Source organism: Crocuta crocuta, unplaced genomic scaffold (genome assembly GCF_008692635.1).
Source record: "Crocuta crocuta isolate KB4526 unplaced genomic scaffold, BGI_CrCroc_1.0 scaffold431, whole genome shotgun sequence".
NCBI lineage: Eukaryota > Metazoa > Chordata > Mammalia > Carnivora > Hyaenidae > Crocuta > Crocuta crocuta.
In genome coordinates, this window is record NW_027528859.1 from 573,856 (window position 1) to 637,777 (window position 63,922).

The 63,922-nt window shown below is 36.6% G+C and overlaps 1 protein-coding gene across 1 annotated transcript; it reads right to left on the minus strand.

Annotated features, from left to right (window-relative positions):
* Nucleotides 1-2,028: 2,028 nt before the first annotated feature.
* Nucleotides 2,029-55,143, minus strand: STX17 (syntaxin 17). The gene is made up of 7 exons (XM_077756053.1): nt 54,961-55,143; nt 42,821-42,886; nt 19,235-19,460; nt 11,513-11,628; nt 11,382-11,432; nt 3,463-3,549; nt 2,029-2,724 (listed from the first exon to the last, which is right to left on the minus strand). Exons 1-7 carry the CDS (start codon nt 55,081-55,083, stop codon nt 2,539-2,541), a joined length of 855 nt encoding a protein of 284 aa, XP_077612179.1. The 5' UTR covers nt 55,084-55,143; the 3' UTR covers nt 2,029-2,538.
* Between the last annotated feature and the right edge of the window lie 8,779 nt (nt 55,144-63,922).

The window sequence follows — 63,922 nt, forward strand, 5'->3', positions numbered from 1 at the left end:
GGGGGGCGGGCCTGGGTGGCTCAGTAGGTTAAGCATCCAACTTTGGCTCAGGTCATGATCTCACGGTTTGTGGGTTTGAGCCCCACGTAAGGCTCTCCACTGACAGCTCAGAGCCTGGAGCCTGTTTCGGATTCTGTGTTTCCCTCTCTCTCTCTCTCTGCCCCTCCCAAACTCATGCTCTGTTTCTCTCTGTCTCAATTATAAATAAACATAAAAATTTTAGAAAATAAAATAAACAAGGACCCTGGGTGATTCTGATCCTCATTCTGGTTTGAATACCCTGTGTTAAAGGGACAGCCAGGATCAGAAAATATTTAATAAGGTGGAGTTCCAAATAATTATCCCAATCTTACAGGAATCCAATATCAAATACTGGATCAGAATCCAACACTTACTCAAAACACTTCCTTCTTGGCATTATACTAAAGATACAAGTCAGCAAATACCAATACTTGATATTTTCCAGTTATTGAATGACAGTAAGAATTGGTGCTTTCTCTTCAATAGAATTCATTGGCGAGTGGGATGTAAAGTGACGAGTCACTAATTCTACTCCTGAAACCATTATTACATATAGATTAACTAGCTTGTATTTAAATAAAAGGAAAAAAAAGAATTCATTGGTGAGAGTTAAAAAAGTGAGAGATAAAGGTCTGTTTAGATTATACTAAGTAAAAAGATAGCAATCAAGAAAAATTATTAGAGTAAACTCACCAAGAAAGAAGTGATAAACCACTCAACCACCAGAGGAATCTGGCTCCAGAGCTCACACATTTGGTGGTGTAGATGCCCATTCCTCTGCCCTCAGAAAACAGTAAAGATTAAGGCAAAAGGTGGTTCCTTCCTATTTCAAATGAGGAAATGAGTTGGGGGTACAGAATGAGGCTACCTGTGATTTTCAATTCTTTTCTCCCAAATTTAAAATCTTTTTGCTATTTCATAAGACAGACACTGGGTTGGGCTGGGTCATGCTTGCTCGGTCAGGATTAGCACCGCAAATCCTTCATGAGGACTGAGTCTTGGCACCAGGCTTTGTCTCTCATCTTGAATGTGAGAAAAAGCAGGTAAGAACGCCATTCTTGGGAAGAAATAGCAGCTGTGAAAAGTGAAGGAAAGCATAGGAGACAGCAAAGCCTGGGGAAAAGGATGGTAGTAATAGAAGCGAGGTAGACAGCTGGTTCTTCACTCCAAGGGCCAGCTGGGAAGACTTAGGGTGTGGCAGGTATATCAGTCTCTTGAAATTGTAAGAGGTCCCCAAGAAGTGATCTCATGTCCCCCTACCCTCTGCTTATTTTTTACCTCAAACTCTAACAATGTTGGAAATATTTGGAGATTTCTCTTCCTTTTTTTTTTCTCCCTGTAACCTAGAGGTTACAGGAAGGAGTGATGAAAGGAAAGAGAGATAGGAGACAGTACAAGAAAGCAGATTATGAGAAAAGTCCTCATTACACATGGGTACAATTCATCCCACAAGTCAAAGAAGTTTTCAAAATTACAAGGGAGGGGGTCACCTGGGTGACTCAGTTGGTGAAGCGTCCAACTTCGGCTCAGGTCATGATCTCACGGTTCATGAGTTCGGGCCCCATGTTGGGCTCTGTGCTGACAGCTCAGAGCCCGGAGCCTGCTTCGGATTCTGTGTTTTCAGCTCTCTCTCTGCCCTTCCTCTGCTCACGCTCTGTCTCTGTCTCTCTCAAAAATAAAAAAAACATTAAAAAAAAAACCTAGCCTTTAAAAAAAATTACAAGGGAGGGAAGGCAGAGGGCACGGGATCTTTGAGGTGTCAGGAGACAGCCTGACAGGGCAAGCTTAGTGACTGGCTGAATAGTCTCCTACCACCTGAGATTCTGTGTTCTTTATTTAAAGAGAGACAGAAGGAAGAGTTCAGGAAGGGGCCAGTGTCACAAATTAAGTCATCTGAAAGAGAAGTTGCACCTCTCTTTCCATTTTCTGGCACTATTAGAATTCTTCAGCTGAAAATACAGGTGGACCAAATGCAATAGGGATCACCAAATGGACTCCACTATGCAGTTCACCTGTTCCCCCTTGTGAGATCCTGATTTCTTTATTAGTTAAGAAAGGCTGCTAAACTCCCCACTCTTTTCTTTGTTAACAGGCCAAATACTCTCCTATATTTGGGAGATAAATAAACATATTTATAATACACTTAACCTTAGGGTCTCCAAGTCAGCGTTATGGAATAAACTAGTCTTCCATAACCCAATATGTCAATACATCTCAAGTCCTTATCAAAGTTGTAGGTTCAAGTTTCACATTTCCAGGCAGAAAATCTGCTCCTTGGCAGTCTTTAAACTTTACCTGACAACATTACACACCCTCATCCCAGGCTCTTCAATCTCTAACATCTTCATTAACACTCCAGCAAACAACAAACTATATCCACTTGTCACAGTTCAATCCCACTTGAACATCTACAGCCACTATCTTGATATAATCATGTTCCAAAACTGACTGTCCAGCAGTGGCAAAGGTCCTCATTAGGATGGACATGTTGGCGTCAATAAGACTGAAGTTGGGTTTTTAACTGCATTTTTTGTCAGTTTGGCTGGGAAGATCTGGACAGCTGGAAGTGAGCTTCTCCATCATTTTCTGTTTCTTTCTTTGTATCAATTTTCCACCTGTGAAGCCCAACACCCCACCACCAAGTGCAGCTGCAATTCCTGCCATTTTGAAGCCTGCAAGGAGGCCAANATTTTTATTTTGAAACTATAAAAAAAAAAAAAAAAAAAAAAAATTCAATTTAGAAATTGAGTTGAGAATATCTGCCTGTGGTGATGTGCATTTTCCTCTCATTACTCCTGGCAATGCCTCTTTAACTCCTGGTACATAATTAACCTTAGAGATGGGGGGAGGGGGGAGAGTATTCCACAGGTACTGCAATTACTCCTGATCTCAGAACTTAGAGAAATAAGCTACAAAAAGTGGACTGCTACAAATTGATTTTACTTGCAAAACAATCAATCCGCTAACTATCTAGCAGGCTTAGTTCAACAGTTTCAGCTGCTACAGATACCCCCACTGCTTTTATGTTGCACAGAGATTATTCCATGCTGTATACCTGGGGTTAAAAGCAATATTCTATGGAAAATAGATAGTCCCACTCCCCCCATAGGGTCACATCCTTACACTTTTGCCCCTACTGGATTCTGGCAACCCTCTGTACCTCATTCCCCAAATGTCTGCAAACACATCCCTATAGCAGCAAAGTGCTGTCGAGTGCGGCTTCGGTTTATTCTCTGAAAAATTTCTCCTCCGACAGAACGAATCTTAAGAGTAAAATATTACAACGGTCATTGATTTCTGGTGCTACCTATGTGTCATTTGTTCCTTATTTCCTTAATTGCTGGTTCCCTCCACATTAAAGAGAGCAGATCAATTGGGTTAATACTCAAGATTCCTGGGAGCCAGAGTACCATTGATCTGTCAGCAGGAGCAGAATCTTACCTTCCCCAAGTTTTTGGTTCCCTCTTCAACATTCACAGCAGCTCTGTTGACATGGTCTTCAATGCTGTCAATCTTCTCCTGCTGAGACTAGATGCAAAGGAATTATGAGTGAGTGTTCCTGCTGGGGAGCAGCAGTCAGCCAATACACACTACTTTAATTCCTGTAATCAGGATCCCGTGCACTGCAGCCTTGCAGTCTGAATAGTGGTTCATTAATAGTGTCTGATAAACTATGTCGAAAGTACAATTCACTTGTATTAAAAAAAGAGAGAGGACTAATTATTAGGTAATAAAACGGTGGCACCTTGATAGGAAAAAGCATCTCACACTAAAATCCATTCAAACATACATATTATTCTCCAAATGAACCTACTTTGCAAGAAAAATCCAAATAAGTATTTACGTGTCATATTGAGGCTGATAAAAAAACAACAACAACAACAAAAAAACCCTTCCTATCTTTTTTGAAGATTCAAAGATTTAAGACAGGCAAATGTGCCAGAAGAGTAAGATACCGTTGGGTCCAATGAATACAAATTATTACATTTTAGGAATGAGAAAACAGTACAGTTTGATCTGTCATGAAATCTTTCCACTTGTGATGAGCAGTAGGGGACCACAAATGAATTTACTGTCCCAAGTTTCACACCTGTACAACTTTAATACATTTTAAAATCATGACAAGTTAAAATATTTCAGATCAAACATATTAATAAAGCATTCTACGAAAAACGGCAGCACCTGCTCTGACACAGCAGAACTTGTGACTCATGGAATCTCTGGGTAGAAGGAATGATTTTCCCCTTAGAGGGGTGAAGCCCCACTACATTTCTCACAAGTGGTTACTGAACTTCAGCTCAAACACCTCCAGCGACAGGAACTCATTACTTGCCCCAGAAACACATTCCCATTTTTAAATAAACTTTATTTAGACAGAATTTACATACAACAACATGCGCCCATTTTAAGGGTATTGTATGATGAGTTCTCACAAATGTATAAACCCATGTAACCACCAGCATACCAATATATAGACTGCTTAAGCGTTTTTTCAATTCACTGAAAAAAGAAGAGAATCCTTCTTTGATCCCAGGTAAATCCTATGTCTACAATGACTGTGAAATAATTCAACTTTAATCCTAAAGTATTTGGCTGCCCTCTTAAATTACACTGAATCAGATGTAACACTCTTCTAACTCCAATCATCAGTCAAGAACATGAAACACAATCAGCTAATTTTTCACCACGGTTGCTTCCTATCAGCATTACTGACATTCCTTCCCTTCTCGTACACCAGGTACGTACCTTATACCTTTCATGGTATCCCTTCATTCCTGTGTTCTCCACCGCTATCTTGACATCTCTAACACAATCCCTAAAGTCACATTTCTGTCGGACACAAGTCCCACAATGGTTCTCACGTATGGGAGTGCATCTGCATGGCCTGGAAGACCTCTGAAAGCACGGACTGATGGGGCCACCCCTTGAGTTTCTGATTCAGTAGACTTTGGGTGAAGCCTGAGAATTTGCAATTCTCATGAGTTCCCAGGCCATGCTGCAAGTTGATTCTCACACTTTAAAGACCACTATCGGGTACATAATCAGGTGAGGGCACAACCTTTGGCCAGATATCCTGTGTTCAAATCCCAGCCCTGTGTGCCCATGGACAGATTACTCAAGCTATCCAGGTGTCAATATTCTCATCTCTCAAGAAGGATAATGATACACCTCATGAAGTTCAAGTGAGGATAAATGAGATAGTGACTTATGAGGAGAAAAATTTAAAAAGTCATCCTGATCTTCTCAAGAAATCTTAACTCCCTTTTTTTTTTTTTCTAAAAAGTATATTAAACTTTTCCTATGAGGCTTGAAAATTCTTAGGACATAAAACATTAGATCTCTCCTAGCCATTCATTCATTCTTTCATTCAGTCTTTATTTTCCTCAGACAAAACTTTTTTAATGTTAGCTTTCTTCTTCCCACCCATAGAAGCATAAGTGCCAGCACTCATAACATCCAATCTGTCGGGATTTCTGACAGTGGGTTTCTATCACTGTTTCTATCTGGGACATCCTCAACGCTTTCCATTCTGGCCTGAGATTCTGTGCTAGGAGATAAATCACATGTGATCATCAAGCTCCACTTCCTAATGAGCTGAGGGGTAGAGGGGAAAGAGCCAACATGTTTCCTTTCTCTCAGCCCCAAATGACTCCATCAAGATGATGGAGCCTGCTAGAACTACTGTCATTTCTATACCTCAGTGTCATCCCAAGGATTCAGGGAAATATTGTTTTAATGCTCCTTCCAAAAAAGGTTGGACACTGCAGCTCTATGACTGTTTTCTTTTTAAATAAAATAAAGTAAAATTAAAAATTAAAAATACCTTAAAAACATGGGGTGCTTGGGTGGTTCAGTCAATTAAGGGCCCGACTCCTGATTTCAGCTCAGGTCATGATCTCAGGGTTTGTGGGACTGAGCCCTGCCTCTGGAGCTGTGCTAACAGTGTGTAGCCTGCTTGGGATTCTCTCTCTCCCTCTCTCTCTGACCCTCCCCTGCTTGTGCAGTCATCCACACTTTCTCTCAAAATAAAATTAAAAAATTTTTAAAAATAATTTTAGTATTTTTTCACAAAAATCTTTTGGTATAATTGGAGAAAGGAGCACAAGACAGAACAAAGCCTGAGACCACTGATGCTCCCCTATGGCTGCAGTCACCAGCACTCAGTGAGGTCTGTCTCACTCTGGGGAGTAGCTCCCACCTGACTACTGTGAGTACTTATTCCCTGACATCAGGAAGCTTGCTTGAATATGGACAAAGAGATAAGGTAGAAGGTGACCAGCAACTATCCTGGGATCAACAACTGTCCCTCAGCTGTACAGACCTGCCTTCTTCTTCCCCTTTTCTTCTTGGCTTGAATCCCAAACTTTGCCTGTATCTTCAAATTCTGCTTCATAAGTAAAGAGGACTCAATGACACAATTATAATTAGGCAGCAAATTAATGTCAGTTGTCAATCACTGTGTATAGAGTGCCAAACTAGATCCCATCAGAGCTGAATTTGGTCACTAGTCCACCATGTCCTTGGCTCTTGATGGTCGGCCAAACCATACAACCACAACCTTACCCCAGGACAGGAAACCAAGGTGCTAATAATGGCTCAGAAGTCTCCTCACCTCTACCTACTGACCTCCCCTTTTTGCTTCTGATTTGTTTGTCTGCTTTCATCTGCCTGGGCCTCCCACATTTGACAATCTTCAAACTCCCTTCCTGACATTTTATACTTTGGCCCCTCATATAAGTTCTTGGCATCCCTTTAAAAGGAGTTAGACTCTTCTCTTTTTAAAGGAAAAGAATTCTCAAAGGACTCTGAGAATGTGTCTATGGATTTCATTTTAAGAAACACTGAATTAGGTCCCCTCATCTACCTGAAAAAAATAAGTGAGCAGTTACAGGAGCACCTAAGATTCCCCCCAAAATGTGATTAAGTGAATATTTGTCAAGCGGAATGCAATCTGGTCATCTGAAGTCAAAACCGATAAATTGTTTTTCTGTTGAATGCTTGTTGTGAACACTTGGATACCCAGCACCTCTGTATCAGCCAACAGGAATACATTCAACAAATCCATCGCCAAACTATGTACATCAATAAAAATGCTCTGTGTCATGCAGCCTTGCTAGTAGTTGTACAGTTTTATTAATGTGCTGAAAGCTATGGGTTTAAGAAACTATTGTCAAAAGTGTGGTTATTTTCCTTTATTCCTGACTCTCAATTCAAGCCATCTTTCAAGGCTAACTCTAGTCTTAGATCTTGGTTAACCCAGGTAACACTGAGCTAGCCTGGTTCTGAACTCCAGAAGTATGTAATCTATAATTCTTATTCACATGCAATAAATAATATACACAGAAAAGCCCAGAAACAAAGACTACTATTTATAGAAATTCAGGATTATATTAGCCTAGAGTAGGCAATAAACAGAGCAGAAGTAGGATGCTGATATCACAGGATTCAGCAATTAGGAAAGAGAACTGTAGGGGTGCCTGGGTGGCTCAGTCGGTTAAGCATCCGACTTCGGCTCAGGTTGTGATCTCATGGTTTGTGGGTTTGAGCCCCGCGTCGGGCTCTGTGCTAACAGCTCGGAGCCTGGAGCCTGCTTCAGATTCTGTGTCTCCCTCTCTCTCTGCCCCTCCCCCACTCATGCTCTGTCTCTGTCTCAAAAATAAATAAACTATTAAAAAAAAAAAAGGAAAGAGAACTGTAGGGACTATAGTACTAAAATGCCTAAGTTAATGGTGGTGGCAAAAGTTAATTCTCAGCAAGGAGCCAAAGAGGGAATCATATGAGGAGGGACAAAAGCAGGAATGCAGTTGGGGTCAGTGGAAGGAAAGGGGATGGGAAGTAACAACATTACTTCATTTAGTCCTCCCATCAATTTTACAAAACCCACTGCTGTCAAACAACATCCTGAAGGTAAAATAGGTAATAAATCTGATTAATCTGATATAATTCATTACATCCCAGTTTTTATGCCTCCAGAGTAAAAGCCATAGGGAATAAAGTAGACGGTAGAGACAAAACTGGACCAGCAGCAAGGGTGACATGCCATTGAGTGACAGGCCCAGAGGTCTTTAAATTTCCCTTGACAAGAACTAGGGCTACTTCCACAGCTATAAGAAGAGAAGAGGGCCCTTGAGCAATTAAATGCTGAAGAAAAATGAAGGGTGCTTCGTAGATATTAACTTATTATTGGAGCACACTTGGATCTGTCAATGGCTTTGTAGGTTCATTTTTCATTATAGTAAAAAACAAACAAAAACCACCCCAGGATATAAAACTTACCATTTTAACCAATTTTAAGTGTGAAATTCACTGCATTCACATAGTACATTCACAATGTTGTGTGACTATCATGACTACCCTATTGGTTTTTTTTTTTTTTTAAACTATTCTCTATTCTTCACTGAGCTTACTTAGCACAGTACTATGCACATAGAAAGTGCTCCAAAAACACATGGTTTATTTGTCTAGATACTATCATGTCCATGTGATGATAATGAAAGGGATGTGGTCACTCTGCTTATGTTTCCAAGTCATTAGGAGCCTAAATGGAGCTTCTGTGAGTCCCTGAGCATGTGGTCATGAGAACTCAACCACCCTGGAAAGAGTAATCAGGGGTTCTCCTTTGAGTTTCTGCCTAATAGCATTCTGTCCCATGTCCTCACACAGATTATTATAAATAGGACATTTGTATAGAACTATGGCTATAGCCAAAGTCTTTCTACACGAACCTTCCTTAGATTACGGGTTAGGAGCTTCTAACATAACCCAATCGGATATATAATTGTTAAATGGCCACAAACCCTCAATTTTCCTTTCATGTGCCTATCCCGCTGGAAGGGAAATATATTTGTCTGGAATGAGAAGACTTTGTACATGTTTAGTTTGTTTTTTAAATCAACTTTATTGAAGTATAATTTATATAACACACATTTTAATGTGTAGATACCAATGACTTTTGACAAATGTGTATTTGTGTAATCACACATGCACAGATTTTAGGAAGTGCATTAGATCAGAGATTATGAGTTACAATAACTGAATAAATATTAATTCTGAAACAACAAATATTTTGGGATTCTTGTCGTATCATTCCCTTTGACATGCAAGTATACTGGTAGATTGTACAGACACCTAATTCAAAACCCTCAGGCATTTTGCTTCTTCTGACTTAGAAGCATCAAAAAAGGAAAATGCTTTAAACAATTTACTGATGTTCAATTTTAGGCATTAGATGTCAAGAAAAAATACAAAAACTAGAAAACAAGCAAAGGAAGGCACTAGCACTAAAAAGCCAAGAAATCATATTAGAGAAGGAACACATTAGAGAATCAAGAATTCTTAAAAGAAAAAAAAATATGATGAGGTGTGACAGGGTGAGGAAGGATAATGTTGGTCTCAAAAAGTTGGAAAATTTTATATGGAAAAATGACAAAGGTTGTTCAGTCTATGACTCCCAGAGGGCAAAAGTACCAGAGGGAAGTTATGATAGGGCAGAGCTTACACAAAATCGAACTTCCAAGAGGTAGTCTTCAAATGGAATGGCTGAAGTACAAAGTATCCCCACACTGTAATTGTTCAAAAAAGGCAAAAAACTATCTATATGATATCTTGCTGGGGCAAGAGCAGAAAAATTAGATTAGCTGGCCTCGTAAATCCTTTCCAATGCCAGTTCTGAGATTGTGTAATCAAGGGACTTCTTATCCTTGAAAGCCAGGCATCAGGGAAATCATAACTCACAGATATAAAACCCCTAAATCACAGTTTGATCAAGAACAAAGAACTAGGGGCGCCTAGGTGGCACAGTCGGTTAAGTACCCGACTCCTGATTTCAGTTCAGATCATGATCTCATGGTTCATGAGATCGAGCCCCACATAGGGCTCTGTGCTGAGAGCACTGTACCTGCTTGGGATTCTCTCTCCCTCTCTCTCTGTCCCTTCCCTGCATTCACGCTCTCTCAATTAAAAAAAAGGGGGGGGAGGGACTAAACCAGACAAAAGCATAAACAGATACAGGTTTGCTCCTGTGTGTGCATACAGACGTATACACACATACTCATATAATCAATTTTTCCATACTTCCTGGGAAGGAAAAATAATAATTAGAAAAATAATGACAGAGAATCTATTCTGTCTTTCCCACCAAATCTACTTTATGTTCCCTAGTCTGTGTTAGTAATGTCATTGGATCACATTGGATACCCAATTGTACATAATAAAGCCTAAATGTTTTGAGTCTTCCATCTTCTTCCAATTTCTACTAAGTCTACCCCAGAAATATCTCTCAGCTGGCCTTTAACTTTATATTGTATTGTCATTGCTCTTTGTGAAATTCTTGCTATTGATTCCTAATTGGCCATCCCACCTATTATCTCCCTTCCCGGGGTCATTATTCACACTGCTAATGGTTAAGACTACCATTTGCAGTGTGAACCTGCTTATCACTCTAACCTGCTTAAACATTTATACTGGCCAGGGGAGAGGGGGAAATGGGTGATGGGCATTGAGGGGGGCACTTGTTGGGATGAGTACTGGGTATTGTATGTAAGCGATGAATCATGGGAATCTACCCCCCAAACCAAAAGCTCACTGTATGTAACATACGCTGTATGTTAGCCGACTTGACAATAAATTATATTAAAAAAATTTTTTTATATTGGCTCCTTAATGTCTACAAGTTTAAGTTAAAATTCTTTGGTATGGCCTGCAATACCATATCAATGTGGCCCTCACGCTCCCTGCTTTGCTTGCCCATAGTATCTCATCCTTTGGTTATACTGCAACACTGGTTATTCTTGAAGGCCCCACATTTCTCTACTCCAGGTCTTCAGCTGTTTTCTAATACACCCCTTCCCACTCCCATCTGTGGACATTTTACTCAGTTTTCAAAGGCTCAAGCAAATTCTACCTATCTCATGAAGATACCCTTAATACTTCCACCTCACAACCCCTGCCTCCCTCCCTTGGAATTAAATGTTTCTCTTAGAGCTGATAATATTTCCCTTTATATCTCATTTTTGCATTTAACAATCATATTTGAAATTTCAGGTTTTGGAGTCCAAGCTTATCTCCACCCACTCACTGTACATCCTTGGAGACAGAGAATAGGTCTCATCTATTTCTATAGCTAACCTTATCAGATCCTTAGTGCCAAGGATCTAACACAGTGCCTTCTATATAACAAATGTTTGATAAATGTTTATTAAATTGATCTGGAAGTTGAGGACTGTTAGGCTTTTTATCCATGACTCAATACAAGTCTTAAAAATTGTAACTTCTATTAACATTCTAATAAAAAGCTTGGTAATTGATAAAAGCCTATTATACTAATCTAACATTTCTGAGCCAAAAACAATTATACTTACATTCACTAAGAGAGAGAAATCAGTGACCAGTTGGCTAAGTTCAATTAAGTCCTTAAAAAGAGACAGAGAAAAAAGAAGTTACTTATTTTTATGCCTCACAGCTACCAAAATGAAAACAATTTTTTACATACCGCTTCCAAGGTTTCCCATGATTCTGCAGCATTTTGATCTCGAGGAATTTCAGGCAACGCATATACCTGAGTCATGTTCTGAGGATCATCTTCAGCCTCAGCAGTGTGAAATGTTCCTGAATGAACACAGCCCCGTGTTTAGGGTTTATGTGCTTGGTTAGAAAGTGGATAGCATAAATCAATTTTGTAGAACAATTTCCATGTAAAATGCTAACTAACTGAATTCAGGCTAACAGTAAATTGATTATTCTATAAAAATAGGTTTACCTATGGGGATATTGTTCATAAGTTAACAACTTTTTTTCTTTGATTATTCTACAAAATCACCTCAAAAAAATGGCTACAAATGCCATCTACCCAATCTGAATAATTAGGGGTAGGTGTGGAAGGAGCACCGAAGAAGAACTATTCTGATTGGCCAGCATTCCACACAGAGATACTCAGTAGAAATAGGTTTCACATTTTCAATGCTAAATCATTAGCCTTTTCTTTGGGTATTTTAGTAATAAATACCAGATTCATAAGGTGTTAAAAGTAGAAGACTGATGTGTTGTTTGCAATGAAAATCATTTTGGGTAACAAATTTGTCATCAAACGAACACTGTGTATATTTTCGTACATATTATCTATACTTCTCCTCATTTTTCTAGGCTGTGTCCCCACTACTTCTGTCTTTTGAGTTTTAAAATGTCATCAGGGCACCTGGATGGCTCAATCAGTTAAGGATCTGACTCTTGGTTTCAGTTTGGGTCATGATCTCACATTCGTGAGATCAAGCCCCACATCAGGCTCCATGCTGACAGTGTGGAGCCTGCTTGGGATTTCTTTTTCCCTCTCTCTCTGCTCATCCCCAGCTTGCTCTCTTCTTTTCCTCTCTTTCTCTCTCTCAAAAAATAAACATAAAAAGTCATCAACCCACTAAGGCCTTCCTCATTAAAACTGCGATGATGAATTAATTTATACTACAAACTCTACCATCAAGTCTCTATTTCCTTGCATAGAGGATTGGTTTTTACCAACCATTCACTCATTTACCAATCATTCACTCATTAAACTGATATGTACAGAATGTCTACTAAATGCCAATCAGTGTGCAAAGGTACTACAGACACAATGGTAAACCATAAAAACAGTTCCAGAGAGTCAACGTAGTATAGTGGTTAAGAGCATGGACCTAGTCAAAAAGACCTGGTTTGGGTCCCGGTTTGGCTATTTACTAGCTCTTTGACTCATTTTCCTCATTTTAATTTTTTTAAACTTTATATATTTTTGAGAGAAAGCGAGCACACGTATGCATGCATGCAGGGGAGGGGCAGAGAGAGAGAGGGAAAAGAGAGACTCCCAAGCTGGCTCCACACTGTCAGCATGGAGCCCAACACAGGACCTGCACCCACAAACAATGAGATCATAACCTGAGCCTAAATCAAGAGTTGGGCATTTAACTGACTGAGTCACCCAAGAGCCCCTCCTCATTTTTAAAATAAAGTGAAAGGGGCACCTGGCTGGCTCAGTTGGAAGAGCATGTGACTCTTCATCTCAGGGTTGTGAGTTCAAGCCCCATGTTAGGTATAGAGATTACTTAAGTGAATAAATAAAAACTTCAAAAAATTAAACAATAAAAATAAGATATTTACTTTGCACTGTGCCTGACTTAAATATTCAGTACAAATGGGTTAATAAACAGTTACTACTACAATAAATAGCCATTGCTACTGCTGCTATTATTAAGGACGCTTACCATACTGTGTACAATACAGACATGTTAATAGGCAAGTTCAGTATAGTCTGATAAGAACTATGGTACAAGTAAATACGGAATGCTATGTGAGCACAAAAGAGAGGTATTTAACCTAGATGTAGGGAGGGGAGAAGACTAGTTGGGAAGTTTTGAAGCTGAAGCCTAAAGATGAACAGAAATGCCATAGGAGAAACAAGGCAAAGGTGGAGGGAGAAGCAGAGAGTATTTAGGTCAGGGAGAATAATATGTGCATAGGTTTGGGAACTGAAAAGAATTCCACTGAAGGACAGACTATGAAAGAGAAAAGCAAAGGGTGAGGGAAAAAAATCTAAGGTGACATTATTCATGGTATTGTAAATTATGTTAAAGAATCTTGGTTTTCTCATAAGATCAATATGGAATTATTAAAAGGAGTTGAAGAATACTGGGAAGGTGGAGGGTGCCAATCATCAGATTTCAGATTCAGAAAGGGAGCCATAGCTATAGTGTGAAGTTGAAAGGTAAAAAAAACAGAGAGTGGAAAACCAGTTGGGAGGCTGTGCAATATGTCCAGCGCAAAATGATGATGCTCTGGGACAGTGGCAGTGGCAATGGAAAGAAGAGATCTGGAGGTCTAATTTCCTTTTGTCCCCCTTACTTCAAGCTCAAAATACCTACCACTTTAAGGTTATCTGACCACCCATTGTGCTGGGTACCAGAGATGAAAAATTAACACAAAGTAGATGCTCTTACGGAACATATTCTAGAAGAGTTAGACATACAAAAAGACAGTCCTAAAACAATAAAAGAGTACAATGGCATTTAGATAAAGAGATATAGATACATACAGTATTTTGAGAGTTCCACGCCTGGGATGGCATTTGACCCAGGCTGGTGTGTGCAGTTTATGAAATAGCTTCCTAAAAAAGGTGATCTTACAAGACAAAGAAAAAAGGCCTTCAAAAGGACAAACAATATAGCTTAACATAAAAATCAGGAGGTTGGTCTTGCCAAAAGTTAAAGTAGGAGGCACAGAGTTACAAACACAGAAAATTTAAGTAGATGTTTAGGATGAGCTTTACAGGCCAGTTAAAGACTTTGGGCTTTATCTGACAGACAGTGGAGACCTAGTGAAATGTTGTAAGCAAGGACATGACATAGTGACACATGACACCTGATCTACTCCTAAAGTCATTATAACTCGTTAAGTTCATCTTCTTCTCAATTTCTTTTTTCATCCTAGCCAATAACTGATGGCATGTTATAAAACTGCATTACTATTTTACTTTTGAAACTTATGAATATTTTGCCTCTCAAGGAAAATGACCTGAATTGTTTAGGAAGGGCACAGTCAGTTGATTAAAAAAGTATTTTGTAGGCTTATCAGAACTGACAGTGTTCTTTCAGTTTTGAATTTTAACTTCTCTGAATACACTTCCTTATCTTACAGGAAGAGCAAAAACATCAGATACTGAGTAGATTTGACATTACAACATTATGACAAATATCCAATACTTTAAAAGTCCTCTGATTTTCACAAATGTTTAAAAGAGTTACTTACCCTATGTCCTAACATATCACATAAAGATTTTCATTTTCATATCAATCAAGATAAATGAATTACTCTAAGACTGCTCTTCCACTTAATATTTCTATTGTAATAAGAACTTCACTTCTTTAATAAGATGATGAATAATGATATCCTTATCAGACCAAGTATAAAAGCAGAACTTTGTAAATACAACATCCACTCTAAGAATTTTTATAAGCCATAACCCTTATACTATTACAGAGGATTTAAATGAAATATGCTCGGGTATATAACAAAATGAGGGGAGACTGTCATACATAAATTCATGATCTCAAAATTGAAGGGGTGGGAAATGTTTGGTATTTTAAGCAAACATAAACGATTTCCCTTTGTAAAAAATAAGAAATGTTTATATCATTTACGTCTCACTTGAAACCAAACTGCGTATGCATCTTAGTTCAAATGGAATCTCAGAACAAAGAAATCTGTTCTATTCCATGGAAAATCCTGCTGTAAACTTACAACTCTGAACATCACTAATCAATTTGAGGCATAACTAACAAGAAAGAAACCCTTTAATATCTACAACTTCCATAATTCATTTATTCCAGCTTATATTAGAAATCAGTACCATAGTGAACATTCGTGGACTTTGAACATTTAGAAATTGCTACAGACATGATGATGGAAAGCACTGAGACAGATTACAGCTGCAGGAAAGAAGGATGAAGAATTTATCCTGCCCACAGAAGTCAAAATTGCTACTGTTTTATATGATGAAATAATTTAAGACAGTTCCACCCACATGACAACTCCAAATGTAAAGGGCATGTAGAATACATACACATCTCACCACTGTTTTTCAAACTCCAGTTTTAAAACCATATCATTTACTACAAAACCTTATTATTTACTACATTATTTACTATTTGTAGTAAAAATATTAAGATATTTTTAGTTGTTAATAACACAGACATAAGACTTTTCCCTTCTCTCTATATGTCCAAACATCCTTTCTTTGTCTCTCTCCCTATTTCATGAAAGGCAATGATTCTACTAAGAATTACAACACAACATATAAAAAGTTTCCACTAAACCTCACTATGTTAGGGAAAGTTTCATTATAAATCTAAATTAATTCAAAAGCATTTCCTGAATTTGTCATGTTCTGACAGCTTAAAAATAGTGAAATTAATCTACTGATCATCTATATCAACGTATCTATCAAAATAAAATGACTTCTGAGTCATGGCTTAACTTGGTAGTAAAGGAGGATTTTTAAGAAAATTAAAGCCAATAGAAAACATATCTTCTGAATAATATACAAAACTATCCACGTGTTTCACAAAACTGTTCACCACATGTATATATACTTGTGATAAAATCTGATATTTTATCAAATTCAATATGCAGTCTGAAGTTCCCAGCAGTTTTAAGATTGGATTCTTTTCTTTTGTGAATATTTGTTTAAAATGTAATAAGATTCTGTTCCTATTGCACTGGTGAGCTGTATGTGCCGGATGGGAAGTAGGAAAGACAAAGATGGAGAAAAGCACTGATTCACTCTGTATGACCTGATACACCTTTCTAAATACAAATCAAATTTGTAGGCTCATCACTTCTCTTGGTGGGAAGCAGTATGCTAAAAATGAAACTAGACACACAAGTGAAACATAAGGAGTTTCTCAGCCCAAGCAAGATTGGCAGAGAAGATTTGCTTTAGGAACTCTCAGAATCTGGACAAAAGAAATAGCAAAATCATCACAGCTTCTCCCTAAACTTAATAAGCTTCTTTTACTCTCCAGAGAACATAAAACATCCTATTCTACTTGTTATTTCTATCTGTAAATGAAAAACTATTTTTGTATTTCGATCTCACTCATGGAAATGCAGCAACATTGCTCCTGAATCTCTGCTGATATTTCCAACCAATTTATTTAAAATCAGATTGAATTTTTAAAGGAAGAAGTATTTTAAGGCACTTAACTTCTATGCAAATCAAACACATTTTTCTGTATAGGCTGTCACTACTATAATGAGTATCTAAAGTAAAAACAAAGAAAAACCAGAAAACACAGACAAAAACATGTAGAATGACAGAAAAGAGTCCATAGTCAGAAGACCACACATGGAGCGAACCCAGCTCCTACCCCACTATTAAGGTCTTATGTAAATTAGTTCCTTTGTTTTCATTATTCTCTTCCTTTCTCGTTTTCTCATTTATTTGTTAATAATATTACTGGGTTAAGGCAACTTTGTACAAATTCTCACATTTGGTGAAATACTCAGGCATTTGGTAAGACAGTTCATTTTAACTGCTTAAATGCTAGCAATGGATTCAGTCAAAGCACAATCTGACCATTTGGAATTTGACATTCTACACATTGTTTCAGGTAAAATTAGGTGGGTTTTTTTTTTTTAAATAAATGGACTGTCTCAATCAAATCAGCACTAGCTACAGAGATTTAATTGTGTAGTTTCTCCCAGTGGCAAGTGATTATGTCTTTAGCTAATTTGATGGTCCATGATTTGAGAAGTTTGAGAATCAGTAGAGTTGGAAATGAATTTCACCATTTCTTCTCCCTCATCTTCATTCTCTGCCCCAATCTTTTTCATTTTCTCTGTACACATGCTTCCTCAAATTTTGCCAATATATAAAACATATTTTTAACACCAGTCAGCTGCCTACAAAGATACTTAATTGCCACCAAACTGGGTAAGCTGCTTTTTTCTAATAATCACCCAGGTCTTCTGAGGATCTACAAATCCAAGTCTGTTGAGCCCAAACAATCCTACTGACAGATACTCAAATAATGCAATAATAAAATGCAAATTAAAGCAAGTATTAGAATAGTGTCATATTGTGAGAAGCTCTCAGGACTCAAAATTTTTGTTTCTTACGTAATTGCTAGTGATGGGCAATTCAAAACTAAACAGCAAAAGAAACTGATGTCAGCAACTCTTTCTAGAAAATCCAACATATCTTCACTGTTGTTACCACTATCACAACTGTCACAATGTCTAGGTGAATAAGCTAGCTGCTTAATCACATGGAAGCCCAATTTCTCTCAACATGCATATAAAGTATCAGTTCACATTAATGATATATGAACAGCATTTAGCCTCATCAATATGGTGGTGATATATATGGACAGAATAATATAATCAATAACCACAAACTATCAAAAAGCATTCTTCCCAAATAAAGCAAGGCGCTAAGAATTAACACTTCCTTCTCTCCAAAACAATACTTTAGATACTGGTTATCACAGAGTGTAGTATGGCACGTGTGAAATTACAAAATTGTCTCCAAAAAAATACTTATTTATTCACATTTATGAAGTATTTACTTATGGTCCACTATGTGTCAAGCACTATGTGCTAGGTACTAAGGATACAATAAAAGTAAGATTACCAAGAAAGTCTGGATGATGACCTAAATGCTTCCTCTAATTTCTAAATTTTGACTTTCTGTAAATTATTGTGTCATTAGCACTGAAAATATAACATTAAAAATAATCTAGTTTTGGAGACAGGGAATGGTACAGGAGCCTACTACATAAATGAAAAGAGGAAAACTCAGCAGGTATAACATCCTTCAGATTCTATTCTAATTTGTAATTTACTTATACTCTACTTTTTCCACTAAGATTCAAGGCATCTTAGAACATATGTAAAATGTAACAAGATAGCATAATTCGAAGAGAAACAAAGAAGAAAAAATGAAAAGAGCAATTATAAAACAAAGCCAGGACAGTTAAAAAATTTGGCTTTTGGTAGCTAAAAAAAAATTCAGATTTAAGCTTTCCAGTAAATAACTCAAGTAGAAAAACCTTATCAGTTATGCCATCCAGTACTGCTTCCAAGTACTACTATGTATTAAACCAAGAATTTTGTGTGTGTGTTCCTTTTAAAGGCATTACTATAATGCAATTAACAATTATCAATTATATCCTTAAAAGTGATATAATGACAAGTTTTGCTGGACTGTTCCTTAGAGTATCACTTCATAAAAGCTGATAGCATGACCCTCAATGCAGATTCTCTTTAATGTTATTAGTTAAACTCAGAAAACTGAGCTGGGAGATAGATCTAACATCCACTATGAAAGAAAATCAGAATGCCAAAGAAAGTGGTGTGCCTTATTAGGCTACTCCTGCACCAGGAGATGAAGGGGGTATACGCTGCAATCCAGAATGACATTCTCCTTAGGAAATATTTAACATTTATTTTCAATATATAGACAAATAGGTACTTGCAGCCTCCAAGTTCCGCTCTATACAGCACAGTCTTAAATTTTTTATCCTGCAAAACTTCTAGGATACGCATTTCTAGGCACACTCCGGGTCCAACAATTCAGCATACTGAAACAGAAGGTGCTCCCTGGAGACTCACATATCTGGAACAACTATACAAGATGGCGAACTTTAATTAACTGCATTACTATGATCAAGAATAAGACTTAGTACGTTACCACCAACAGTCATGGATCTGGTCAAAGAAGGCTGTAATAAAGTTTCTTCATCATTAAACTGTTTCTTAAGTTCTTCTACAGATTCCAGATGGAGTTGAAGAAATTCTGCTGTTGCTGCTGATGCTTCTTCTTTAACAGGGTCTATCATTCTCTTCAGAAGGAGTAGGTCATCCTTTCGGACTTTCAAACAAAGCTTCTCCATTTCTTGGATGTTGGAACGAAGTTGCTACAAAAGAAAAAATCATTAAAGCCACCATCTGTTAATATGAAATATCTTTATTTTCAAAAGTAATCTGTGATAATGTTCATAAATGGAAATGATTACAAGTATTCTCTACAGCAAAAAGTATAACATTTAAAAAATTTTTCATATCTCTAGCCAAATTGAGCTTGAGAACTCACATCCTTATACTCTGAATTTAACATTTTTTCCTTCATTTAAATGTGATTATTACAAAGATAACAAATGTTCTTTGTAATAAATCAAACACTGTAGAACACATCTAGAAAAACTTAATGATTCCCCCTTTACCAATCGCACCACCTCTCTTTACCCAGTCCTTCCACAAATTTCCCACTGCTCATGTAAACATTATGTATATAGCCTTTCTTTTTACAAAAAAATGGATTACTGTGCATAATAATCCATAATTTGTTATTCTTCACCCCATAATATAATAATACCACCATGGATCTCCTTCCATGGATGTATCATATTCCACAGTACAGATGGAAAATAATTCATTCAATGCCTCCTCCAAGTGATCAACAGTCATTCATACTGTTTCCAAAACAAGAAGTCCTTGCATATAATCCTAATATACCATAAAAGTATATATCAGTATTATAGTAAATACTATTACACTATATTTTGTAGGAATAATTCTAGGTTGCTGGGGTAGCTCAGTCAGTTAAGCGTCTGACTTCGGCTCAGGTCATGATTCTTGAGTTCAGGCTCCGCACTGACAGCTCAGAGCTTGGAGCCTGCTTCAGATTCTGCATCTCCCTATCTCTGCTCCTCCCACACTCGTGTTCTGTCTCTCAGAAGAGAGATGTTAAAAATGTTTAAAAATGTTAAAAAAACTTTTTTTAAAAAGGATTGATTCCCAAAAGTGAGGGTACTTAAAGGATAATGTGCATTCTTATTTCAATAACTATTATCAGTTTTTTCCTACAAGTAACAAATTATACTACAAAGTATGAATGCTCATTTCCCTACATACTGGCAGTTCTACATGTTATCTCATTGTTGTTTTAATTTGCATTTCTGAGTGAAGCTGTCATATTTTTATCAAATGATTTCCCTCTCTTTTTAAAACCATCTACTGACATAATCACAGAGCACCTGGGTGGTTCAGTCAGTTAAGCATCCGACTCTTGATTTTGGTCCAGGTCGTGATCTCACAGTTACAAGATTGAACCCCACATAAGGCTCTAAGCTGAGCATGTGGAGACTGCTTAAGATTCTCTCTCTCTCCCTATGACCCTCTCATGTGCTCTGGCTTGAAAAAAAATTCATCTACTGATATAATCAAAAATTCAGCACCTCTAATGTGCTGATGTAACGAGCTATGGGCAGGTTTCATGGTATAGAGTCACCTTTACATTTCTGAGATAAACTCTTCCCAATCACATATACAATTTTTTTATTCAATTTGCTAATAATTTATTTGGACTTCTAACACATATGTTTGTGTGCACATGCACATGCATACATGAACGGTGTGTCTGTATTATCTCTATTAGGCTTAAGTTCACTTTGACAAACTTAAGGTTGTGCTAGTTTCACAGAATGATCTGGAGACTTTTCCATTTTTTTCCAATGGTCTATACTCTGAAAAACATAAAAACCAACTATCCTTTGACAATTAAATAGAACTAACTTACAAGAATGATCTGAGTGTGATGCTTTAAAAAAATTATAGATCTCTATGTCATATAATTTATAATATGTTTTAATATAACAATTCTCGTATAACATTTTAAGTTCTTCTCCCTTATTGTACTTCCTGAGATATAAATGCAAATTCTGGATAATAGGACAAAATGTACTAACTTTTTAAATTTCTCAAGTACTTCCTCTAAGTATTACATTCCATATTATTACATTACACATTATTACATTACAGAAAAATCAGAACAAAGTAAACTTGTTTAGGATTTACTTAATTATCTAGCAGCAAAGTACAGTTAAAACCCAGGATATTAAAATTTTTATTTTTTATTTATTTTTTAATTTTTTTAATTTTTTTTAATTTATTTCTAGGAGAGAGAGAGAGAGACAGCGTAAGCAGGGGAGGGTCAGAGAGAGAGGGAATCACAGACTGAAACAGGCTCCAGGCTCTGAACTGGCAGTCAGCACAGAGCCCGACGTGGGGCCTGAACCCACGAATCGCGAGATCATGACCTAAGCGAAAGTCGGACGCTTAACCGACTAAGCCACCCAGGCGCCCCTAAAATTTTTATTTTAATTCCGGCATAGTTAACAGTGTTATATTAGTTTCAGGTGTACAATACAGGGATTCAACACATCCATATTACACCCAGCACTCGTCACAACAATTGCACTTAATCCCCATCACCTATTTCACCATCTTTCCAACCCTCCTCCCCTCTGGTAACCATCAGTTTGTTTTCTAAGTTAATAGTCTGTTTCTCAGTTTCTCTCTTTTCCTTTGATCGTTTGTTTTGTTTCTTAAGTTCCACAAGAGTGTGATCATTTAGTATTTGTTTTTCTCTAACTTACTTCAGTCAGCAGTATACCCTCTAGCTCCATCCATGTTGTTGCAAATGACAAGATTTCATTTTTTATGGATGAATAATATTCCCCCTGTGTGTGTTTGTGTATGTGTGTGCGTGTGCGTGCACGCACGTGTATCACATCTTCTTTATCCATAAATCTATCCATGGATACCTGGGCTACTTCCATAATTTGGCTATTGTAAATAATACTGGTATAAACATAGAGGTGCATGTATCCATTTGAATTAGTGTGGGGTTTTTTTTTCCATTTTTTTCTAATGTTTGTTTATTTTTGAGAAAGAGAGAATTAAGTATGAGTGGGGGTGGGGGGCAGAGAGAGGAAGGCAGAGGATCCAAAATGGGCTCTGCACTGACAGAGAGCCCAATGTGGGGCACAAACTCCTGAACCATGAAATGATGCCAAAGCTGGAGGCTCAATGGACTGAGCCACCCAGGTCCCCCTGAATTAGTGTTTTTGTATTCCGGGGATAAATACCCAGTTTGCATTCCCACCAACAGTGCGTGAGGGTTCCTTTTCCTCTACATCCTCACCAACATTGTTGTTTCTTGTGTTTTGATTTTAGCCATTCTGACAAGTGTGAGGTGATATCTCACTGCTGTTTTGACTTCCATTTCCCTGATGATGAATGTTAAGCATCTTTTCATGTGTCTGTTGGTCATCTGGATGTCTTCTTTGGAAAAATGTCTGTTCATGTCTTCTGCCCATTTTTTAATTGGATTATTTGTTTTTGGGGGTGTTGAGTGGTATCAGTTCTTTATATATTTTGGATACTAACCCTTTCTTGGATATGTCATTTGCAAATATCTTTTTGTATTCAGTAGGTTGCCTTTCAGTTTTGATGACTGTTTCCTTTGCTGTGCAGAAGCTTTTTATTTTGATGTAGTCCCAAAAGTTCATGATTTTATTTCCCTTGCCTCAGCAGACATACCTAGAAAAATGTTGTTCTGGCCAGTGTCAGAAAAATTACTACCTGTACTCTCTTCTAGGATTTCAATGAAAACCCTGGTATTCTTAAAAGTCCAGTAATCTTTCCATTAAACTATAACCACAATTCCTATCTATATGGTATCTTAATATAAACTAACCATTTTATTCTAATAAAATTAAAAATTCTGGAGGGGCGCCAGGGTGGCTAAGTTGGTTGAGTGTCTGACTCTTGATTCAGCTTAGGTCATGATCCCAGGGTCATGGGATCCAGCACTGCGTCAGGCTCCTCACTTAGTGTGGAATCTGCTTAAGATTCTCATTCTCTTTCTCAATCTCTCTCCCCCCCACTTTTGTCTCTCTCCCCAAACTCATTCTCTTCCTCTCTAAAATAAATTAAATGTTTTAAAAAATTAAAACAAACAAACAAACAAACAAAAAACCAGGGGCACCTGGGTGGCTGAGTCGCTTAAGCGTCCAACTTTGGCTCAGGTCATGATCTTGCAGTTTGTGGGTTCAAGTCCCAAGTCAGGCTCTGTGCTGACAGCTCTTAGAGCCTGCTTCTAATTCTATGTCTCCCTTTCTCTCTACCACTCTCTCACTCCAGCTCTGTCTCTTTCTCTCTCAAAAATAATTTAAAAAAATTTTTAAACCCAATTCTGTAGAACATAGTTTAGCTACAAACTAATGCATCTTGTAAGATTTTCTGGGTGAATAGAAAAGTTGTGCCTCTAACCTGTCATGACTCTATACTTCCTTTAACCTTATGTCACTCTTACAATTCCAATGTGAACTGGAAAACCTAAGGATATAAGTGTTCTGTAAATTAAAATATGTGACATGCCAGCATTAATATGGAAAAATCAGAATTTGCAAGCATTAATATGGAAAAATCAGAATATATAGGCCTATGTTATCATCTAGTACAACCTTATGATTTTACAGGAGGTGAACTGGACTCCAGATGAGCACAGTGGCAGATTGAGGTCTAGAGTCCAGTCTTCAAGTCCTGGAACAATATTCTATCTATCATTTCTAACACATCACCATCTTTTGGCTATACTTTTGTTTTTTTTAATTTTAGAGAGAGAGAGAGAGAGAGGGAAAGGGAGGGAGAAGGAGAAAGAGGGAAAGCAAACAAGCAGGGGAGAGGGGCAGAGAAAGGGATAGAGAATCATAAACAGGCTCCACACTCAGCACAGAGCCCAATGCAGGGCTCGATGCCACAATCTTGAGATCAACACCTGAGCCAAAAATCAAGAGTGGGATGCTCAACCAACTGAGCCACCCACACACTGCCGGCTGTAAAATTCTCTTCTGAACTACAGTCTTACAGCTTGGTACATACTTGCTACATAGTCCATAGAACTATTTTAGGCAATATTATCTTGGAGAAGCATTAAAAAGTTTTTGCAGCTAATGACTACTTGCCTATGACACAGTCTTCCTCTCTTATGGAATTTGTGTATTTATTTATGCTCCCAGTCAAATTATAGTGTTCAGAATTCTATTACTATGGGTGGAGGGGAACATGTTAACATAAAGAAAGAAAATATCCATTGAACTATATTTCTGATACTACACTAACAAAAACACAAGTAATGGCTAAATTTTTATCAACTTACTATAAGTTGTCTGTTGTACTAAGTATTTGCCTTCTTCATCTTGTTTTACCATCACAACTTGCTTTTGAAACAGATATTACTATTATTCAGATTTTACAGAAGAGAAAATTAAAGGAAGAAAATTTTTTGAAAGCCCAGATTACATTTCTAGTAAAGAGTACAGCCAGGAATCAAATCCAGGGTACAGAGCATGTGTTCTCAACAACTTTTATACATAGCTATAATATCCAACAGAAATACAAAGCAAACCACAAATGTAAGCCATATATGTAATTTTAAATTTTCTGATAGTCACATTAAAAAGTAAAAAGAAACAGGAGAAGTTAATTTTAAAGTTTGTATTTAACTCTATCCAAAATATTATCATTTCAACATGTAATCAAAATAAAATTATTAATAAAATATTTTACATTTACAGCATACTTCAGTTCAAACTAGCCACATTTTAATGCTCCACAATTACATGTGATTAGGAGCTATATCAGACAATATAGCTATAGAGTCTCTCCAAAATCAAATAAAAGGAACAGGATGGTAAAACCATATGTGAAAAACATAAAATAGGTCTTTCTGCTTCTGGGTATAACAAACTAGATAATTCAAACTAACCCTCCCACCAATGACTAGTTAAAAAGCTAAAAATAAAACAAATCATAAATAAAATTCAAAAGTATCAAAAAGCAAAGAAGACAATAAGAAATTTTTAGGTCTAGAATTAGACAAAGGTGGAAACCCAGAGAGGTGAGTCCTGAACTCAAGGCCACATTTGCTTGAGGGTATTTGCTAACCAGAGTATTTGACAGTCTCACAGATTTCTGAGTAAAACACTCAATGTTGGGGCCTGCTAAGTATAAGCACTATTGTGCTTTGAGCTGGGATCTGAAAGAGCTGTATCCTGAGAGCATAGGTGATCCTAAAATCACTCAGCCCTCACATGAACTACAGTTTGGCTTCCAGTCTTTTGGGTAGTGCAGAGAAACTTTAATCCCTGAGGGGCTCCTGGGTGGCTCAGTCAGTTAAGCATCTGACTTCAGTTCAGGTCATGATCTCATGGTTCGTGAGTTTGAGCCCCACACTGGGCTCTCTGCTAAATGCTCAGGGCCTGGAGCCTGTTTCAGATTCTGTGTCTCCCTCTCTCTCTTTCTCTCCCTCTCTGTCTCAAAAATAAATAAACATTAAAAAAATTAAAAAAAAAAACACCTTTAATCTTGGAAATCATATATAGGCAAGCATGAAAAATTAGTACCCCAGGAGCTTAGAGGGAGTAAATTAAATCTTTTCTAAAGGAAGATAACATTATCTATCCTCAAATAATTTCTACAAATAATTATCAAATATAATGCCCACCAAAGTTAGTCAAGCACAGGAGGGCACACACAACATGAAGAAAAAACAGCAGAAACAGAAAACAAAAACATTCAAAGGGACTTTTGATATCCATTACAGCAAATGTAACCTAAACAACTACAATTATTTTGTCCAAAGATATAAAAACCAAGCTTGGAAATTCAGCAGCCACTAGAAACTATAAAAATCAAAATACATATTTTTTTAAAAAGAATATATCATTTAAAAATAGCGCATACAAAAGAAAAAATTAATAAATGAGTTTAGCTGCATTCTAAAACAACTCAAGAAAGACTCAGTAAACTGAAAACTAGATATGAAGAAGCTTTGTTAAACTACGTAAAAAAGAAACAAAGGAAGAGAAGCATACAATATACATATATTTAGAATTCTAGAAGAAAAGGACAGAAAATGAATTTAAATAAATAATAACTGGGAATACCAGTCATTCAAGAAGGTTGTCCAATCCCAAGAAGAGTAAATAAAAAGAAAAGCATACAACTAAAAGAGAAAAAAGAGAGAGAAGGGAGCTCAAAAGGAGCTAGAGACAATACAATTTCCAGCAAAATTGTCCTACTGCCTCAGAGGCACCAGTGCTAATATTGCACATCTGCAGTTACCCATCAAACCAGATGTATGTTTACTGTGTGTTATGTGACTCCTTGTTCCTTCGTCCAACATGTCTGGTCCAACTTTTTTTTCTCTAATCAATTACATTCTGGGATCCAATAGAAAAACCCACATTGCATGTATTATGTATACTGTTCTAAAAGATCTTATTTTGTGTTCTGTATGTTTCAGAATACCAACACTGCCATATAATGTAAAAAGAAAAATCCAGATATAAACAATGCAGTCAACTAGCCAGCATACCAACAAAAACACCAATAAACCTTGAACAACAACAAAAAAGCAGTCCCATACCCAGAAGACTAGAAAAGGAAACAATAAGAGTATAATATGACTCCTCAAAAGAACAATAAAAGCCAGAAGACAGCAGAATGATACATTTAAAGTATGGGGAAAAAACTGTCATCCTAAAATTTTATACCCAGCAAAAATATCTTTCAAGACCAAATGCAAAATGAAAATAACCAAAACTGAGGGAATTTGTCTCTAGCAAATACATAGTAAATATGAAAGTGTCCTTTCAGAAAGAATAATAATTAATCTTAGATATAAAGCAGAAGATGCAGAAAGAAACAAAGAGCAATGGCAAAAATAGTGAAAGTAGAGGGGCTGAGGTGGCTCAACTGGTTAAGCATCCAACTCTTGATTTCAACTTAGGTCATGATCTCATGGTTTGTGGAACTGAGCTCCACATTGGGCTCTGCACTGACAGCACAGAGCCTGCTTGGGATTCTCTCCCACTCTCTCTGCCCCTTCCCCACTCACTCTCACTCTCCAAATAAACTAAAAGAAAAAAAAAACAGTAAAAATAAATAAATAAGTAAACGTGTGATGACCAGTAACAATTCTAAAACAATAATAACGTAAGGGTTTTTAATATATGTATAAAATTAAAATATATAAAAATAGCATTTAATTTGGGGGGCAAACATACAACTAAAATATTCCAAGGTACTTGTATAATCTATATTGTTTATGGATGTTGTTGTAATTTCTAGTAAAAGAGTATATAATTCCAAAACTAACAGAGAACAGTTAGATCAATAAAAAATAAAAGTGAAAAATGGAGATGAAGAACACAAAATATGAGGAAGAAGTAGAAAGCACACAAGAGAGTATAAGATTTAAACCTAAATACGCCAATAATTACATAAAACATAAATCAAATAAATGTTCCAGTTAAAAGATAAAAATTTTCAGACTGAAAAATATAAATACATCTAAAACATACAGACAGTTCAAAGTAAAATGATAAAAAAATAAACCATGTACAGCTGAACAACCTTAAACAACATGGGTTTGAATCTATAGATTCAACAAATTAGAATAAATTTTAAAAAGATTTTTTGTTTTGGTGGAGCCTGACAAGCTGATTCGAAAATGTATATGGGATTGCAAGGGTGCCTGGGTAGCTCAGTCAGTTGAGCATCGATTCTTTATTTCAGCTCAGGTCATGATCTCACGGTTCATGAGATCCAGCCCCATACCAGGCTCTGAGCTGACAGCATGGAGCCTGCTTGGGTTCTCTGTCTTTCAATCCCACTACTCCCCTGCCCTTCCCCAGTTCATGGGCACACATAAGCTGTTTCTCAAAATAAACAAACTTTTAAAAAATGTATATGAAATTGCATATATAGGGCTTGAGACCAGCTTTGAAGAAGGTAGGAGAACTTCCTCTATTAGACACTGATTATAAAGCCACAGTAATTAAGACAGAGTGCTACTAGTTCAAGAATAGAGACAAATACACCAATGAAACAGATAGCCAAGAAACAACCCAAACATATATGCACTGAATTGACAACAAAGGTGCCACTGCAGGGAAGCATCTTTCCAAAGCACAGTACTGGGTCATGTGGCTATGCGTATTGGAAAAAGATAAAACTGGACACACCACACCATACACAATAATCAACCAGATGGACTGTAGACCTAAATGTGAAAGGCAAAACAATAGAATATCTTTATGACATTAGGGTAGGAAATACTTCTTAAATGTGGCACAAAAAGCAACAAGAAAAAATGATAACCTTGGNATATTGGAAAAAGATAAAACTGGACACAATAATCAACCAGATGGACTGTAGACCTAAATGTGAAAGGCAAAACAATAGAATATCTTTATGACATTAGGGTAGGAAATACTTCTTAAATGTGGCACAAAAAGCAACAAGAAAAAATGATAACCTTGGCTATATTAAATTAAATGAACTTCTAAATCATCAAGAAACATAACTAAGACAGTGAAAAGGTTAACCACTGAGCAAAAGAAGATAACTGCAACAAATATACTGATAAAATGGTCACAGACAGAATAAAGAATTTTCATAGATAGTAAGAAAAAGACAAAAACCCATAGAAATGTGGGCAAGAACCCAAAATGGGCACTTCTCATGAACAAACAGTTACTCAATCTCACTTATAGTCAGGTAAATGTAAACTAAACCATAATTAGCTACCCACTAGGAAGCTAAAATTAAAGTCTGACTTTAGTAAATAGTGGTGAGGATGTGGAGGCCACATGAACTCACATTCATTGCTTGAAGGAGTGTAAAATTAGTACGACTATTTTGGAAAATAGTTTGGCATTTTACTACAGTGAAAATAAGGATGCCCAATTTCCAGAAATGTATGTACATGTGTACATACGTAACAGAAATGTATGTACATGTGTACCAGTAAAAATATACAAGAATGTTAATAGCATTTGTAATAGAAACTGAAAACAACCCAAATGACTATCAACATATAATAGTATATGTTTACCATACAATGGACTACATACTGTAATGAAAATGAATGAGTACTGCGATAGGCAACAACACAGATAAATCTCAAGCCAGACACAAAACGTATATTCTGTTCAATTTATATAATGTTCAAGAACAGACTAAATTAATGTGTAACACATTTTGGTGGTAAAACTATAATGAAAGACTAAGAAACAGTTACCATATAAATCAAGAGAGTGATTACTTTTGGTGGGAAAAAGGTGATTGTTACAGGGAAGAGGCTATGAGGGGTTTCTAGGATGCTGGCAATTTTCTATTTTTGATCTGAGTAGTAGTTACCTGAGTGTTCCCTGTATAACAATTTGTTTAGGTGTATATTTGTGTTGTATGCATTTACAGCACGCGTTATATTTCACAGTAAAAAGTTTCAGTAACATTTTTAGAAAAAGCACATTATATTAACCTGATGGCCAAGCAAGCTAAGAATTGAAACAAGTCAAGTTTGAAGGCATTTGGGTAGGGTGAAAAATAAGTATCAATCTCATTGTGGGAAGTATATTACCCACCATCTTGCTGGATAAAAGATATTAATTCATTCGACTAGATTGTGAAGTTTGGAATAGAGACTACACCTAATTTCTTTACCATTGTATCCTCAAGGCTATATTTGATCCCTGATATATGGTTTGATTCAATAAACATAGTAAATGAATGAATGCTTTCTTTATATTTTCCACAAAGTGGCAAAGCAGTAATCCAACAACAACATTTATCTCCAACTATCAAGAATGTAACTAGATTTGTTCCCTAGAAATGCATAATATAAGTCACTAGGCATATGAAACACGTCATCTTTCATTAGCTGTAAGAAATAATGAAAGGAACCACTTTTTAAAAATTAATTCTGACATACAAGGATAAAATAGTGAAGTGGGAATGAAACCCATGAGAAGAAGCAACAATGCCATCTTGGAGTTCTTAATAGTTACAAAGGATACTTTAGGGAACTGAATCAAATTTTTCTGGAGAAAACAGCTGTGTGATGCCACAGAAATTATATTGTGATAGGAAGATCTGTTTTGAAAGAGAAAGTTTCTAAAAGGTGAAATCCTAACATAAACAAAAAAGTTAATCTGATAAGAAAGAAAAGAAAGTGGCATCTGAAGAATCCAATATGGTTGTATAAGGTGTGCTATGGTAAGTTTAGAATTTTAAGAGACTTGTTTTAAAAAAAAGAAAGAAAGAAAGGCGTGTGAACAAGGATGACTACAAAAGAGCGGTGTGAAACAAGGAGAATCATGTAAGTAAAGTAGGAGCCCAGAATGAGCGGAGGCAGATGAAAAATGTTAAGAACAATAAAAAGGATTTAAAAAATACATGTAGAGCAAGAACAAGAAAGGAGGATTAGGTCTACCGCTTAGGGCAGATGGTATAATGTTAACAGATGATGCAGAAAAAGCAGAACTACCAAACTACTATTTTGCTTTTGATTCTCTATTAAGGAGATGTATTCAAAATTGAAAGGGGAATAAGAAACATACTCAAAGGAAACTTGAGACACCATACTGTAAGAATCTAGACAGGTTTCATGAAAGAGGTAAGATTTGAGTTTACCCTAAAGAACACTAGGAAAACAACATACTAAATAGACTAGACTGGGGAAAGAGGTGGAGGACAAGGGTAGAAGTTTTCTAAGCACTATATTTTATCAATTTTTGGACACAATATCTTTCCCACATTCTGACATCTCTGAAATTGGAATGCACCTTAAAATGGATGTCAAAAAAGTGCAATGTGTCCTTTTCTGGCAGCACTTTTTCTTACACAAAACAATGTCGCGTCTTACAACAAATGTACCTTAGATTTAATTTTCTCCCTGAGGTTCTATAGGACCTATGCTAATCAGAGAAGAGGTCAAAAATCCTAAATCCTGATTATCAAGCTCATAAATGTTTCAAGGCAAAACTAAAATTTAAATTCATTGGAAGCTCAAAATAATCTGAAATAATTTACCTTCTAATAGCATTCATTTTGGAATCTATTGTATCTTCCTTTCCATTTCCCACCAGGCCTTGATTCTCTCTAATCTTTTCTTCTGTTCTCCTAAGTTCTGTCTACTATCCTCACTTCTTCTTTCCTCCTTATCCCCTCTTTTTTATTGCTTCTCCCTTTCAAAATCTCTTAAGAAATTTAAAAAGTACATAGCTCAACTGTTCTATATTTATTACAGTAAAATTATGAAAGTCACGTTTTACTCCTACAAGTTCCACGGCTGATTTTATTTATTTCTTATTTTCATCACCTACAGAACTTGGACAGACTCTCTGTAGAACAGTATCTTTCTAAATGTGGTCTGAAATTTACTATCTCAGAATCTCTAAGGTGAGTCCCAGAAATCTGTGTTCTCAACAAGTTCTGTATCACCACTGCTACGGAGACTAGGCTGATCAAGTTTCTTCCATAAAATCCAAGTTAATGTTCTTTAGTGAATTATTACACCAGTAACAATTTCCAACTTCTTTACTTAATTCCCAAATTTGATCACAAAATCTTTCTTAATGTTAATATTTTCTTATCCCAGAGAAGAAAACTAGTAAACTTATTCCACTTGCAGTTTCAAAACATAATACACAGACTTCTGCATCTGCCGAGTTTGTAGAACAGAGGACTGAAATACTAGAGAGTAGAGAGCTGAACCGAAAGAGAATCCTGCACATATGCAGGGGTACAGTCCTCAAGTATGTAGCAAAGAACTGGATCAGAATGTGTATGTGGGAAAATTACTTGAAGCTAGGAGAAAAAAATCATCCAAAAAGATTAGAGGGAACAGTGCTTAGTACTCAAAGCTTTAAACAGTGTCTGTTCCCACCAGCTAAACTGGAAAAACTCTGAATTCCCAGGGCACTGGGTAGAGCACTCAGAAAGGTTTTACTGCAATAGTGAGGAAATAATCAGCCCTAGACTGAGCACTGTTCCAATCAAGCCTAATAAATCATAAAAGTTAGACCCAAAAGAACCAAACTGTTTCCAAGTATTTTAAGTGTATTCCAGAACAAATCTCAGTAAGATTTATAGGAACATAAAAATATCTAGGACTCAAAAAAAAAAAAAAAATCTAGCACTCAGCCAAGCAAAGGCCTCCCAATTAAAGGTCACCAGACACACAAAGAAATAGGAAAATATGACCCAAAATGAGAATAATCACTTCATTGAAACTAACCCAAAATTGACATAGATACTAGAATTAGCAGAGAAGGATATTAAAGCTTATAATAATTGTATTCCATGTGTTTAAAAAGTTAAGGAGAGATATGGAAAATATAAAAAGAGACCCAAATCAGGGTGCCCGTCTGGCTCAGTCAGTAGAACAAACATGTGACTCTTGATCTCAGGGTTGTGAATTCAAGCCCCATGTAGTGTGTGGAGCCTACTTAATTAAAAAAAAAAAAAAAAGGGAAAAAAAGAAAGGAAGGAAGAGGGAAAAAAAGAAAGGAAGGAACCCAAATCAAAGTTTTAGAGTTGAAAACTACAATGCATGTGATGAAAAATGCACTGAATGTATTAACAGCAGATTGGACATCGCTGCTGCTAAGACTAGTAAACATGAAGCATGAAGGCATAGAAATAAAACTATCCAAAATGAAACACAAAGAGAAAGAGGAATCCAAAAAATTGTAAGATAACTTCAAGCAGCCTAACATATGTGTAATTGGAGTCTCTGAAGAAGACAGACGGGAAAGGACAGAAAAATATATGAAGAAATATGGCCAAAAATTTTTCAAATTGGATGCAAACTATAAACCTAGAGATCCAAGATGCTCTACAAATTGAGAGCACAAGAAACGTGAAGAAAATGTCATAAAAGCGCATCATAATCAAAGTACTGAAAGCCACTGATAAAGGGAACATTGTAAAACCAGCCAGAGAATAAAGACCTACTACATACTGAGAACAAAGATAAGAACAAAACATTTCTTACTGGAAAAAAACGCAAGTGAAAAAAAGTTGAAAACACCTCTAAAGTACTGAAAGAAAAAAGTAATATTGAATTCTATATATAGCAAAATTCCTTTTATAAACAAAGGCGAAATAAAGGCTTTTCATACATACAAAAACAGCACTTTTCATCACCAGCAGAACTGTGCTCCAAAAAATGTTAAAGGAAATCTTTTAGGCAAAAGGGAAAGTAGAGCAGATGGAAATATGGTTTTACACAAATGCATTAAACACACCAGAAATGGAAATGCCACAATATATCAGGTTTTTTTCCTTTAATATCTAAATCACTTGAAAAAGATAATTTAGAGTTTAACATTATGGAGTATATAACATATATATAAGTAAAACATACGACAACAATAGCATAAAGACATGGAGGGGAGAAATAAAGGCATATTAAGTTTCTTAAACATATGTGAAATAGTATAATATCACTTAAAGATAAACTGTAATAAGATGTATGCTATAAACCCTAAAGCAACCACTAAAATAACAAAACAAAAAGTTAGTTAGCAAGATAAAGAGATACAATGAAATAAAAAATAATTCAAAATAAAACAGAAACATCACTAATCAAATGAAAATTAAAACCACAATTAGATACCAGTAGAGACCTATTAGAATGGTAAAATTAATAGGACTAACCATATCAAGTGTTAACAAGGATATGGAAGAATTGGTAGCAATATAAGATGGTACAACCATCTCATAAACAGCTTGGCAGTTTATTACATAATTAAGGAATAAAAACTATATGATCCAGCTATTCTCATTGATAAGTATTTATCCAAGATAAATGAAATCCTCTGTTCACACAAAGTCCTGTACTCAAATGTTCACAGCAGCTTTATTTGTAATAACCTCAAACTGGAAATAACCCAAATGTCCATCTCTCTTCACAGATGAAGAGCGAAACAAGCTGTGGTATATTTATACAACAGAATACCTACTCAACAGTGAAAAAGAATGAAATACTGATTTACATTATAACAATGAATGAACCCTTGAAATATTTATGCAGCATGAAAGAAGCCAGACAGAAAAAGATATTTCATGATCCTATTTATATAAAATTCTAGGAAATCCAAACTACTGCACAGTGGCAGAAAGCAGGTCAGTGGCTGCTGGAGTATTCAGTGTGTGTGTGTGTGTGTGTGTGTGTGTGTGTGTGTGTGTGTGCGTGCGCGTGCGTGTATGGAGAATGAGAAGGGGTGCAGAGGGATGTGAGAGGGAGAAGGCAGAAGGAGAGTTACAATGGGGTACAAAGGAACTTTTTAGGGCAATGGATATATTCACCATCTTGACTGTAGTAACAGTCTCATGGTATACACATATGTCAAAACGTATCAAATTATGTACTTTATTGTATGTCAATTAACACCACAAGAAAATTGTTTGGGACAAAAAAGCAGAAAGAAAATGCAAAACAGTATCATATATTATATATGTATAGTCACATGCACAGAAATTATAAATACTTGGTGTCTGGCTGGCTCAGTCAGTGGAGGATGCAACTCTTGATCTTGGGGGGTTGTGAGTTCAGGCCCCAGGCTGGGTATAGAGCTAACTTAAAAAAATAAAAAGGAATGAAAAATTAAAAAGAAAAAAGAAATGATAAATACTTAAATCAGGAGAAAAGAGTTCCTTCAGATAAAGATAGGAACAAGGAAAATGGAACCAAGGAAAGGTACACAAGGGATTTCCATGGTATTTCTAAAGTTTTCTTTAAAAAAAAAAAAAAGGAAGAGGGGTGCCTGGGTGGCTCAGTCGGTTAAGTGACTAACTCTTGATTTCAGCTCAGGTCATGATCTCATAATTCATGAGTTCAAGCCCCACATCAGGCTCTGAGCTGACAGTGCAGAGCCTGCTTGGGATCTCTTCTTCCTCTTTCTCTGCCTCTCTGCCCTACTTCCTCCCTCCTCTCAAAATAAATAAACTTTTAAAAAAATTTAAAGGAAGAAATAGTGACAAAATGTTAATATTTAACAAAGTTGGGTGATGAGTACATAAGTGTTTACATTATTTTTACTATTTTCTTTATTTTTTATTTTCTTATTTCTGAGAGAGAGCGAGCATGAGCAGGGGAGGGTCAGAGAGACAGAGAGATACAGAATCCAAAACAGGCTCCAGGCTCTGAGCTAGATGTCAGCACAGAGCCCGACATGGGGCTCGAACCCACGAACCATGAGGTCATGACCTGAGCCAGAGTTGGACGCTTAACCGACTGGGACACCCAGGCACCCCTATTTTTACTATTTTCTATATTTTGTATGTTTGAAGTGTATGTGTGATTTGTCAAAAAGTTACTTCATCGTTAGGTTGATGGCAGGTAGTTCCTTATTCCTAAGTCAAGCATATAATGTCAGAATCATTTACTAGGGCTACAAAGGGAGTATGTAAAAAGCTAACATATTAGGTCTCTGACACTCTATAAAAATTGTTTACACATGTGTGTATCTGCATTTTTCTAAAAAGTAAACTCACAGTATCCTCATTATTATATTAGCCACCTAACTGGTACTCTTATTTCCATCCTTGCTCCTTTAGAACCTATACTTTTCATAACAGCCAAGGAGATTCTTTAAAGTTGTATCAAGTCATCATCTGCTCAGATCCTTCCAAAGGCTTTGTACCCAACTTTAAGTTATCACATCCTGCAAGATCTTCCTGACCTCATCTCCTATGTTCTTCTCACACCAGCCACATTGACCTCCTCAGTACCCTTTAAATATGCCACACATCCTCGCACCTCAGAGTCTTCCCACTTGATTTCCTATTACCCAAGGTTTATACTTTAACTTCCTTCAAGTCTCTGCTCAGATGTCATCAGAAACCTTCCACAACCACCATATATATAAGTTCATCACCTTCTGTGATTTTTTTTGTTCTCTTTAACCTGCTTTACTTTTATTCCATGGTACTTATAACCATCTAAATATTATATATTTATTAGAGGTGCCTGGTTGGCTCAGTTGGTTAAGCATCCAACTTTGGATCAGGTCATGATTTCATGGTTTGTGAGTTTGAGCCCCGCGTCGGTCTATCTGCTGTCAGCACAGAACCTGCTTCAGATCCTCTGTCCACCTCTCTCCTCTTATAAAAATAAACATTTAATAAATAAATAAATATTATGTATTTATTTTAAAAAATTATGTCTCTGCTTTTTCCAGTCACCATTCCAAAATATTAAGTTCAATTAATGACAACAAGAATTTTCTTGTTTTGCTCACAGCTATATCCTCAGTGTCTAGAATATCTAGAACATAGTAAAAGTTCAAATGTTTCTGCTCTTCTAATAATATTCAGATCAGAAAGGCTATTATTATGCCAAGTTTTGAAAATATGCAGCATATCCACAAGTTAGATAAATGGGGCTACAGTCAATGAAATAAGTTTAAAAACAAGAAAGTATAGTATCTCAGTAATTAAGAAGCTTGCAGTAAGCAAGAAGTAAACTACAAACTATGGCCAAACTCTCAGTAAAATGAAGGTGACATACCTCTCTCTTTAGCTCTTTAACTAAATGTAATAACTAGTTAGGGCTTTCCCCTCCTTCTTTCAGAAGTATCCTGAAGTTTTGTCTAAAGATTAAAAGATATGTTTAAACATATACTTATCTGTACTGATAAATGTAAAAAGTAATTATTCTGAGTTAATTGAAATTATGAAAAATGGCTAATTATGTATTTAATGATTAAAAGAGTGGCTATGCATATATTTGCTTTTGTTAAATATTGATTGAAGGATTCCTAATGTGTTTTTACAACATGTAATTCTGAGAGCAAATTGTGTACAGCTAAAAACATTTGGTATCAATAATAACTTGATTTCCTTACAAACATAGAGCACAAGTCCACTGGTAAACATTTAAACAAGTTAGAGTAAATACATTCTAGACATTTATTATTAAAGGCTCCAGAGTCATAACTGTTTAATTAGAATAAATCTGGACTATTCTTATGTTACCTAACTACTACACAACAACTTTACACTTATTTCAACATCAAAAGGCACCAAAAAGAATATATACATAGTTTTGAAAATATTAACTGAAACACCAAAAGCAATAAAACTCAAATGAGAAAAAGGTCTCCATTCATTTATTCAACACATATCTAATGAGGATCTACTATACACGTATTAAGTGCAGTACTTCACTTTCTATCCACCTGAGTTAATATTAATTCCAGATTAGATTCCTGCACTGCCACTTATTAAGGCCTTGTGCACTTAATACACTAAGTTTCTCTGTTCTTCATCCATCTTTATCTTTAAAAAATGAGGATAACACCCCTTACCCAGCATCCAGACAACTGGCACTATACCACTTACTGATCTCTATAATACATTTGACAATTATATATTGACTTACTTCCTTTACTAAAGCCTTAAACTATTATTTAAATATTTTTTAAGTGTTTATGAATTCCCATCTAGGTAAGTTTTTTCAAAGCAGAAACTGATATATTTTTCATAATCCTCTAATAACAGCTAGTATTATTATTATATGTTAAGGACTTGGGGAGGATGGCAGGGAGGACTAAGCTTTTTAAAATATACATTTTATACTTTTGTATGACAAGCCAACCCAAATGGGGAAAAGTGATGTAATTACAATGTGTTTTAAATTCAACTAACAAAAAGCCAGCTCTTATGTTTAGCTTGATCTAGCAGTTAAATCTGAAAGCATCAAATCAAGCTTATTCCAATTCCTCCTATTAACTGAATACCTACTGTCTGAAAGGAGTTGTGTAAGCACTTTGCACACATGATTAACAATCCTTATAATTATCCTGAAATACAGCAGAATGAATGAGATTTTACTTTCTGAAAAAACATTATGTATAAATAGAATTAAGAATTCTTTTGCAGAGGGATCTATTGTCATTTATAACATCTTTTTCTAAAAGGCAAATTTGAACAAGCTTGTTTATAACCGTTTCTTCCAATAACTAGAAAGCCAGATTAAAAAAAAATACAAGAAATCAAAGTAAGAAATCAGGAAAAAGGGGTGATCTTATAAGAGAAGAAAAATACTACTCAAAAAAATAAACAATAAAGGGATTTAGACTAATTATTCAAAATAAAAGGAATTTAAAGATAATCAGCAGTAAATCTATCCATGAAAATTAATTATATTTCTATATACACTCTCAAGGTAGAAAGCATAATTTAAAAGGACATTTAAACCTCCCCCCAAACACACATACACACCGTAAAACTGTAAAGTACTTAAGAACAGATAAAGGAAATAGATGAACAAAATAATTGTAAGCCCTGTTTTCCAGTCTTAGTTGCTGCATAACAAATTCCTCCAAAACTTAAGGATCTAAAACCACCATCTGATTTTGCTAATTATTTTGTAGACCAGAAATTGAGGACCTCCTCAGTCAGGCAGTTCTCACTTGGAGTCTCCACGGGGGTGAGTCAGGCACCCTCTGAGGCCATGGTCATCCAAGAGCTCTAATGTCTGAGATGGCTCATACTCGTGGCTGGCACTTGAGGCTCCAAGTTGCTAAGAGCTCAGCGGTGGCTGTGGCTCTCTCCCACAAGGGGATATTAGGACAGCTGGACATTTCACATGATGCCGAGGTTCCTGCAGAGCAAGCACCCTCAGAGAACCAGTGGAATCTCTCTGACCTTTCTGACTTGCCTCAGAAATCAGGCAACATTATTTCTGCCTCAGCCCAGGTTCAACAGGAAGGGATTCAGACTCTACCTGCTGGTAGGGGAATAGCAAAGTCACTGCGTAGAATTCCAAATAGAATGGAAACATCTTGCAGGTATTTTTTTAAAGTGCAATCTACCATTATCTGTATGCAGAATATTAAACAAAGACATAAAAAGTGCAAGAAATCCCATATTCATAGGTAGGAAAACTGGACATTGTAAACATGTCAATTTTCTCTAAATACATGAATAAATCCAATGCAATGCCCAAATTTCCAACAATATTGTGTATGGACTTTGGTAAGAAGATTCCAAATTTTATATGGAAGACTAAAGGGCCAAGTATAGCCAAAACACTCCTGAAAAGGAAGAGTAAGATGGAAGCACTGTCTTACCAGATATCAAGCCTTATCATAAGGCTGTCATAATAAGATAGTGTGGAACTTGATGGAGAAACAGATGAACTGACCAGTGGAACAGAAGGACCAGAGACAGGGGCCCCTAGGTGGTTCAGTCAGGTAAGAGTCCGACTTTGGCTCAGGTCATGATCTCAAGGTTCATGGGTTCAAGCCCCACATCAGGCTCTGTGCTGACAGCTCGAAGCCTGGAGCCTGCTTCCAATTCTGTATCTCCCTCTCTCTCTCTCTGTCCCTCCCTCACGCCTTCTGTCTCTCTCAAAACTAAACACTAAAAACTTATTTACATTAATAAAAAGAAAGACCAGAGACAGACTCATACATATGTGGAATTGTAATATGTAAATAGCACTGCAGAAATCAGTTAACAGTGAAAGACAACTGGTTTTCCAAACGGAATAAAGGAGATTTTATTTGTATCTACTTCATATCACCAATTTCAGATGGATTAAATACTTCAGTATTAAAAGCAAAACACTGAAAACATCCAAAAGAAAATATCAGAAAATATATTCTTGATCTCAGGATAGAGAGCATTCCTTGAATAAGACACCCAAAGCATGACCATAAAACAAAAGATTGACAAATTAGACTACGTTTAAATTAAGAACTCCTTTTCAACAAACACAGTATAATGAAAGTAAGAATATAGTTCTTACTATATATAATAATAAGAAATCTATAAACTCTATTATAACTATTCATGAAATTGTCCAAAAATAAGTTTTACACAAACTAGCTAAGAACTAGCTATACACAAAATTCAGAGCATATATGAATAAAACTAAGCAAATACTTATATCTAAAAACAGTTTCAATCTCATTCTTTTAATGGCACACATATATCTTTTGTGACAGATGGAAGTCATTAATGGAGGTCAATATATTCTTTAATCAGTAAACACTTTGACCATAACCACTGTTTCAAGAAAATAAGTGATTTTTACTAACATATTAAACAGTGAAGATGGCAAGAAATCCTAGTCATAATAATCCCACTGACATTTACTTGCTTAGTACCATTCAATAAACACTGAGTCTTTCCAAACACCAGGTACTAGGTACTGTGGGATACACAAAGAGCAGAGACACAATCCCTGATCTTCCGGCCTATAATCTAGTTAGCAAGCAGTAAAATGCATATTTAGAGAGGTAGGTCAAATTTCTACTAGACCTCAAGTCAGTCTGTTTTTCTCTATCTCCACTATCTCTGTAATTTCTATGAAATGATCTCTTGCATTCATTTCATTCTATCCCAATCTATTCACTACATTACAGCTACAGTAACCTTTTTGAAATGCAAGAAGATCAAAGATGCCTTCTTTGGAGAAACAGACTCTAGATTCAGAAACACCAGTCACAGGACTAAAAGAAGGCATTTATGTGAAAGCCTGTACTGAACAATGAAAGTCCAGCATCCTTCACCTCGCCTGTTTTTATGACTGAAAAATCAGTGCCTACTTGCCCTAGGAGGAGGAAGAGGATTCTTCTTTACAAAACTGAACAAACCTCCAGCTACTGATGTTTGGAGGTTCATCTAAGGAAAATGCCATCATTTGCTGACTCTTGCAATTAAAGATTTAAAAAAGAGACAGAGAGAGCAAAGAAAAAACACAGAGTAATAAATTACTGAATAATTTAAATTTCCCAGAACTAAAGAACATCAATTTTTAGACTGAAAGAGTCCAACACAAAGCACATCATCATCAAATTTGAGAACACTAGGGACAAACAGACTACAAAAGGCTACCAAGGAGGAAAAAAAAGAAAAAGATCTCATTCAAAAATTGGGAAATCACATGATATCAGCCTTATTAAGAGCAACACTAAACTAGAGAATCCTCAAATCTGAACGAATACCAACTTGAATTCTATACCTACTGAAATTAGCAATCACATGTGAGGGAAGAAAAGGGTATTTTTTGAATCATAACAACTTAAAAATTTACCTCCACGGTACCCTTATTTGAGAGCTACTGAGAGATGTACTCCAACAAAACAATGGAGTAAACCAAAAATCAGACAGACATGATACCCAGGAAGACAGGAACCCGACACAGCAGCTGAAGGAAGTCCCAGGACAGCAGCTGTCCAAGCCTAGAAAGTTAGGTCCAGACTGGAACTCGGAGAGGGCTTCAGGAGGGGGTTTTCAGGATAAAGAATGGAAGTAGTATATTTCGGCATATGAAAATTATTACTGATAGCATGTAGCAAAGATGTGGAGCATTTAGAAAAAAATTAACTACAAACACACAGAAAGCCAGGAAATAAAAAATAAGAAAAAAAGAGAGACAACAATTAAGTTCAAGAAAAGCAAAGACTGTATTTCACTATTTGGCTTAGAAGAAAACAGTATTTTTATAATCAAAATACTAAAATACTGATTTATAATTTAACCAAAAATCATAATATATGTATTTGTATAGGGATAAAGTACAAAAGCAGGGTAGAAAGCTAGATCTCTACACAGGATGGCAACAAGAGGTGATTTCTGACCCTGATTAATTAAGAAATATTATTCTCACATTATATTAAGAAATAGAGTTAAATACCAGGGAAAATGACCAAAAGGATTAAAAGTGGTTTCTTTCAAACAGGACATAGAGATGGAGAAGGGTAAGGTAAAACTTTTAATTATATTTCACTTTTAACTATGTAAATATAGGATTCTAAAAATTAATTTAAAATAATTAATATGTATTTATTAAAAAGACAGTAACTACAAAGAATAATTGCAACACTGTGTTACTGTAACAGTATATCTTTAAAGTTCTTTAAAAATGTTTAAGTTTATTTATTTATTGAGAGTGAGAGAGAGGGACAGAGAGCAAGCAAGCACACATGTACGAGGGGAGGAGCTGAGAGAGAGAGGGAGAGAGAATCCCAAACAGGTTCTGTGCTATCAGTGCAGAGCCCAAAGCAGGGCTCAAACTCACAAACTGTGAGATCATGACCTAAGCCAAAATCAAGAGTGATATACTTAACCAACTGAGCCACCCAGGTGCCTCTGTTGTCTTTTGTTAGAGCTTTTAATAATTTTAAGATATATTAAAGACAACACAATGTATGCAGGGGACATGAACAGGCAATTTATGAAAGAAATATTACTATCCAAGGTATATATGAAAAAAACTTTCACCATTCAAAGCAATAAAAGAAAAACTCCAGATCAGAACAACAAAAGCAACATTATTTTAACCTAATTTTGAGAAACTGATAATACTTATTTTTGTAAGATTTTTGGGAAATGTGTTGATTTTGAGTGTAAGCTGATACCTCGTTTCTGGAGGAAATTTTGGTATTATGAATCAAAATCTTAAAAATATGTATGACATTTGATTCAGTGACTCCTAAAAATGCACCCTTAGAGAATTACAAATACACATAAAAGGATTCAGCCACAAAGGTATTTATTTTAGCAAAATCTTCTTAAGACTCTTTTTCATATTGATTTACTAAGAACAATGTAATAGACTTACCTGAACTGTACGGCCTGCATTGATGTGCTCTTCATGCAACTTATCCCAGACTCGGCACCTTTGATACTACACAAAAGAGAGGAGAGGTACTGAATGTTTTATTAGTCACTATACTGGTTATTTCCAGTTATCACAAAAATCCCCACTCACCTACCTGAACTTTAACATACTAGCTAAAAGTTACTGACTTAATAGTGGCAGTTAATGGTTCATTGACAATATGAGTAGGAAATTTTCAAAAACATTACACACAAAATTCTGGCAAATGGCAAAACAAATAAAAATCTCTAGATATAATTCGTTTTACTGAAAGAAATGGTGTACTTTGTCTTGCAAATTCTTTGTCTTGCAATAATGAGAATGTAAAAGTGTGAAAAATAAGATTAAGAGTGTTCATAAGATAGTCTTACTATTCATGAATAATTTTAAAAGTTTGTCAATGATAGTGTCAAGTATTAAAAACTAAAATATGACTTTGAGAAAAAGTAACATTGATAGTGCAGACTAGAAAGTATACAAAAATGAGAATGAAGGTATAGTACACATGCTTCAGTTTTTACCAAGGCAATGTTTAGCTTTCAGAGTTTCATCCAAGAAACTTTCTGAGTAGGATAATGGAAAATTTTTCATCTGACAGAAACTACAGCAAAATGTGATAACATTACAGCACAATACTTATATAGGATATAAATATCAACATCAAACATCACATATTATATTTGGTTAAAATTAAAAAATCCAAATAATTAATATGTTAGCAGTTGTGGATAATGACCTCAAGCATATTTATGGCATACTACATACCAAAAGAGAAAAATCAACCTAAAATATGTTGAAAGGACAGAAACATGTAAACACCCCATATATGCATGAAAGGTATAGCAGATTACAAGAGAGCACTAAAAACATTTCTAGGGCATTTTTATATTCCTTATTCTGCATATTGTTTAAATTTAGTACTGAATAATGCAACAAAAAGCTCTTTAGACACTTCTAAATTTTTTTTACATCATCTAAGAACTAAACAATGACTACTAAGCTTAAAAATAATGTAGAGAATATATTTACCAAACAATTTTAAAACTACTATCAAACTTCTTTCTTTTATAAGAAAAATTAAACTGACACCATCAGATTTCCCCAGGTTTTAAAACTTTGAATTTGTATTGGAGGCTCTTTTAGATAGTGTTATTATATCAGTGAAAAGATGAGAGTAGAAGCCAAACATAGGGGCACCTGGGTGGCTGGCTCAGTTGGTTAAGCGTCCAACTCCTGGTTTCAACTCAGGTCATGATCTCATGGTTTCGTGAGTTTGAGCTTCACATCAAGCTCTGTGATGGCAGCACAGAGCCTACTTGGGATCCTCTCTCTCCCTCTTCCTCTTTGTCTCTCTCTCTCTCTCTCTCCCCTTCCCCAATGACTCACACTGTCTCTCTTTCAAAAATAAACTTAGAAAAAAAAGAAGCCAAAAATACATTTTTGAAAATAGGCCACTTTTATTTATTTTATTATTTTTTAAAAAATGTTTATTTTTCAGAGACAGAGTGCAAGCAAGGGAGGGGCAAAGAGAGAGGGAGACACAGAATCCGAAGCAGGCTCCAGGCTCTGAGCTGTCAGCACAGAGCCCAATGCGGGGCTTGAACTCACTAGGGTTGAGACAATGACTTGAGCCAACTAAGCCACCCAGGTGCCCCTGAAGATAAGCCACTTTTAAATTTATTACTCAACACTAATCTTTCATGATATTTTAAGAAAAATTAATGTTAAGAAAACAGAGTTAAGACTTTTTGGAGGTCATGGCTGCTAGAATTCGTGGACCAAAGTATCAGAGAGGAGAGAACTACATGTGAAGAGACAGCTGACTGCAGGGAGAAGATGACTACCCTGAGAGAGAGACAGCTCCAGAGATCAGCAGGTTCTCCTTTTGAGTCTTCAGCCAATTATAAATCAGTACATTCACACAAGGACAACTACCTGAGGTCAGAAAAAGAACCACTGAAAGTTTCCTTTTCCTTTGATGGGCTAATTTCTAGAGCTCACTCAGCCAGAAGCAGTGCATGTGACCCCCAAGTCAGAGTGGAGTGGAAAAACCTTGCAATATACTGCACACCAGGTAGGATACTGCCAAATGTGGCCCTTTATGGGGAAAATTTAACCCTGGAAGAAAGGATACTTTAATCCTTCATAAAGCTTTAAAGAATGACTTAAAAGGATCAAACTGCCCCCAAAATAACTTAAATGTGTCTCACACATATTTTTTCTTTAAAATAGTTTATTGTCAAGTTGGTTTCCATATAATACCGAGTGTTCATCCCCACAAGTGTCTCACACATCTTAAAGCTCAAAAATACTTAAAGTTTAAAATGTTCCATATCCAACAAGGTAAAGTTCATCATGTCCACCATCCAGTAAACAATTACCATGCATACAAAAAAGCAAGAAAAATGGATCAACAGAAACAGACTCATATGATAGAGATAATGAAATTAATAAACAAGGATATTAGAAATTATGATATTAATAAATGAATAAAGAAGATGTGGTAAATACACAGTGGAATATTAAAGAAGATGTGGTATATACACAGTGGAATATTACTCAGCCATAAAAATAAAATCTTGCCAGTAGCAACAACATGGATGGATCTAGAGGGTATAATGCCAAGTGAAATAAGTCAGTCAGAGAAAGACAAATACCATATGGTATCACTCATGTGGAATTTAAGAAACAAAACAAACTAACAAAGAAAAACAGAAACAAAAATAAAGAACTTTAAATATGGAGAACAAACTGGTGGTTTCCAGAGGATGGGTGAAACAGGTGAAGAGGATTAAGAGTACATTTCTTGCGATGAACACTGAGTAATGTACAGAATTGTTGAATCATTTTATTGTACCACTGAAACTAATGTAACACTGGAGGTTAATCACACTTGAATTAAAAAAATAGATAACGATGGGGTACTTGCGTGGCTCAGTCAGTTAAGTGTCAGATTCTTGATTTCAGCTCAAGTCATGATCACATGATTCATGAAATCAAGCCCCACATTGGGCTCTGCACTGACAGCATGGAGTCTGCTTGGGACTCTCTCTCCCTCTCTCTCTGTGGCTACCTTGTGTGCACATGCTCGATCTCTTTTCTCTCAAAATAAATAAATGAATATTGAAAACAAAAGAATGACTAGTTGTGTGAGGTTTGTGAACTTGGGCAAATCATTAAGTTGGACCTCAGTTCACTATTCTATAAAAAGAGCAGGTCGAATTAAGTCATCACTAAATTTATTTCAGTTTTAAAATTGTATAGTTTAGGGTGTATCTATTCATATATACGAAATATTCATGACTGCGTAAAAAATTCATTATAATAATACTTTATGAGAAGAGAGAGGGGAAACTGAGAGAAAGCAACACTGCTTCCAGAGCCAAAAGAAAAATGTGGGCTTGGGCGGCAGAATACTCTCACACCAGAGGAATCCCTTGTAACGTTCCAGGTGGCTATCACTGTTTTTTCTCTCTAAGCCTACTCCTACTTTTTGGCTAATATTTTCCACCCACTATATCATGAAACACTTCCATGGTGCAAGTGTGGCACTGTTAACCTCCAAGACACACAGTTAAGGTGAGACATTGGGTTTCTAGGACAAAACAACAAAACCTTCCCACATTATTCTCTCAAGCCTTTACTAAAACATATATCCAGTAAGCAATGAGTTAAGATATTTACCATGAATAATAGGCAATTAAAGTAACTGCAGAAACAAACTCATAAATACAGAGAACAAACTGGTGGTTGCCAGAAGAGAGGGGGTGGGGTAATGGGCAAAATAGGTGAGGAGGATTAAGAGGTACAAACTCCCACTTATAAATATAGGGATGAAAAGCACAGCATAGGGAATATAGTCAATACTATTATAATAATATTATAACAACAGTGTATGGTGACATATGGTAACTACACTTATGGTAAGTGTTGAGTAACATACAAACTGTCAAATCAATATGTAGTATACCTGAAACTAATATAACATTGTATGTCAATAAAAATTTAAAATGTTAAGTAATACATATACGTAACTAAAAAGAAAGTTATGTAGTCCCTGTGTTCAAGAAAGTAGAAGAAAATATTTTTAAAAATTTAATTCCTACAATTAAAAAAGTCATCTGAAATGAAAAATGCAGTGGATGGGATTAACAGCAGATAAGACAATGCAAAAAATAAGAAAAAAAAGATTAGCAACACAAACACTCCAAAATAAAACACAGGAAGAAAAAAGATGAACAATAAATGAACAAGGGCATCAGTAGGTCTTGGGCCAACTGAAAGCAACATAGTAATATGTAATTGTACTCCCAAGAGAGAAGAGATGACACAAAAAATATTTGAAAAATGAATGACCAAAGCTTTTTAAAACTTGATAAAAACTATAAATCCATAGATTTGAGAAACTCAAGAAATACCAAAAATACGAAAAGTGAAGAAAACTACACTAAAGCACATAATAAAATTTAAAATAAATGATAGAAAAATCATAAAAGTAGCCCAAGGAAAAAAGGCACATAAAGCACAAATGAACTTTATTATTTTTTTTTAAATATTTTTATTTATTTCTAGGAGAGAGAGAGAGACAGCGTGAACAGGGGAGGGTCAGAGAGAGGGAGACACAGACTCTGAAATAGGCTCCAGGCTCTGAGCTGGCAGTCAGCACAGAGCCCGACGTGGGGCTCGAACCCACGAACCGCGAGATCATGACCTAAGCGAAAGTCGGACGCTTAACCGACTAAGCCACCCAGGCGCCCCACACAAATGAACTTTAAAAACAAGAATGACAGAAGACTTCTTGTGAGAAACAATGCAAGCCAGAAGACAATGGAGCAACATCTTGAAAACAATCTAAAACTCAACCTGGAATTCTGTACCCAGAGAATTTTTTTTTTTTTAAATGAAAGCAAAATAGAGGGCATTTGGGTGCCTCAGTTGGTTGAGCATCCGACTTTGGCTCAGGTCATGATCTCACAGTTCATGGGTTTGAGCCCCACATCGGGCACTATGCTGACAGCTGTCTCTCTCTCTCTCTCTCTCTCTGTCCCTCTTCCACCCACTCTCTGTATCTTTTTCTCGAAAATAAAGCAAAAAAAAAAAAAAAGGCAAAATAAATATTTTTTTCCAATATAAAAACGCTGACAATGTTCATCATTAGCTGACCTGTACTACAATAAAAAGGAGGTCCTTCGGGCTGATGAAAAAATGATACCAGAGAGAAACCTCGCTCTACATAAAGTAATGAAGAGCACTGAAAATGGTAAATATATAGGTAAATATTAAACATGTTTTTCTTATTTCTAAAATCTCTTTGGAAGGTAACTCTGTTTAAAAAAAAAATAACAATGTATTGGGGGGATAATAACATAGAAGCAAAATATATGACAATAATGCTATAAAGACCCTGAGAGATAAAATAGAAGTATATTGTTATAAGATTCTTATAATATACATGAAGTGATTTATATATAACTAATTGAAGGTAGACTGTGAAAAGTTAAAAATGAATACTCTGAATTATAAAGCAAGCACTAAAAATCAGATAAAAACAAAGAGGTATAACTAATAAGCCAACAAAAGAGAAAAATGGAATTTCTAAAAAAAACATGCAATTAATCCAAAAGGGAATAAAAGAAGAAAAAGGGGACAAAGAACAGATGGGGCAAATAGACAAAAATAGCAAGATGGTAGATGTAAAGACAACCTTTTGACAAATGTCTATTCATTATAAAAACTCTCACCAAACTAAAAATAGAAGTTATTGTCCTCAACCTGATAGAGACATCTATATAAACCCTCATGCTTAGTGGTGAAAGGCCATTCCTTAATACTGAGAACAAAATAAGGAGGGCTGATCTTACCACTCCTATTCAATATCACACCAGAGGCAGCCAGTGCAGGAAGGAAGTACACAGACAGGGAAGGAAGAAATAAATAGTTTGTCTTCACAGATGACATAATTGCCTACACAGAAAATAGCAAACACTGTAACAGAAAAGCTACATGATGTTAGCAGACAGCCCAGTGACTGAAAGCCATAAACCAAATATTACTCATGTAATGAAAATAAATACTGATACCTACCCCATAGTGTAGGTAAAAATGATTCATTGTGCCTACCAAATATCAAAATAACACTCCCCCAATAAAGCACAAAGGCCATCTCCCAGGAATGTGAATTTCCTAATGCATTATCATCATTTGATCACTTGTCAAGCAAGCTGTAGAAGAGATTAGTGTCTCAGGTGGTGGTTGAACAAGATGACCTTATTTCTTATAACAATAAAACTTTTTAATTTTTAAAAAAAAATTTTAACATTTTTATTCATTGTTGAGAGACAGAGACAGAATGTGAGTGGGGATGGGGCAGAGAGAGGGAGACATAGAATCTGAAGTAGGCTCCAGGCCCTGAGCTGTCAGCACAGAGTCTGACACGGGGCTCAAGCCCACGAACCATGAGATCATGACCTGAGCCGAAGTCAGATGCTTAGCTGACTGAGCCACCCAGATGCCCCAATAATATTCTAAGAAAAACAAGGAATAAGATAGTTTGGATTTCCTATTACTCGCTGTAAGTTATCTAAGGTAAGCTATACCTTACGTTACATTATTAAAATCTATTATTCCAAATCTTAAGAGGAAAAGCTTAGTGATTTAGTATGTGTGAAAAAAGAATTACAAGAAGTAAATCTTTCAAAATTTAGTTGTTAGGACTATTGACAAGCGTTTCTGAACTGTCCTGTTTTTACAAAATATTGTCTATCTGCACAGCAGCATTAGAAAGACAGGTTAAAGCAATTCTAAAACTTGAAGCAATTAGGACACATTTGGTTGCAAATAACAGGAAACTCAAATTTTTTAAATGGCTTTAATAAGGACATTTATTATCTCACATCAGAAGCAGCCTAGAAGGTAGTTTAGTTCAGAAGCTTATAAGCTCAACTGCCTAAGTTCTATCTTTCTTTACCACTTTCAATAGAAAGTTTTTGTCCTCAGACTTGTCCTTACTAGTTATTGTTCCAGATACAACAGGCAGACACAAGACTAGTAGAAGCAGAACTGTTTCCTCTCATGTGTATCTTCCTGCCAGTAGGAAAACCTTTTCCAGAAGTTTCCATATCCCAAACAGGCTTTCTCTCAAGTCTCATTAGCCACAACCACAGGATTCAGTGCTAGCCACTCTCTGACAAGAATGTAATTACTACCATTAGAAACATTATTATTCACCACCTGTGCTGAGGATATCCTACTCTGAAGCACAGGAAGGCAAATTGAATCAAGGTTCTGTCAGGAAGGAAAGGGGCACCTGGGTGGCTTAGTTGGTTAAGTGTCCGACCTCAGCTCAGGTCATGATCTCACTGTTCCCAAGTTCGAGCCCCGCGTTGGGCTCTGTGCTGACAGCTCAGAGCCTAGCTCCTGTTTCAGATTCCGTGTCTCCCTCTCTGTCTCTGCCACTCCCCTGCTCGTGTTCTGTCTCTTTCGTGAAAATGACCATTAAAAATTTAAAAAAAAAAAAAGGGGCGCCTGGGTGGCTTAGTCAGTTGAGCGTCCGACTTTCGCTTAGGTCATGATCTCGCGGTTTGTGGGTTCAAGCCCCACGTCGGGCTCTGTGCTGACTGCCAGCTCAGAGCCTGGAGCCTGTTTCAGTCTGTGACTCCCTCTCTCTCTGACCCTCCCCTGCTCACGCTGTCTCTCTATCTCTCTCCTAGAAATAAATAAAAAAATTAAAAAAAAAAAAAAAGGAAAAAAGCAGGGGGGAGGGGGAAGTGATTAAAGGACAGAAATACACGTTTTCAGATTAAAAAGAGAAATGGAAAAAGGTTTTGTTGTAATCACCAAGTTGAAAACAAATAAAAACAAATCAACAAATAACAAATCAATGAGACTGATTATGTTTGATCATGCACCATATAGTTTGCGCTTCATACCATCAGAGCAGTTCAAGCCACTCATTTTCACACTTAATTATATGTCACCTATTACTCTCTGAATAGTTCCTAATTTATTTTCTTAACTGGACTAAAAACTTCCTGAGGATTAGAAAGCTAATTTTTTATGAACTTTTCAGGGCTAACAATAAAAGAAATAATAAACACCAATGCTTATGAAAACCTTATATTTATTTCTTATAATTAATAATTTCCCTCCTCTTTAAACCTGGAAGATTGAGCACAAGCATTTATCTCTGCTCTTTTCTAAAACCCAACTAAAATGACAATAAAGAACTTTAAAAGGTATACATTCACAAGAATAATGAGACTACAACAGAAGATATCAGTTGACATAAACTTTTAACCAAATTTGAGAAAATTGAAGATTACAGGCATGTGGCAGACACAGAAGACCTGAGAAAGCTGAAACATGAGGCTGCAGAAGGGATGAATGGTGTGGGAGAAGCAGTGAGTGACAAGCCAACATGGCACACCACTACTCCCGGAAGACGCTAACCAGAGATACCAGCTACCAGGTAGCCAGGAGGATATGTATGGTAGGGCAGGCGGACTGGTTGAAAGTTTATGGAAGGAACAGGTAGTCTACCAGCTACCCTCTCTGGAGGCCCAAGCAACTACACTGCCCCGATCACCACAGAAGGCCACACTCTAGAAGAGTGCCTGCTAGTTCCCCATTAACACTGATCTTTCCCTTGCTCCCCCTCCAAGTTATGTGACCCCTCCTACACCCTGCTACACACACAAACACCTTCCAATCAGCACTCTTAAATATCAACAGCTAGCCAAGGAAAGCCCATAATATTGCAGGCTGACACAAAGAAGAAAGGGAGGGAGAAAGCAAGTTGTGGGGGGGGGCAAGAAATAAATTTAAAAAGGAAGAAAGAATAAAGAAACTCAGGGAAAACAGACAAAGAGACAGATAAGAACTTAAATAATAATAATAATGCCACCATGGATGATACTGCATCCATGAAACAAGAAGAGGAGGATTCTCTTTAAAAGAAAAAGAGAGAGAACTGACAGTAAAAAGAACATAGTATCAATATGATTCTCATTATTTCATCTTAGCTGGAATGTGGATGTAATAGCTGAAGCTAGAGCTGCTGTTTTACATGGAAGATAGAAACAAGCTGAGGATCAGAGAGCAAGATAAAAGAGCCCTGAGTCTGTAATGACTGCTGGGCTCCCAGTGCAGCCCTGGAGTGCTCCCTAACTGTGAGAGGTTAAAAATAAAAGCAGAAACAAAAAACACCTATCTGATTTGATACGCTATTTGGGGACTTTCTTCCACTTGTACTTTAACCATATACTAACACAGTACATGCTATACAGTTCAGTTTTCTCCCAATCCTCCAACATGAAACAAAGAAAATTATGTTCCAAGTATATAATCATGCTGTTTCCATTAACTGTGCTTAAGTCTATCTTACGTTAGCCAAGAAAGCTGGATGCTAACACTTCAGACTTCAGCATCACAATCTACTCCCATCTCCCATGTGTAAGAGAATGTAGTGCTGAAGGACCTATGCATAGCATCCCAGGTGCCCAGGGCACACTGCACCCATTGTTTTTGGGTGCTGCAGAATCACTCCACTAAGGCTGACCTTCAATTTCCCTTCAGTGTGACTTTCTTCTTTTAAATTCATACTGGATGACGGATGGCTAACATAATAAATATGTGATCTTTCTACACCCTTCCCCCAGGAAGAATATGCCTTTTTTAAAATAAGGCACTGTCACACACCTGGAGTCCAACTTAGCTCTTAACTCTTTTGTCCACAGTGAACACTGCAGCTTTTAAATGTTTTTACATTACCATAAACTATTAAAATATGCTATTTAGTCATGCGCGCGCACACACACACACACACACACACACTCACTCACTTTCATGCAAAACTAGAAATCCTAGAGACAGTATTATGATCAAGAATATAGATAGCTTCTCGGCCTTTTGGCTAAGATCAAGTGAAGAATATAGATTAACACATAGATCAGTATGAGTTTACGTAGCTTCAGATATCCCCTACATTGTAAATCATAATTATTCTGACATCTCTAAAACTTTCACATTAAGTAAAGATTTCACAAAATGCTAAAGGAAAAATGTTATGGTAGACCAAGATCAATATACCTCTGGAATAATTTTCTTAGGAAGTCTGGCACAGCTAATCAAATCAATAATAAATCCTTTCCTATCCCCACTTCCCTTGTTCCCAGGGTTCTGGCTTTTCCATTGATGACTTCCTGGGTAGTACATGTGGCTAGGATCTGATGGTATGACGGTAGGCACTTTCATATACAGTAAGTATAAAAAAAGGGAAATGTAAGATATGCCAAATCTCAAAGGTAATATAGGACAATAAAGGAAAGACATGCTCTTAATAGACCGACCATAGTCCACCTATTCTGCCTTTCAGAATCAACTTATCTGGTAAATTCCTGTCATCTTTGCAACTGAACACTTTGATATGAGCTCAGGACTTTAAAACACACCTTATCAACCTCCCACCCAGGTATGATCAATCAAAAGTAAACAACCCTACTTCTATACTGTTAAGGTGCTAGAAGAATGAGCCCTCCTCATTAATGAAAGCATGGAACCCTGTAATTTGTTTCTGCTCATAACAAGAATAACCAGTTTACCAGAAAACTCCTCCACCCTAAAAAGTCACAGTACTTACTATTTACGGATAAAGAAATTAAGAGATGACAGAATTCTAGTAGAGAGCTTCATATTTGTATTGAAATTTTCATCTTAATATTCTTGGCAGTTATTTTCCATAATTTTTATTTATTTATTTTTATTTTCTATAATTTTTAAAAAGACTTAAATACTAGGAAGACAGCAGTATCTATGGGGGAAAAAGCTGACGCTCTTCTTAGCTGTATAACGAACTGAGATGAGGGTGTAAATATTGTTTACACCGAAAGGCTTAATGACCACTTCCACCCCACCCCCCACCACAAAAATTAACAGAGGGCCACATAGCTTAAAATGTATAATGGGGGAGGGGCGCCTGGGTGGCTCAGTCAGTTGAACTACAGACTTTGGCTCAGGTCATCATTTCACAGTTCACGAGTTCAAGCCCTATATTGGGCTTTGTGCTGTCAGCAGAGGACCCGCTTCAGATCCTCTGTCCCCTTCTTTCTCTGCTCCTCCCTCCCTCTCTCTCTCAAAAATAAACATTCAAAAAGAATTTAAATTAAATTAAGGACGCCCGGATGGCTCAGTCAGTTAAGCATCCAACTTTGGTGCAGGTCATCATCCTAACGTTTGAGTTTGAGCCCCGTGTGGACTCTGTGCTGACAGCTCAGAGCCTGGAGCCTGCTTCAGATTCTGTGTCTTTCTCTCCCTCTACCCCTCCCACTCATGCTCTGTCTCTGTCTCTGTCTCTCTCTCAAAAATAAACATTAGGAAATAAATTAAAAAGATAAATTAAAAAATTAAATTAAAACTGAAAAAATTTATACTGGGCGAGATCTTTTTTAAGGAGCAAATTCCACTGATCTGTCCTATAGCAAATGAATCAATATAAACTGCCACATCAATGCTCAGTACTCAGTAGACCTGATGCTCCCATGAATGCCCCAACTAGTCTACCAGACACTGACCAGTCCAGTCCCTGAGACTAGTGCTTCCCTCTACATATTTCCTAAACCAATCTCTAGGTGGTATTTCTTAATTTGGGGCTTTCCTCAACGGGAAGAAGTCAATTTGGGAAATTCCCTGATATCACACAATGATTTATCTCTTTATTATACATGCACCTAAAGAGGCTAGGAGTTAATGATAGACACCAAAGTTCAAAAAACTTGCCATGGGGTGAATGAAATTAAGGCAGGCCCTGCAGCCAAAGTTCACTACCTCTACATTATGGTGTACTATCAAACAATTTGTATTTTAATTATTAACTACCTAATATGTCAGCATGTACAACTTAAAAGGCATAGTTTCTATTCTAATACCCCTCCCTAAAACAGGAAGAAAACGAGAGGTATATTTGTAAAACAAAAACCCAAATGAAAAAATGAACGTTGTTAAATCAATAGGAGATGGATATTTTAGCAAAGCCTCTTATCTAAATTATAAATTTAGATGAAATGCGTAAGTATAAATCAGAATATGTAGAAAATGAAAAAACTCACCTTCTCAATATTTATCTGGTGCTTTCTTAGCCTCTCCAGGTCTGTTGGGATTACTATCTTAATGAATTTCTGGATAGCTGGTTCAAGACGGCGTAATTTCACTTTTTCTTCATCTTCAGACATTCTAGAAAAAATGTTATGTCACTTCTACTTGCAGCGACTGTCTTCCCCACTCACATGGAAAAACCTAAAAGGGAAATATTTAAGAATGTTTTTAATCAGTTTCTATTATTTTTAAAAGTCAACAATTAGGTAATGTTATAATTTATTCTAAATACATACTCAACTTAATTCTGAACATGAATGACTTGTTTTTTAAGAAATATTTTATTTTAGGGGCACCTGGGTGGCTCAATTGGTTCAGCAACTAACTCTTGATTTCAACTCAAGTCATAATTTCACAGTTCATGAGATCAAGCCTCACCTTGGGCAGTGCAGTGGAAGCACAGAGCCTGCTTGGGATTCTTGCTCTCCTCCTCTCTCTGCCCCTCCCCCGCTCATGCTTTCTCTCTCTCTCTTCAAAATTAATAAACTTAAAAAAAAATTTAATTCATCCTCAGTGGGGGAAAACTGAGAGCTTTCCCCTTAAGGTGGGGAACAAGACAAGGATGTCCATTCTCGCCACTGTTATTCAACACAGTATTGGAAGTCTTAGCCTCAACAATCAAACAACACAAAGAAATAAAAGGCATCCAAATTGGCCAGGAGGAGGTCAAACTTTCACTCTTCGCAGATTACATGACACTCTATACGGAAAACCCAAAATATTCCACCAAAAAACTTCTAGAACTGATCCAGTAATTCAGCAAAGTAATTCATAAAAAAAAATTGTATGCAGGACATAAAATCAATGCACAGAAATAGGCTGTATTCCTATACACCAACAATGAAGCAACAGAAAGAGAAATCAAGGAAGTGATCCCATTATAATTGCACCAAAAAGCATAAAACACCTAGGAATAAATCTAACCAAAGAGGTGAAAAATCTATACACTGAAAACTATAGAAAGCTTATGAAAGAAATCGAAAAAGACAGGGGAAAAAAAAAGGAAAAATATTCCATGTTCCTGGATAGGAAGAAAAAATATTGTTAAAATGTCAATACTACCCAAAGCAATCTACATATTCAGTGCAATCCCTATCAAAATAACACCAGCATTCTTCACAGAGCTAGAACAAACAATCCTAAAACTTGTATGGAACCAGAAGAGACCCTAAATAGCCAAAGCAATCTTGAAAAAGAAAACCAAACCTGGAGGCATCACAATCCTGGGCTTCACATTGTATTACAAAGCTGTAATTAAAATAGTATGGTACTGCCATTGAAACACTCAGATCAATGGAACACAACAGAGAACCCAGAAATGGACCCACAAATATGGCCAACTAATCTTTAACAAAGCAGGAAAGAATATCCAATGGGATAAAGACAGTCTCTTCAGCAAGTGGTGCTGGGAAAACGGGACAGCAACATGCAGAAAAATAAACCTGGACCACTTTCTTACACCATACACAAAAATAAACTCAGAATGGATGAAAGACCTAAATGTAAGACAGGAAGCCATTAAATCCTTGAGGAGAAAGCAGGCAAAAACCTCTTTGACCTTGACCACAGCAACTTCTTACTCAACACATCTCCAGAGGCAAGGGAAACAAAAGCAAAAATGAACTATCGGGACCTCATCAAAATAAAAAGCTTCTGCATAGTGAAGGAAACGATCAGCAAAACTAAAAGGCAACTGACAGAATGGGGGAAGATATTTGCAAATGACATATCAGATAAAGGGTTAGTATCCAAAATCTATAAAGAACTTATCAAACTCAACACGCAAAAAACAAATAATCCAGTGAAGAAATGGGCAAAAGACATGAATAGACACTTCTCCAAAGAAGACATCCAGATGGCCAAAAGACACAAGAAACAATGCTCAACATCACTCATCATCTGGGAAACACAAATCAAAACCACAATGAGATACCACCTCACACCCATCAGAATGGCTACCATTAACAACTCAGGCAACAACAGATGTTGAAAAGGATGCAGAGAAAGAAGATCTCCTTTGCACTGCTAATGGGAATGCAAACTGGTGCAGCACTCTGGAAAACAGTATGGAGATTCCTCAAAAAATTAAAAATAGAACTACCCTATAACCCAGTAATTGCACTATTAGTATTATCCAAAGGATACAGGTATGCTGTTTCAAAGAGGCACATACACCCCAATGTTTTTAGCACTGTCAACAATAGCCATAGTATGGAAAGAGCCCAAATGTCCATCGATGGATGAGTGGATAAAGAAGATGCGCGCACACACACAAAGCAATATTATTCAGCAATCAAAAAGAATGAAATCTTGCCATTTGCAACTATGTGGATAGAACTGGAGAGTATTACACTAAGCAAAATGAGACAAAGACAAATATATGACTTCACTCATATGAGGACTTTAAGATACAAAATAGATGAACATAAGGGAAGGAAAGCAAAAATAATATAAAAATAGGGAGGGGAACAAAACATAAGAGACTCTTAAATATGGAGAACAGAGGGTTACTGTTGTGAGAGGGGGATGAGCTAAATAGGTAAGGGGCATTAAGGAATCTATTCCTGAAATCATTGTTGCACCATATGCTAACTAACTTGGATATAAATTTTAAAAATAATAATAAAAAAATTAAAAAACAAATAAATAAGTAAAATTTTATTCGGAAACACTTTTCTCTCTACAAAAGTAATGTATATTCACTTTAAGAGACTACAGAAAAGAAAAAAAAAGAAAAGAAAATACGAAAAAGAGAATAAAATAAAATCAATCAGGGGCACCTGGGTGGCTCAGTTGGTTAAGCATCCGACTTCAACTCAGGTCATGATCTTGCAGTTAAAGGGTTCGAGCCCCACATCAGGCTCTGCACTGACAACTTAGAGCCTGGAGCCTGCTTCAGATTCTGTGTCTCCCTCTCTCTCTCTCTGCCACTCCCCTGATCACACTGTCTCTCTCTGTCTCTCAAAAATAAGTAAATGTTAAAAATAAATAAAATAAACGTTAAAAAGATTTTTTTAAGAAAATTAAAATAGGTACAGTTAAAAACATTCAAAGATATAAAGGAAGGAATAGAATATTTTTACAAATTAGATAATACTATGAGATCATAGCAGGCTAACCTGAAAAAACAAGTACAAATTTGAAAAATAAAAACCTAAAAAAAGGTTAAACAGTAAACCATGTAGCTGAAGAAAGAATTATTGACTGGAAGATATCAGTAAGAATACAGAGGAGTAAAGAGATGGAAAACATAAAAGATAAAATGAGAAGCTCAATAACAAATAGGAATCCTTTAAGGGAAGAATAAAGAAGATGGTGAACATGCATTATTCAAAGAGAATATGCTGAAAAAAAAAAAGAGAGAGAGAGAATATGCTGAGAATCAAGATGCAATACCTCAAACTGAAAATGTACATAAGACCTAAGTAGCATGAATTTAAAAAAACTGCCCCCCCTACTCACTCACTCTCTCTCAAAATAAACTTTTATTTAAAAAAAAAGAACTACTGGGACGCCTGGGTGGCTCAGTCGGCTAAGTGTCCGACTTCAGCTCAGGTCATGATCTCATGGTTCGTGGGTTCGAGTCCCACGTCGGGCTCTGTGCTGACAGCTAGCTCAGAGCCTGGAGCCTGTCTTCTGATTCTGTGTCTCCCTCTCTCTGACCCTCCCCTGCTCATGCTGTCTCTATCTCTCTCCCAAAAATAAATAAAACATTTTTTTAATTAAAAAAAAAAGGGAACCACTAAAAGGCACACTTTAACAATAAATAAGCCCAAAGGAAAGGAATGGTGAGGAGCTATGAATATAATAAAGTATACTGTTACTGGGTAGATGAATGAATGAAAGAAAAAAGGATTTATTTTGAATAATATAAATCTTTCCATGTAAATTATTATTTTTCTATAATGCAATTTTATAGAAGCATAGTGTTACATAAATGCTCCATAATTTAATCATCTGTTGTTGGCTATTTAGGTTATTCCAATTTTCCACTATTGTAAATGCACCACAGTGTAAGTACCCTTCTTACATATAAATCCATATTATCATCTATGATGTTTCTTCAAAATAATTAGAAATAGAATATGTGCACACATTTTTGTAAGCTGTGATACCTCATGTCCCAAAGTTGTGCCTATTTACATTCCCATTACAACACATCAAAATGCCCATTTACCCATATTACCACCAATATGTGGTATTTTCATTCTCCTTAGACATTCAAAAATGGTGGGATTGATTTATTAGCCCTTTGCACTCTTCTTACGAATTGCCTGCTAGTGCTATGTATCTGTCTTACTATAGTGGATGTTTTTCTATTATATTTAACATATAATAGACTCATAAATTATCAATTATTTGTCTCACAATGTTCCCAGGTTATCACATTGCTTGTGTTTTTTACTACCATGCAAACTATATACTATAGGAAGAAATCTTTATATCTACCACCATACCTATTGTCTTACCATACCTGATACTCAATAGATGCTAATGGAATAAAATATTTTTTCACATGTCTCTTCTTCACCATTTCTAATTCCATCACTCCAAACAATGCAATATGCATAGCACCTTACAAGTGTCTTAACTGGCCTGCCTTTAGACTCTTTCTCGCTCTCCCAGGTTTTTCCAGACCACTACCAATTAATATAACTCAAACACCAATTGCAATATGCTACTCCTCTGAACAAAAACTTCCAAGAATTCCCAATTATTTGAACAAGAAAATACAGTGTTCATAAATAGATCCACCCAATCTAACCCAACCTCTACTTTTGGCTTTGCAATGATGCTCCCTCTGTCTAGATGCTCTTTTCTCTTCCACCTGCCTCTAAAATTTATGTATCGTTTGACACACAGCTCTCATGTTTCTGCTTTCTCTTCCACTAATAGGTTTATGGTGTACGTAACAACCCCAATTATCAAATATCTGATTTGTTTGCACTGCTCCCCTATGCTGATAGATTTTTTCAGTTCCAAAAGTGATATTTCAAAATCAGAGTTGTGCATGATTCTGCCCCTCAGCTTTCTGTGCCCAAGGAAAACCTGGTGCTTCATAAAAGCCATCTATCAGGGAAGAGATTCTACTCCAAGAACCTCCCAAGAGACTTTTCTAACTCTTGGTCTCCTTCTGGCCGGTATTTTTTTTCTCCTCACCATCATTTCCATTTTTATTAAATCATAATAAAATGCCTATATAACACCAAACTGAGAATACAATAAAACCTTGGTTTGCACTCATAATGCATTCCAGAAACATTCCTGGAATCCAAAGCACTCATGTATCAAAGCAAATTTTAAGAACCATTGGCTCAGTTGTGATCATGTGACATTCGGCACCATGTACAAGTACTACTCGTATGGCAAGATACCACTCGTTTATCAAGTCAAAATTTATTACAAATGTTTGCTCATCTTGCAGAACACTCACAGAACAAGTTACTTGCAATCTAAGGTTTCACTGTATAATATTCTAATAATTGAATAAATCATGATGTTATTAAAACAGAAAGTTGTCCAGCAGTGGCTCCAATTATAAAATAGCTCAAATAATCTTTGTAAGCTGTTGAGGGATGGTTTTAATCCAACATACAAAATGTGGGCATATTTATTTATTTTTATTTTAGCTCTACACCCAATGTGGGGCTCAAACTCACAACCCCGAGATCAAGAGTCACAGGCTTTACCAACTAAGCTAAACAGGTAGTTTTAAAATATATCTGAATAAAAAATATATATATATATATATATCTGAATAATAAATAAGAGTGTATTTCAGCATTTCTTGATGATCTCATGGTTCATGAGTTCAAGTCCCACATCTGGCTCTCTGCTGTCAGCACCGAGTCTACTTGGGATCCTCTGTACCTCCCTCCTCCCTGACCCTCTCCTGCTTGCTCTCTCACTCTCTCTCAAAAATAAACATACATGTGAGGCGCTTAAGTGGCTCAGTCAGTTGGGTATCTGACTTTGGTTCAGGTTATGATCTTGTGGTTCCCTGGGCTCAGACCCACATCAGCCTCTCTGCTTCAACATGGAGCCCACTTTGGATCCTCTGTCTCCCTCTCTGCCCTTCCCCTGCTCATACATGGGCTCTCAGTCTCTCTCTCAAAAATAAAAAAACATTAAAATAAATAAACATTAAAAATATATTTTAAAAAATTGGAACACATTTCTGATATTAAGCTACAAAAATAAAAGATACATTTACACTAACATCACAACTGTGTAAAAGATGCCTATGAAAGAGACAAAACACACAAAAATGCCTAACCTCCTGAACTTCCGTAGACTTGATTTCCTTATAACATTTTTTAAAAAGTGTAATGAAATATCTGGGATGATAGAACTGTTCTATCATGTATCATGAAGGGGCTAGTGTATATATAATTATATGCCTTTGTCAAAGTTCACAGAACTATACAGTACAAAGAATGAATTTTTGAAAATTAAAAAACAAACACAAAATGTGGAGGAACACAAAATGGAACACACACTATTAAAAAAAAAACTCTATTACCAATGAATAGCATAACCACACTGAAAGAAGTGGAGGAAGAAAATAATCTAGGTTAACTCCGGACAACAATTTTTTTAAGTTTTTATTTTTTTATTTTGAGAGAAAGAGAGAGAGAGAATCACAAGCAGGCTCTGTACTGACAGTGCAGAGTCCAATGCAGGGCTCGATTCCACAAACCATGAGATCATTACCTGAGCAGAAATTAAGAGTCGGATGCTTAACCAACTGAGCTACCCAGGTGCCCCTGGAAAAATATATTTTAAGAGGATACTACAAGGCTGAAGACAAAAAGAACTACACACAACTATACTGTATTCTAATTAGTAAATTTGTTTTTTAATAGGAGTATGAGTAAGAAATCCTGAAAATTCTTTATGTGTATACTATGATTGAACAAAGAAGAGAATATTTTATAGAACACGAAAGCCATATTTCTGTCAAAGAAAGAGGTAATGGGGCGCCTGGATGGCTCAGTCAGTTGAGCATCCTACTTCGGTTCAGGTCATGATCTCACGGTTCATGAGTTCGAGTTTCAAGTCAGGATCTGTGCTGACAGCTCAGAGCCTGGAGCCTGGTTTGGATTCTGTGTCTCCCTCTCTCTCTCTCTCTCTCAGCCTCTCCCCTGTTTGCACTCTTTCTCTCAAAAATAAATATTTTTAAAAAACACTTTTAAAAAATCACAGTAATAACAATGAAGGCAAGATCCATCAATGGATGGTAAAAATCAGCAAGTGAAAGTTTGAGGAGAAACAAGATATTTGCATAGTTTAGAAACTCTCTCATTACAAGGGAAGAGTAACAAATCTACATTAGAGAATCACAGTAGTCACCATCTTAACTAAGTGATCAATAATATCAAAAGCAGTGTGTCATTACATAAACCCCTCTTATAAGGAACTGAGAAGGAACATCCACTTCTGTGGTATCAAAAAAAAAAAATACACAACAGTAGTATAATAATAAGAATATACCAGACAAAACTCAATTGAGGGACATTCTACAAAATAACTGACTAAGATTCTTCAAAAGTGTGAAGATGAGGAAAAACAGGAAAGACTAATGAGCCATCTCAATTAAATGCAATGTGGGATCTTATATTGGATCCCGGAACAGAAACAAAGTCCATTAGTATAAAAAAATATGAAATCTGAAAAAAAAGTGGTAGTTTGGTTAATAGAACTGTACCAATGATATTTTTTTAATTTTAATTGTACTATAATTATATAAAGTATTAACATTTTTTAAAGCTATAAAGAACTCTATTTTCTTAAATGTTTTTAAAAAATTTTTTTGAGCACGAGTCGGGTAAGTGTAGAGAGGTGAGAGGTAGAGGGGAACAAAGGATCCTAAGCTGGCTCTGTGTTGACAGCAGAAAGCCCCAGACCAGGGCTCGAACTCGCTAACTCCGAGATCATGACCAGAGCCGAAGTCTGAAATTCAACCGACTGAGCAACCCCGGCGCCCTGAGAACTCTAATCTTTGGTAATTTCTCTGTAATTGTAAAATTGTTTCAAAATAAATAGACTTTTTAAAAAAATGTATGAATTGATGTTTCACATAAAAGCCCAAACATTTATAAGTCAAAGGTCTGCCCTTACGCTTGGCCGGGGAGGGGGTGCCAGGTGCTCTGCAACCTATCTTTGGGTGCTTACAACTACTGTTAGCTGAGAACCATTAACTCGGTTCCTGCGAGGAAAAACGACTGGGAGGTTCACTAAATTACTTAAGAGGTTATTTACAAGTGAAATAGCCCCAAAGCTCAAAAAAGCTNGTGGCCCCGAATGTTCTCAGACACGTCCCCCCAGGACGGGGCACTGACTTGGGAAAGAAAAGTCACGGCCTCAAGTCGTCCCATATGGTCTCTCGTCTAAGCCCTCTGATTCTGAATTTATAAAGGAGGGAGTCAGACGCGGGACCTTCCAGAACCACCTCCCGGGGTGGCTGTCAAGAGGCTTCGACTTCTGGCTTCCCAGTCCTCCCCTCATTGCCCCCGAGCCTGACGTCGCCTCTCGCAGCGCTGCCCCCAGCGCCCCTGGGCCACAGACACCAGACGCCGCCACCTGGGAACGGATGCACGAGCTGTCTCACGACCAAAGCGCCGGCGACCCTGACCACCTAGGGCCCACACTGCGTCACGGGCAGGCCAGGCGCAGGAAACTTTCCCACCCTGCGACCCCGGGAGGCCGCCAAGCTCGCCCTGTCGGCCGCCTCCCAACACCCGCTTCGAGTAGAGCTTCCAAAAACGAAACCGCCACTTCGTGGAGCCGGGAGGAGCCCCCAGAGCGCTCGCACTCCGGACCTCACGCCGGGCTTCCCACCAGGGGCCTCTCGCGCCCGCGGCCCGGCGGGGCAGGGCCTGACGCCCCCGAGGCCGCCTCCCCCGCAAACCCCTT